Genomic DNA, 71455 nt, shown 5'->3' on the forward strand with positions numbered 1-71455 from the left:
TGCTGGCTGCTGCAAACGCCCAGGAACAAGGGTGGTGGGGCTTGTATTTTTAATCCTGTGTAATTTTGTCATAACGCAGGAAGGAGAGCAGATTTGGGCCCTAAATCGTGTAAATGGTAAGGTGGCAAACAGATTGGAAGCCATGACTCATGGTTCTTCCACTGGAAAGTCAAATAGAACAGCACAACGGTTTCATATCATTTTTATACATCATATTTTATGGTATTAGCGATGGTGCTTATTTGATTTCAAATACCGTAAACCCTGTTCATTATAGTCAATAAAGACTTGTGAGGATTTTTTGCCTCCTCTACAACTGGTTACTGGATATGACGTGATGAGAGGCAGATGACAGGCATCCAGGGAGTTGTGTGTGTTTATGCATTGGTGCGATTGATAGTCATCAATCTAGCTGCCCATGTTGATTCTAAAATGATAGCCTCAACTTTGCTTTTGTGCTCTGGTGGTGGGTAATATGCTGATACTACAGTGTAGATGGCTGAGATGTGTACTGTGGAGAGAAACTCCTGCTGTCCTCTGTCTGGAGAATAATGGGAATTAAAAAAAACACTTACAAAATGTTCAGTTTGAATTAGAAAAATTTTGTGTATGTAACTTGTGTTATATCTTTATAGAAGGATACCCTTCTATGGCTATTTGAGCCGTCTTTGTCTCCAAAGATTTCCAGGTGTCTAACAGATCTTTATTTGTAGTAATGAGCCCTTTTGGGGATAAGAAACTCAAAGGGGTGTACAATTTAGTGTTCTTTGCAGTACCCCAGTGGATGACATCTATAATGCCAGGTGGAAAGAGGAATTTTGGAGGATGTTTTATACATAGGCTCTCCCAACTTTATTTCCTCTCATGTAGCTTTCATTCGTACCACTTCTTAAAGACTCTTCTGAGCATCCGTTGTGGGAATTGATCACCTGTCCTTCCCAGCGTTTGGTTCCTGCCACTACCAGCTGGATTTAAGGGGGCCTGGTATCATCATTTAGACAGTTTAATGAGTTTGCCTGTTAAATTTTACCCAACTGTAGGATCAAAAGTATGCCAGGGAGGGAACGAATGGTCTGACTCATGAGTGGGAAACGGGAGACTGGAAATCTAAATATTTGCTGTTGAGCTATTTCCACCTGTCCTGTGTGTGTTCCGATATTGCAGTGGGACTCAATCAAAGCATGAGTTTTGTAGAGAATGACTGGGTCATGTTGCCACTGGAGTGGAAGTAGAGGCAGTTCAAACCAAGAAGTGGTTTGAAAAGTCTTGAATTTTTTTTTTTTTAAAGATTTTATTTATTTATTTGACAGAGAAAGACACAGCGAGAGAGGGAACACAAGCAGGGGGAGTGGGAGAGGGAGAAGCAGACCCCCCGCTGAGCAGGGAGCCCGACGCGGGGCTCGATCCTGGGACTCCAGGATCATGACCTGAGCCGAAGGCAGTCGCTTAACCAACTGAGCCACCCAGGCACCCCCAAAGTCTTGAATTCTTAATGAATGCCTAAAACCGTGGCCAGTGTGAGCTAACAAGACTGTGCAAGACTTCAGGACTCTGCAGAACAGAACAGAACAGGACTCTTCACTGCTGCCAGGGCACGAGGGCAAGACCCTCAAACTCTCTGGGAAATTCCTCATCTGTGAATGAATGAGGTTGAATTAGATGGTTCATATGTTTCCTTCGGGCTCTAAGTTTCTCTGATTTCTACGTCACTACCACAGGCCCTGAAAATAATTGCATAGCCAGATGAGACTTCATTTAATGTTATTGAGCATCATGGGTCAGAGGAGGGGACCATTAATTATGTCCAGAGCTATATTATCTTCTTGGAGTCTCCTGTAGCTGTTTCATTTAAAGAGGAGCCTCTAAAAAATAATAAAGAGGAGCCTCTAGTTGAAGGATGAGAGTTTTCTAGGTGCCACGATCAATGGATAAACCACCAGTAGGATTTTCCAAAGGCAAATGATATTTTTCTTTCTGTCCATTTTGTTTTTTTTCTCTGTCTTTTATTTTCTCATGTTTCCCACTTCTGCTTATTTCTTAATTGAATTTATCTGGGGACTAAGTGGATTTTAGTATATATAATGTCTATACATGAAGTCAACACTTAAATATTCATTGGATTATTGTTTTATATGTTGAATACCCATTTATTCAATCAACATATATTTTTTGAGCATCTTCTCTGTGTTGGACACCCTACTAGGTGCCTGGATTACAAAAAAGAAAAGACAAACTTGGCCATTGCCCAAATGGTATTTATAGCCCAGTGAGAATAAAATACAGTTCATTGTCTTCATTTTGAGAAGAATTTGGAACTTCTGTTTTATAACTAAATTTAGTTGCTTGTTACTTACTTGTGGACTTTCTTATTTTTCCCCTTCATAAATTATTGAGAACTTATATTAAAAAATAGTCCCTGTGTGTCCCTAAGGTACACTCTTGGTATCCAGAGTATGCTGTTGAATATACAGCCCTTTACAATGTGTCCACATTTGCATTTGTGATTTCAAACAGGAAAGGTGGTCTCCCTCCATTGTATACTCTCTTATAAGAGAGAGTCAGAGGAATTAGTAGGAGGAAAAAAACATCAAAAACTCATAGGACCCTTGGGAAACGCCAGCATATTCATTGTGTTGCGAAGTTCTGATATAAAATACAGTGTATCTCGTGCCTGACTCCGCCTTTGGGAAAGCGTAGTTGTAGAGTTTTGTATACCAACATCGAATTCATTTTTATAGTTACTGCTTTTATTGCCTTGAATTGGAACTGTTTGTTTAATTACCAAGCTTGTAGCTTCCCCGGTTTCTTTCAGCTCGCTGGCAGACCTAGGACAGCTGTGTCAAAAACATTAAAAAATTGTTGTCAGAGGAATAAAGAAAATAGTCTCTGTGCTTCATCACCTGCAGTGCTGAGAGTCATTCCTCTTCAGCCCCCCCGGGGCCCCCCCAAGCTGCAAGCTTTGGCAAGAACCACTATAGCTTCAGCTTCAGAAGAAAGGAAAGTGGTGCATTTTTTTTTTTAAAGATTTTATTTATTTATTCATGAGAGACACAGAGAGAGAGAGAGGCAGAGGGAGAAGCAGGCTCTCAAGGAGCAGGGAGCCCGATGTGGGACTCGATCCCAGGACCCTGGGATCATGACCTGAGCCGAAGGCAGATGCTTAACCATCTGAGCCACCCAGGCGCCCGAAAGTGGTGCATTTTGGTCTTTGGTGTCAGTTGGGAACCAAGAAAATTTGGTAAATTTTTAGCCTCATATTTTGAAGGCATTTGCTCTCTCTCTCTTTTTTTTTCTCTCCCTTCTTTTTTCTCTCCAGCATTGCTTCACAGTATCCTTTTGACTTCATAGACTTCATTGAAATGTAAAGGTACACCTTTACATTTTTCTCAACATATAGCTTTGGGTCTTAACCTGGCATTGACTCCCCCTCTCCCGCAGTTTTATGGAGATATGATTGACGTACAATAATGTGTATGTTTAAGGTATACGGTGTGATAATTTGATATACGTGTATATTGTGCAATGATTGTCACAATAAACATCTCCATCACCTCACATAATTATTATTATTATTTAAAAAAAATTTTTTTAAAGATTTTATTTATTTATTTGAGAGAGAGAATGAGAGACAGAGAGCACGAGAGGGAAGAGGGCAGAGGGAGAAGCAGACCCCCCGCTGAGCAGGGAGCCCGATGTGGGACTCGATCCCGGGACTCCAGGATCATGACCTGAGCCGAAGGCAGTCGCTTAACCAACTGAGCCACCCAGGTGCCCTAAAAATTTTTTAAATATTTATTTATTTGAGAGAGATAGAGCATGAAGGGGGGAGGAGCAGAGGGAGAGGGAGAAGCAGACTGCCTGCTGAGCAGGGAGCCCAGTGCCGGGCTCCATCCCAGGACCCCGAGATCATGACCTGAGCCAAAGGCAGATGCTTAACTGACTAGAGCCACCCAGGCACCCCTCACCTCACATAATTAGATTTTCTCTCAGCAACTTCCAAATATATAATACAGTGTTGCTAACTATCATCACAATGCTGTACATTGGATCCCTAGAACTTATTTATCTTATAATTGGAAGTTTGTACCCCTTGACCAATATCACCTCATACTCTCCGAACCCTCCAGCCCATGGCAACCACCATTTTACTGTTCATGTGAGTGTTGGTTTGCAGCCTCGGGAGCTTCCTGGGTATCATCTGCAACCAGCCCCCATACACAGAGGGCAGGGAGAGGCAGAAGAAAGAGGCCGGCAACTCTAGTTTGGTAGGTGCCAGTTTTCATAAGCAAGGGAGCTTACATACAAGGCTTGTTTTGGGGTAGCCACAAGATGTCTGTGCTCATCTCCCATAATCTTAAAGTTTGTAAGAGGGCTTAACTAGGTTTAGTCATGTATAGTGTCCAGATGGTCGTAATGAGACCTTACTCTCCAAGGCTATGTCCTTGGAACAGTTTCCACTGTGGGGACAGTGGGCAGACTGTTCATTCCAAGAATAGGGGAGGTGGGAAGGGGGTGAGGAGCCACCGATTGCCTGGGTCCAGCTTGAGGGTCAACTGGTGGCCATGTCCTTTTGATTACATCCTCCAACAATGAGTTTGACTTTTCTAGATTCCATATATAAGTGAGATCATACAGTATTTGTCTTTCTCTGTCTGGCTTATTTTACTTTCCCATAATGCCCTCATCCATGCTGTTGCAAATAGCAGGATTTCCTTCTTTTTATGCCTGAATAGTAGTCCATTGTATACCATATTTTCTTTATCCATTCATCTATCTATGAACACTGAGGTTGTTTCCTTGTCTTGGCTGTTGTGAATAACTGGCATTAGCTTTTGTACTTAGAAATAAGAAAAAAAATAACAGAATTATGAAGTTAAGATCTCTATTGAAATGAAGTAAATTTGCTCGTCAAACACACACACACACACGCACCTACAGAGGAAATATTAAAAGAGTACAGTCATTTCACTTCCCTCTTTGTCTCCTTCTTACTACCTCCTTTTTTCTCTTTTGTCTCTTTCACTTCTCCTTGTCCATCTCACCACATTTTTATTAAATGTTTTGTCTTCTAGAAGTTTATAATGAAAACACACATAGTGAAATGGATGTAATTACTTAAATGTTAAAAACAGATAAAGTACTTAAATAGTGCTCAGGCAATTAAAACAAGAGGGAGGGATACATTCCTGCTCAAGATGAGTGATCACTGTGTATTTCTGTAATTTGTTTCTTTTATTTTCTTAATATGGAGAAAAAATGCCCCGCTCCTCACCAATGGCAAAATATGTCAAATCACCAAGTACTCATTAATTTGTTTGCCCTATTGCATATTTCCTCCTCTCCTCCAATTAAATTCTAGTTCTCCATTTTTACTCTGCTGTGTTCCATCGTTTCTCCTCTTAGTTGTACTTCTTGGAGGGCAGATTGCTTTAATGTGCTCTGCTATAATGTGCTTTAAACACATTTAAAGGGAAGTATGGAATCAAATTATTATAAGAATTTTTCTCTTCTTTGATGTTCAAATCCATTCAAATTGATAGCAAATGTTCTACTGTGGCTCCTTGTGGAATTTTAAAACATCCTTGAGAAAATACTAGCAGATATTTTAAATAGTTTTTAATGAATCAGCCTTAGTGAGAACTGAAATAAGGATGAGGGATCAAGAGTATTATTTCCAGATTCTCTAATTTGCATAGTTAAACTCAAGGGAACTTTTACTTTTTTTTTTTTTACCAGCTTTCTTTTTCTTTAGTATCAGACATTCCTCTCCTTCATAGATGCCAAACACCCACAAATAAATGAAACTTTTGCAACACTATTTTCCCCTTAGCATGGACAGTTTCCAACTTTGCGTCACATAAAAAAAAATCTACTTCTCTTTTGTTGTAATGATGTTTCCTAATAATATAAAGAAGATTCCTGTAGGGGGTACTTCTATGTGGGTTGTTTTTGTTTGTTTTAATCTGTTTGGCTAGCATATGATTCCTCTTCCCTTGTTTGGGAAATTCCTGACTTTGTGAATCTTAGCAGGATTCAGATCTTGCCTCTCATCATGGAATCTGGGAAGTCCCACTGTTCAGTTTCCTGGCAGCCTTTGCCACAGGCTGTATGCTAGACCTAGCGTAGCAGGCAGCCCCACTTTGAACTAAGGGATGGAGCAGGGAGAGTGGAGAATCCACTCAATGTGAGCAGTGGTGATAGAAATGTCAGTTTCCCGAGGCAGCGGTGGGCAGCAGTTCCGACAATGGTGTCCTGTCTCTGGTGGCGTGGTGCTGGTCAGTAGCTCAGCTGGCTAGCTGAGTGATCCAGAGGAGGTTGCAGTCTTGAACCACATGGCATGAATTTGGTTGTGGTTGGTAGCCTCCTGTTGTTCCTGTTTTCCAAAGCCCTTCTCTAGGCTTTTCAGTGATTATGTGACAAGAGTCAACATTGTTTCAGTTCATTTTATTTCTGCTTAAAGCAGCCAGTCTCTGTTTTATTATTTCTATTTATTTGCAACTAAGAATGCTGACTGGTATGACATTTGACACCAGGAATGATTGTAGGAGATGGAACCGTAGAGAAATGAGGGGAGGGGGACTGGGATTGGTTGTCTGGCTTAGTTGAAGCTAAAGGTAGTGAGAAATACAGCCACGTAAGGGATGAGACTCTTGCACACCATGACATTCAGTGGCAAATCAGCAAGTAAATCACCTGTGAACTTCAAGAATGAAGTGCTCATTAAAGGCAAGAGGCCTTGGGAACCAAGTGGGAGCTTCCATCAGTCAATGTGAAGGGATGAGGATCTGAAGGTCTGGCGTGGTGTGGTGGCTGCCTTTAACAGTGTTAGACAGCTTAAAAGAAAGAGAATATGAGGTCAGGTTCCTAAATTTTTTTCTCTAAGCGTTAAAGAATTAAAAACTAGGGACTTTTCTGTGACTGCCCTAAAAAAATATCTCTTTCGTCATTCAGAGATGAAAAGATCAAAAGCCAAATGTGGGTTGCCAAATTAGAGTGTCAGTGAATTCACAGCCTCGTCCCTTATATTGGAAGTTTGGGCATTTAGAGAGAAAAGGTAGGACCTCAAGAACTAGAACAGGGGTATGGTAGGGTTTGGTAAACTTAGGGCAGGGTCATCAAGCCACACTTGCCAGCTGCAGCAGCATCTCTGCCCTCTCTGATGAGGCTGTTCCTGTCTTGATTGAATTTTCTGTCACCTGAAGGAGTTGCATGACAAAGTCAGTCTTCCTTATGCCCCTGATGCCCTCTTCCCAGATCTATAACTGAACTTGGATCCCAGCATACCTCAAATGTCAATGACAAAGTCAGAGGCTTATGGTGCTAAAAAATGGCAAGATTTTGCTAATTAATATTGAAAAAAATCTAGAAACATTTTGAGAATAGATTTTGAAGATTCTATGTCCAAGAAAGAAAAATACAATTTTAGATGGGTTGAATTTATTCTTATAGGGAGCATTTAATCAGAGGTTGTGGATTCAGTGTACTAGTGTGACTAGGTGATAGTGATTCTACTTGTTTCCTTGGTTGGTTGACCAAAACTTGGACTTGAGCCCCACGGAGATGCTAGAAATTCCTTTACAGAACTATAGGAGCAAGGAATCCAAACACTCAGGGAGATAAGATTGTTGGAAGGGATATATTTTAACTATGTCCCTTGAGAGGATCTTGATGAAACTCTCTTCAACAAGAGCTTGAGAGATACAGTGATACAGTGATGGAACTGAGAGATACAGTTCCCACTAACATCTTTGGGAAAAAATGGCCACTGATGCTAACAGAAGATGCTCAGGTTGAAGCGGGGCTCTCTGATGTTACTAGGGATAGTAGAATTCTGGCATGATGGAGCTTACGTAGCAGCACCTTACCATCAGAAGGCAAGGTAGGCAGGGTAGCTACCATAATAGGCAGAAGAATGAGCATTTTAATTGGAACGACCAGCAGGGATGTTTGGAAATGGCTATTGATAATGGGATCCCTATGATTGAGATAGATAGGCACTTAGCTATGCTACTTGATTTTTACGACCAAAAATTCTGGATCTTCTGGCAAACAGGCTTGATGTTAGCCATTACAATAGGAAATCATAGCCCCTCAACTAATTCCCAGACAGAATTAGTTCATAAGCCCAACATCCTTTAAATGGAAGCAAGGTCAAGAACTTGCTAGATAGAGCCTTGCAAAAGAGTCCTGAGCGTATACATTAGAGTAACTGGGGAAAAGGAAATATTAAGACCTAACCGAGATTAGTAGACACTTGCTCTCTTCAGGATACAGTCTCTTTACTGGAGCAACTCAACACATGCCTCGATATTTGTTATGCATTTCTTTATCCAACAAATGCTTTTTTTCCCCTAGGCAAATAAGCAGAGAATCCTCTAAACAGTTTGCTTTTAACTGATAGGAGCAGCAGAATAACTTCACTGCTTTGCCTCAGACGGTGGCTCTATGTCACCATTTTGTCTACGAGTTTGTTGACCATCACCCAGGACACCATGCTTGTCCAATATATTGTGGCATGCTGATAGGATCTGGAGAGTAGGCTATAGCAGGTACCCCCAATGTCCTGGTTTAAAATACACATGTGCTAGCAGAAGGAGACAATCTAGATGGTCTCCTGGTATCCATGCAACGGTGAAGCTCCATTCTCTGTCCCTTCCTCTGACACAGTAATGCTCACCATGTAGATATTTTATTTTGTCATGAGAAATAGTCCTGAAGGGTCATATGCTAATGTGGTGATGAAAATGAATAAAGGGAAAAGTAGCTTGAGAAAGTCATGGTTCCTGGGCAAAAAATAGAATTGCTGGATAAATTAAAGTAGAAGGTTGTATTTGGACATGGGAATGGTTGATGAAATCTATAATATGCTCTATGTAGGTGTTGCCAAGTGAAATTCCTTTAGAGACCAGGAAGGGCGCATAAAATGTATGAAATGCATGAGGGTAAGACAATAGAGAGAAGGCTTGTTCTGGGTGATTAGGGAATGTACATAGTCTTCTTAAAGGCATTTAAAAGGAATTTTAAAACACTAGACTGTCCAAAGGAGGCATGTTGGTTGGTGATACTATTATGACACAAAAGCAAGAAAAAGTGATCCCATATGGTGCAAATCTTACTCATCAAGTGGGAGATAAAATTGTACCAGAGAATAAAAAAGGATGCTTAAGCCATGGTATGAGCACATCCCTGTGCAGCACATACCTCCTCAGGAAAAGGCGTTTCATTCATTAACCAAGTATTTTTTAAGTTCCTACTATATTAAAATGCTTTTCTAGACTCTGAGGGTAGAGTAGTGAAATAATTAGTCAAAATCTCTGCCCCGTGGAGCTTGCTAGCTAGTGGGAGAAGGAAGGCAACAAACAAATTAGTGAGTTATGGAGTATGTGAAAGGGGGCCGGCAAGTGCTGTGTATGGACAGAGAGAAGTAAAGCAGGGAAGGGACAGTGGAGTGCGAGTCCAGGTGGATGCTGCTGTACTTTCACAGAGGGCGGTCAGGGAAGGGCTCAGTGAGATGACATTTGAACCAATGCTTGAAAGAGATGAGGGAATGAGTCATAAAGACATCTGAGTGAGAGTGTTTCAGGAAGATGGATGGCGGGGGCAAAGTCCCTAAGACAGGAGTCCGCCCATCATCTTCAAGGGATAGCAAGGCAGTGGGCATGGTGGGAGGGAGTGAATGATGAGGGAAGTAGGTGATAAGGACCGAACTGTGGTAGGGGAACCAAACTCCTAAAGGAGTTTGACTTTTACTCCGAAGGAGCTGGGGACCACGGGAGGATTCTAAGCAGAAAAGCAGCCAGTGATTTAACTTCCATTTTTAATAAGATCACCCTGGGTTGAGAAAACTCTGTACGGAGGCAGAGGGAGGCAGAAAGAACAGTTTGGAGGCCACTCGACAAGCTGGTGAACAATGAGAAGGGATTAGGATGGTCGCATGGAGGAGGTGGGGATGAATTCGATTTTGGATATATTTTGAGGTAGAACAAAAAAGATTTCCAGCTACAGTTTACATATGGTGTGAGAGAAAGAAAGGAACCAGGGATGACTCCAAGGTTTCTCACCTGAACGACTGAAAAGCTGGAGTTGCTATTAACTGAAATGAAGACTGTGGGAGGAGCAGGGTTAAGGGTAAGATCAGGGATTTGGTTTTGGACATGTTATATTTCAGGTGTGTATTGCATACCTACCTAGACATTTTTAAAAAAGATTTTATTTATTTATTTGAGAGAGAGAGAGAGCACTAGTGGGGGGCAGAGGGAGAGGGAGAAGCAGATTCCCTGCTGAGCAGGGAGCCTGACTCGGGGCTTGATCCCAGGACCCTGAGATCATGACCTGAGCCAAAAGCAGATGCTTAACCACTTAGGCATCCCCTAAGTGGGCATATTAAATAAGAAGTGGGATATGAGTATCAAGTTCGAGGAATGGTCTAAGCCGGAGCCATACATTTGGGAGTCAGCACTCTATAGATATGTGAGATCACCAAGGTAGCTGGAGTAAGTAGAAGACAGAATGGATTCAAGGACTGAGCTTGGGGCATTCCGCAAGGTAGAGAGGTTGGGAAATGAGGAAAGATTGGCTGACGAGACTGAAGAGGAGCAGGCTGTGAGGAAGGTAGAAAATCAGGAGGAAGCAGTGATCTGGGAGCCCAGTGAAGAGTCGTTGGCTGTGTCTGTGATAGGTCGGGGCGGGGGGGACTGTGAGATGGGGACCGGGAACTGACCGCTGCCTCAGACCTGGGGAGACATCGGTGCTCGGGGCAAGAGCAGTTTCAGTGCAGCTCCATGACTAAGTCCTGTTTGGAGTGGGCTTAAGAAACAATAGGAGGAGACAGATCTGATGACAAGAAGATTATTTTAAGAAATTTGATTGGAAAGAAAATGAGACCAACGGAGCGGTAGCTGGAGAGGGCATGTGTGGCAATGAACTCGAGGGTTTCAGCTGATATGAAGGTGAGGCACCTGGCATCTGACGTTTTCATACCTAGCACTTAAATATGACATGTATGTTGAGATAAATTAGAAGGAAAATATGCTATGGTTTCAGTTTTGAAACAATATTAAAATCCCCAGTGAATCTTCCATTTTATATATTTATTAGAGTTATTAACTTCACTTAAAGATTTTCCTCTGCACTGGCATCCCAGTTATAAATTGTTCGTTTTAATATGGTGAATTAGTTACAACACAGTCATTATGCTATAGAATGACAGACTTGTGGTAATTTATAAATGTGCAATTAATTTTTTAAAAGATTTTATTTATTTATTTGACAGAGAGACACAGCGAGAGAGGGAACACAAGCAGGGGGAGTGGGAGAGGGAGAAGCAGGCTTCCCGTCAAGCAGGGAGCCCAATGCGGGGCTCGATCCCAGGACTCTGAGATCATGACCTGAGCCGAAGGCAGACGCTTAATGACTGAGCCACCCAGGCACCCCTATAAATGCACAGTTAATTTTAACAAGTCAGTGATGAAGAAGTCCACTGGCTTGGTTAACTAGTGAATTCAGCTAAATAATACATTTTAGTAATTATAAAAACCTAGATTGATAAATTGTAATCAATTGTTTTAGCATTTTAAGAAGGATAGGCTGTGTGGGGAAGATTTGGACATTAAAAAATGGTGGGAATTTACCTCCAGCAAATGGAAGTACTTATCTGACCCCATTTCTCTCTGTGTTTCTATCTTTATGCATTTTGTATTTTTCAGCCTGTCATCCTTAAATTGTTATTAAGTGATTTAGGGGAAATTGTGTTTGTGCCCTGGCTACTTGAAGTTAAAACATTAATTTGACATTTGATTAAAAGGAACTAAAGGCTGTTCATTATTTTGTCTGACTCCAGAGACAGTATTATGTATATTACAAAATGAACAAGTACAAAGATTTAGTTTGTTACTGCTTTTTTTTTTTTTTTTCTATTTCTTCAGCCAGGCTATTTTAGCATATTTAATTAGATGATGTTTCCAGTGCGGCTACACTGAACATCGATTGTACTTGTCAGTCTTTTTTTTTTTTTTTTTAAGGATTTTATTTATTCATCTGAGACACAGAGATACAGAGAGAGAGAAAGAGAGAGAGAGAGAGAGCATGAGCAGGGAGAGAGGCAGAGGGAGAGGGAGAAGCAGGCTCCCCGCCAAGCCAGGAGCCCGATGTGGGGCTCAATGTGGGGCTCGATCACAGGACCCTGGAATCATGACCTGAGCTGAAGGCAGACGCTTAACCATCTGAACCACCCAGGTGCCCAAGTACTTGTCAGTCTCGATAGCAGCCACATTCCATTCTAAATAAGTGACTCAGCACCTCACCTGGTGCACAGGCCGGAGCTCCTCCTAGCCCATCACTGGACATCAAGAGAGAATGTTAATGTGACATGATCATGATTTATGTCCCATAAAATGTAGAGATCTTATTTTTGCTTGCTTATTTGAAGTATTTATTTACTAATAACATTTTGGGGCGCCTGGGTGGCTTAGTTGGTTAAGCACCTCACTCTTGATTTCAGCTCAGGTCATGATCTCAGGGTCATGAGATTGAGCCCCGTGTCGGGCTCTGTGCTGGGCGTGCAGCCTGCTTAAGATTCTCTATTTTCTTCTCCCTCTGCCCCTCCTCCCACCCCCACCCGGCTCTCTCTAAAAAAAATTAAAAAAAAAAAATCTATTTAAAGAACCTTTTGAAAAGGCTCTTTCCCTACAAATACTTATGAAAAGAAATGGCTTTCTGCATGTTTGTGAAGCTTTCTATGTAAGTGCATGAGTAGATTTCCATAATTAAACCTAACCACAATCAAAGACTGATTATTATTTGTTCTATTTTCATGGCAGACCAAATTAAACCTCTATGTCAGACTTACCGTGAATATCACAGTGATAGGCCCAGAATATAGGCTTTTTATGGCACTTAGGAATTTTTGTGAATCTGAAGCATTTTTCCTTGGGGTCGGAGGGGGCAGGGGTTGGAGGGGGGCAGTCCTTGTTAGCATCATCTGGGGAGGTCTGGGGAGTTGTTGCCTGTGGAGGGCGATATGGAGAGTACCAGAAGTATCCCCTCCCTTCAACCAGTTTGTCTGTCTATCCTTGTTGGGATCTGAAATGCTAAGGAACTCTCAGTAGTTAAAATTTTGTTATCTAGTCTGCCCAAATCATAAGTGAAGGTTCATCAGTTGATTAAACCATTACCTTCCAAAGCTGTGTGGGGAGAGCAGGGCCCAGAGGGAACAGGACACATGGGAGAGAAGAGGGCCTGTCCCATATTTTGGGACCACTTGCTATTAAGGGGACAGAGTAAGGCCACCAAGTTGAGTTTATAGGAGGACGTTGCCCCTGCAGAAGGTGGAGGAGCACCTAAAGAAGGTTTCATGTAGCCAACAAACCTGTGCCTTGTGTCCATCTTGTGCCAGAGGCATGAGGACACAGAGATGGGGGGACCTGGTCCCAACCTAGTTGGGAAAGGCATCCATCAGGGAAGGCAGACACAGAGGGTGCCGTGCTGATGTAACCTGGCTGTCCAGGTTTGGAGGGGCAGGGGGCAGCTGGGACCCACTGGAAAGGACCTGTTGTTCACACTTCTGCCTTGTGTTTATGAGGCGAAAGTGGTTCTGTTGCGCTGCTCTGCTGGATGGCATTTTTGGATGTAAAGTTGGGTGTGAGAGGACGTGTCACCACACCCACAATACCGCGCTGCTCCCGGAGTGCTCCCCCTGGAAGGTGGGACCTCATCAGCTCTTTTAGGCATCTGTGGGAAGATAGCAGTATGAAAAGTCCTAGCTTTATGCTCTGGTTTCATTTTTTAGTAGTTCTGGGCCTTGGACCAAGACATTTAATTTCTCTGAGCCTTATTTTCTTTATCTGTTAAATGTAGAGAATGATTTCCCAGTTCCTCCCATTGGGTAATTGGGAGAATGAAATGGGGTAACGTATGTCAGCATTCCTGGTATATGGTGGCTAGTCAAGGACTAGAAACCCTGCCCACTCCATGGCGCAATCCCAGTGCCGCTGACCAATAATGACCAGAGGCTGGTCTGGACCCCTGCCTAATCAAGGGGCCGATAACATGTAGAGGAGATGGGAAACGTCATCCCTCCAGTAGAGGGATATCCCTCTTGCCCTGTGGAAGGCAAAATGAAATGCATCACTGAAGAGAGAACATGCATCCAATGATTTAGATCTTTCTGAGTTTGGATCCAGTTTACTAAATGACTTCTTTGTTGGATTTTTAGAGGATTTAACTCCCACAGTTTGGGTCATAGCAAAACTTGGAAGTTACTGTTCATAGTATCTGATCCTTATTCTCAGTGGTGGCATGACTTCACTTTCAGATCGGCAAATGTAAAAGGACAGTTCACTGAGCAGCAATATGAAGAGAGAGCTTCATGTTTATGTAATAACGTTGGGCTTTGTGTGCTGTAGAGAATGTACAGCAGTAATTAGATGTTTCAGATACATGTCTAGACAGGGTAAAGCTTCAGGAGCCCTTGCTCAACCCTGGGAAAAGCTACAGGTCGCCTGCTTGTGACCAGAAAAAGCTCTCCTTGATTAACAAGTTAAATAATGGAGTTAACTCTCTGGCGCTAGATTTACACCCAAAAGGAAAACGAGATCTGATGAGATTTGACAAGACCAATCATCTGTAGAACTCAACCAGGCCTAACTTTGTGACCTGATGTGAGGGTGCTGAAAATGGTATCTCCCAAATCTCTTTCTACCATCCTGCTACGGGCCCAGATTCCTGTTCTTAGAATCACCCTTTCGATGAAGTCATTCTGATTCGAAGAGGCTCCTGTAAATGCGTGCTTGTCCCTTAGGAGGGTTACACAATGGCTGGCATTGCTCAGTCTTGGGGAGGATAATGAGGAAACACATCTTACGAAAGGTAAATTTTGGTGTGAGGGCAATAGGACATTTGAAAAGGTTTGGAATTGAGGATACTCTTTGAGGAGGGTGTGCTCAGGTGGAGAGGGCTGACGGGGCAGCCTGAGGCCTTAGGCTACCTTCGGGAAGGGAGCAGAAAAAAGAGGGGGTTGGCAAAAGGCAAGTGTCCTGTGCATGCCTGTGTGTGTATGCGTGTGTGTGTGCACGCGCTCACGCGAAGCAAGGGATAAACCTGGTTCACTTATGTCCCTGTGTTTCACGACTCATCTTGAACCCTGACATTATTTTAAGCAAAGATAAAGGTATCTGGAAACCAGCCCCTTTCTGGGCCCTTTCTGGTCACTACAGTGCTTTCTGGTACTGAAGACTGAATAGTGTCTGCCCTGAAGTGTCAACCTTCCTGTTTGGGATGACTGAGATTCACATTCCCTCTTTCTTTCCTGGGTGCTCTCTCCCGACATCGGATGGCCTCTGTAGCCCCCCACTAATCCCCGGGGCGCACGTGAGGGTTTACCTATTGCACGTTGTTAGCTCTCTGATCATTTGCAAAGCTCCATTCCCGATATCCCAGAGAGACCCTCAGAGGTAGGGGCCAACTGAACTTGGAATGTGCAGACTTCGGTCTCGAACTTCCGAGAGGCGTCATCTAGCTACTACCGCCAGCAGCTTCTCAAATCGAAGCTCAGGGTTACTATTGATGTCCTGGTGTGCAGGGGACTTCTGCTTCTGCTGCATCAGGCAGGGTGCTGGCCGCTTCACCCGTGTTTCTCATGCTCATTGCAGATTGTGAGCTGTTAGTATTCCTCCCCACTAGTTAGGAGCCAGCTAGTTGTTACAGTGTCTATTTTACAGTTTGGAAATTTGAGACTTTGAGAGGCCCAGTGATTTGTCCAATACAGAACAGCTGAGGGGGTGAGAGACCTGGGGTCTTTTTTTTTTTTTTTTAAAGATTTTATTTATTTATTTGAGACAGAGAGAATGAGAGAGAGCACATGAGAGGGGGGAGGGTCAGAGGGAGAAGCAGACTCCCCGCCGAGCAGGGAGCCCGATGCGGGACTCGATCCAGGGACTCCAGGATCATGACCTGAGCCGAAGGCAGTCGCTTAACCAACTGAGCCACCCAGGCGCCCGAGACCTGGGGTCTTAACTTAGAAACGGCAGCCTCCCTCTACTACTCCATGCTTTGGTTAAGGCTATTTCCTCTCCGTCTAGAGGTTTCTATTTTTTTTTCCAAAAAGATAGCATGCAGCCTAAGGAACACTTAACTTGGGGGAACTTTACTGGAACACAAATGGCTGTGAGAAAGCAACATGGAGAAAGGACGCTGGAGGCACATCTAAGCTGTGGAGGGCTGTCACCTATTTGCATGCGTTTGGATCCCTCAGTGGATGCCGACCTGGTGGGGGTTGCTCCTGCCTAATGCCCTTAGACCCCAGGCCCGGTCTGGTACTCTGCCCACCCGGAGAGAAGGTAGGCCTCCCTGGTTTCTGTAACAAATGTGCCTCAGTACTGACCCCTGTACCATCACGTCTTTTATACCTGGTGTTTGTCATTTTTTTCCTGTTTGTCTTGACACTCAAACCGAAGCCATGACCTCGGCTTTCTCTCCAGTTCATGTTCTCCCTCCAGCTGGGCCACCTCTGGCTGCCCTGGGCAAGTGTCCTCCCAGGACTCCGAGGGATTTTCTCCGTTGCCCCTGTCCCTTGGGGGGTGCTCTGCTGCTCGCGTCCCGCAGTGCCAGGATGAACTGGCCACGAAGCCGTGAACCCCAAGGCTCCTGCGGCGGCACTTCGCCTCCTGTGGCCTTGACAGTGCTGGCCCTAGCCCTGCCGTCCCTGTCCCCAGCTCGCGCTGCCCTCTGAGCCTCTGACCAGTTCACAGAGGCCGGGGTGGAGCTCTTGGCCCTGGGCTCCCAGGCCCACGCTGGACGGCTCAAGCTGCTGTGTCCAGAGCCCTGCCGGGACTCGGGAGCTGTTGCTTTTGGTGGCCGTCTCCGGAGGCAAAAGCTTATATGCTGTCACCTAGCTCGTGAAAGCAACACCAGAGAAGAAGTGGGGAAAAGGAGTGAGACAGAGAAGGAGGGAGAATAAATACGAAAGATGTATTATGGATCTGGCTGCTATTTGCTAGCAAGTATAGTTGCTTGTCTGATCTTATGGGACATCAGGGCAAATCCATGATGGTGACTACATTTTATAGCCATTTTCCACGGGGAGGAGGCGGCAGGGTTTTATTCACTGGCTCCTCTCCCCTCTTGGTCAAAGCCTGCTCCAAGGGCAGGCTTGTACATGTAGTTTGCTTAAGCGTCGGAGTAGCCAGCTGACCATATCACACCTTGTTAGCAGGTCACACCTCAGCAGCAATAAAGTTGCGGATGGCAGGCCGGAGGGGCATGATGTACTCATCGGTGACATGAGGGGCCAGGGCACGGACGTCAGTAGTGATATCCTGATCCGCAGCTGTGGGGACAGCACATGCTGTGTTAGGTCCGTTCAGCCCAGCATCAGGCAAGTGCACAGATCTGGGGGATGGTGAAACTGAATCCGGTCACGTTGGAGCATCTTAATGTCAGTGCAGCTTGGTTCCTGGGCTTGTTGGTGCTGCTAGGAAACTTCTTGTGTATGCAAGGAAGTATTCAGTTTCCCTTTCCAGTTCCTAGGGTTGAGCATGTCTCAGAGGGGATGGTATCTCTTATGTGGGTGGGGTCCAGCTGAGTGTTCTCTCTGATTGGGCGGGGTGGGGGGCAGGAGTCGGATGATGCTACAGTAGAGATACTTCTCACAGCAAGAGGAAGAAGAGCTGTCCTCAGAGCAGCTGATGAATGTGGCATTGATCATGTACTGAGGGCCCATGTCTCTGGAAAGAAGTACTCACGGTCAGAGTCTGGAGATCTTATCCAATCCATCAGTAGGCATTGTGAGGCCAGTTACTACCTTCTAGGCCATGCCGGATCTCCACCTTGTTTCAGCAGCAGGAGATGGCTTCCTCTGTGCCCTTCTGCACTGGGTGATCATTAATCTTCCTTAACGCCTGTTGGATATGCTCCTCTGACCTGGCCTTCGTGAGCCCCTGTTGGGGGTGGTCCCATAGTGACCGTAGCTAGCCCAGAAATGCCTGTTGAAGATAAGCGGAGACAGTTCTAAGGTCACCTTCTCTTCAGTTGGGAAGCTAAGATGATGTCAAGGGAAGTACTTAAATTTCTAGAGAGGCAGCCCTGTGGCCATACAGAGGTTCTTTAGGTGTTGATTATACTGAATTTCTCTAACTTGACTCATCTTTCAGGTGACCTCCTGCAAAATCAAGGTGAGGCTTGATCCGGACTCTGGCCCAGGTTAAAGCATTTAAATAGCTAATGGCCTTCTTGACTTCTGAACCATTGTGGCCTCCCTTGACCTAGGTTATTTCTACGTGATAAAAATAGACTTTCAAACAGAGTAGGGAAGGCCATGCAAATGATTTTCATAATTGTTACTATCCGATAAACCAGCAGTCTTGCATAGGAGGGGGAGTTGGTTGCTCTGCAAGGGACATATTGGATATACTTCCCTGGAGAGTAGGGGGTGGATAGGTGGTCCAGCCCACCAGAAAAAAAAGGTGACCAGAAAAAGTGCTCTGTATACAAACTTGCTGTCTTCAATTTCAGCAGCCTCCTGGCCAAGCTTAGTTTTGCTGGGAGTGTGTGGGGCAGGGATACCTGGCTCCTTCCATCCAGCTACAGAGCTGGGCCCTGAGCCTTGTTTCTGAAAAGGATGTGGTAGATATGTGACCAAAGGGCCATTCCAGCAACTTGCTCAGAGTAAGAGGAAGCTGATCCGAGCGGACTTACTGTCCCTACTGCTGGAAAATAGCAACTATTGGCAACCCTCAGATGAAAATTCCCATAAAATAGAAAAATTAGAGCCCCTTTTCAAGTCATCCTGTTAGAAATCGGAGGAATGAAATTGGTCTGGCTTTCCTTTGAGCACATCTGCACCCTTCTGACTAGGTCACCAACTAAAGCTGAGCTCCTGGCCCCTTTTCAAATGCAAGAATTGAGAATCTCATTTCCTGCTTCTAGCTCTTCCTATCCATGCTCACCCTTCCCTTCTGCACTGGGATGGAGCTGGCAACCCACCCGTCTCATCCTCGTAGAGAGAAGCTGGGAGTCTGGATTTCTGATGCCAGGGAGAACTGCTCTGGCACCTAGGCTAAGAAGAACCATTACAGAATGTCCTGGGGCATGAAGCCTTTCACCAGGCAAACCCATCGGGCAAAACTTCCAGGCCCTGTCTTGCCCAGCTGTTTGGGGAAGATCAGTGGCTTGAGCCAGGGCAATGTCCTGTTCTGCATGGTCACTTTGATATGCCAGGTCCCACATAAAAGCAGCCTTCCAACACCACCACATCATTCACAGACTCATCTCAGAGCCACTTGCCTTGACCTATTTCATACTCTGTATTATCCTGTCCACAGAGCCTCCGGCTTCTGGCCTGGGGGCTGACTCACTTTCCTGTTTACAGCCTGGCCTCAACCCTCATTCCTAATGTTTTACATAGTTTCTCTGGCAGGGACCTTTGCTTCCCTTTAGACTAGAATTCAGATTCTCCTCTGGCCAGACAACCTCTGACTATTCTGGGTAACAGTATGCCAGATCTCACCTGGGCTCCAGCACCCTTGGTCCCTGCTGTGGCCTCCTCAGTGCATTGTACCTGCCAGACTGGCCTTTATGGGGTAGCCTCAGTGTGAGAGAGGGTGGGAGAAGAATAGAATAGGGAGGGAAGGAGCGAGGGAGGGAAGGACGAATAAGCCCCTTCTTTCTGTGAAAATTTAGCGCTACCGATGCAGACATTACAAGGAAAGCCCCAATCATTTTACCCCCATGCTTCTTAGATTTACTCAATCTCAAAGAGCCACAGCAAGTGATATGAACCGTTTGAGCCTGTATGAGCCTGTTGGGAGCATATAGATAATGCTTGGTAGTGCTGCTCTCTATTCCAACTGGAAGTCCAACTTACCATTCTATCAACTGAATTATTTTCCAACAAGTAACTCTACCTTTATTTCTCAATGAAATATTAAATGAGTACTCAGATTGAGATAGGTGAAGTATGGAAACACCATGATGGCTAATCGATGAAGTTGGCTACATACAACATCATTGTCAAGTCCCTTTCTGATGTTATAGATATGGTAGATTTTTTTTTTTTTTTTTGAGGTTCCTGCTCTGCTCCTGCCTCCTTCTTTGAGAAATCCCCCTTACCCGACGCCCTGCCAAAAAGATCCCATCAGCCACGTTCCTACCATGTGACCCTCACCACAGGTGATCAGACTAGTGATAAACACTCAAAACTGATATTGTCAGTCCTTCCTTGAGTCAGTGACCAACCAGGTCATCTTGCTTGAAAATGTGAGCAAATGGACATAGACGTCATTGCCAGTCATTGGTGGGTGTTAGAACCAGAGTCAGTTCATGCTCCATAGGCAATCTGGGGTTGTGAGAGAGCAGAAAGCATTAGTAAGCAGAGACAGCTTGTTTGCAGTGGGGAGGATGCATCAGACAAGCAGGGAGTCAAGACACCGGAAGGACTCAGGAAGAGAAAGGAGACGCATGTGACCTACGTGCCTATGGCTTTCCAGCTCCAGACCCCAAAAACTCTGTCTGTCCTTCATTTCCTGCTTGTTGGTATCCATGAGATGAGTTCTTAGATCCAAGACCAAATTGTCTCTACCACCTGAGAGAGTTTTCTAGATAAGAGAAAGCTAAAGGATTAGGTCATCGCCACTTTTTTTTTTTTTAAGATAAGGATTTTTCTTCCTTGTGGCTAAAAAACCTTGACTAAAATAAACTACTACTTAGGTGTTGGCAGCAGTGGCTGCAACGGAGAGTTGTAAACTTTTATCTTGGCAGTTAAAGAAAGGGTAGAATGTTTTCTACTTGCTTATTTTGAATTGGAAATTGATGTCATTGAAAGCTATTTACACCATATTCTTTTTTTTTAAAGATTTTATTTATTTATTTATTTATTTATTTATTTATTTATTTATTTATTTATTTATTTGAGAGAGAGAGAGAAACAAGATGAGAGGGGAGGGGGTGAGAGGGAGAAGCAGGCTCCCAGCTCAGCCAGGAGCCCGATGTGGGACTTGATCGCAGGACTCCGGGATCATGACCTGAGCTGAAGGCAGTTGCTTAACCAACTGAGCCACCCAGGCGCCCTACATCTGTATTCTTGTTGTTAATCATTTAGGACATTCAAGCTTTTCATTCTGTTCTCACTTGTGATAATCATATTGGCTTTATAGGGTGTGTCCTTGGGGACTCTGCATTTGTGGGAAAAAAAACCCCACAAAAAAGCCCAACATCAGACATAAGCTTATATCAGAGAGCAAGATTGCCTCTGCTTGTTTATAATAGTGGACTTTTGGAAGATCTGCACCAGAGACATAATCTTGATAGCCTTGTCAACAAATTCAGTGCCCAAATAACTGGAGATTCTTATGGCTGGGGAAACTCCAGATATATAGTATCATAGGAGAGGCAGGGACGAAGGAGAGGTGATTCAGTCTGTGGTCCATCTCCACAATAACAAGTTGCGCTCCTCGTCAGTTTTAGCTCCTACACCAAATTGGTATTTACCTGGGTGGAGAAGTGTAAATAGTGGGCACCCTGGGAATGAGTTGGGGTTGTCCTTTTTTTTCCCCCTGAAATGAGCTGAAAGAGAGGGCACTGTGTAAGTTTGCATAAGATACTAAGCTATTGTGGGTAATAAAATTCGAAGTTAGGTAAAATACTCTGTGGGAAGAAGTTTCATACCTGAGGGAAAGGACAGAAAAATGAATGTCAGTTGGGAAAAGGATACTTAGAGAGTGGTAGAGGGAGAACTCCTTTACAGTGAGAGGCTTTGTGGTCTAGCAGGTAGGCACATGGGCTCTGGACCTGGACTACGTGTTTTTAAATCCCACGTTTGCCATTTAGGGCTGTGTGACCATGGAAAGGTTACTTAATTTCTTGGTGCTTCACTTTCTTCATCTATGAAACAGGAATAACAAGAATACCTACCTCATAGGTTTGTTGTGAAGATGAAAGAATTGATACATGTCGTACGCATAGAGATGTGTCTGGCCCAGAGTAGGCGCCTAATTAAGGCTAGCTGTTACTATTCCATAAGACTTCATCGCGTGTGTCAACAAGACCAGCAAGATGCATGAAAACTAGCACAAGTATTCTATCTTCTGGCTCTGTTGAGAAAAATCCAATCTATTTACTCTTTTGACTATGGAATGTGTGTGCTTTGGCTAAAACAAGAAAGAAGGTGCATAAAAAGGCTACTAAAATGAGGATGGGAAGAGAGGGGCTTTCATAGAAGGAGAGTAAATAGATTGGGTTCTGGCCTGGAAAAATGAAGACTGAGATGCACTATGATGAATTTTGTGAAAGACAGGAATAGAATGAATAGTAACTTGTTTATGAAATACTGGAAAATTAGAACTGGCGTGAAAGATGAATACTTTGAGGTGAATACTTGAACAGATGGTTACTTGACTGTGCTTGTTGTGAGTCGTTCAGTTACGGAGCTCATTAGCTCAGGAGTTTCAAAGCAATCTGGATGAAGGGTATGGGTTACGGTCCTTTAACTATCAAGGGTCATTAGGGACGTTTGGGATAGAGCCCTAGTTTAGTCCAGTGCAGCATGTGTAAATAACTTCTATTAATGTAGTATATAGCTGTTGCAAACCACTCAGCAACCTTAATTCACTTGATTCCCACAACAGCGAGTTCTTGAGTTTATACTGTGGGCAAGTCTCTGCAGGGAATCAAAAGATGAGAAAGACCGCTCATGTGGAAAGTTCTGATCTGCGTTGCCACCCAGAAAACACTGTGATCAAATTAACTTAATTTGAAAGTTTAGTATAGTTAGTTCACTTTTATTGAGACCAGGGAATTTTTGGTTATTTTTTGAGTTTAGGATTGGTGTTGTGAAGAAGTTAAGGAAATAAAAGTTCTCTTTTTGTTATTGTTTTGCTTTCATAAATTCTATCAAGGTGATAGAAAGTTTATTCTTGTATTTTTATTGTTAGAGTGGTTATTCATAAAAATCAATTTTAGGGCTAGAGGTTAATTTGGAGACCATCTTCTTCAATCCCTCCTTTCACGGCTGAAGGAGATGGGTCCCTTGGGTGACATACATAAGGTGGCCACACTTGGACCAAAACCCAAGTTCTAGTCTTCTTTGTTTTATTTCCCATCAGGCTGCTTCCCCCAGAGGATCAGGGTGATTGTAGTTGAGCTTATTTCTGGGTACACACAGACTCAAATGTGTTATGTTTTATCTTGGAGCACCCAGAAGCAGATTTATAAGCTTAAGCTTCATGGCCCCTCACTTGTACAAGCCTTGAGTGGGGAGAGGAAGCTAGGTTGTAATCAGGAAACATTTTTCATATAAACATTTCTGGTAAATGACCTAAAGAGTTAAGGTAAGAGATGGACTTGACTTTCCAAGGCTCCAGTAATTTATTGTGATCTTTCTCACATTCTAAGAAAAAGAAACTCACTTTTGTACCTATTTCCTACTTGCAATTTTGTATTTTTTTTCTTAAAGAAGTATCCTCTTCTTGTTATTTTTATTTTTTATATTTTTTATTTATTTTTATATTTTTAAAATAATTTTTATTTTTTATATTTATTTTTATATTTTTATATTTTTATTTATTTATTTTTATATTTTTTATATTTTTTACATTTTTTATATTTTTATATTTTTTAATTTTTATATTTTAAGTTAATTTCAACTTTTGTTGTAGTAATAAAATAAAAAAGTTGTGTTAAAAGGTTTTAAACAAAAATGGTATCTCCTTGCCCCATCCTTCCCCACCCCTTAGTTTTACTCTCCAGAGTCAAGCATTTTTAATTCCTTTAGATATTTCCTCAACTGCTTACCTCTACATTGTTTAATAATTTGCTATCTTAATTGATCAGTTTTATATCAGTTTACAATAATATAAAATTTTATATCAATAATACAATGGGTGGCAAACATATGTTTTATGTGTTTTGTTAACACATAACAAAACACATAAAACACAAAAGAAACTCACTTTTGTACCTATTTCCTACTTGCAATTTTGTATTCTTTTCCTTAAAGAAGTATCCTCTTCCTGCCACAAGATTATAAATTTCAGGTTCCACGAAACCTCAGTTTGTTTCTGATGTCCAAAGATATAATTGGTTAGACATTTCATTTTAATATTTCAGATTTTGATTTTTGAATTAATTTTTATTTAAAAACTTTAATATACTTGTTATTTTTATTTTTTATATTTTAAGTTAATTTTAACTTTTGTTATCTAGGATTCAAAATTTAGGTAATTCACCCCAGATAATTATTAAGAATATATTCCTAATTTCTTGTTACTCTCAAACTCATAATGGTGCTTGCCACTATGAAAACTAGTTTTTAATATATGGAAGTTAAATATAATTTTAAAACAAAATATATTTTAAAAATTTCTTTTACATACTATTTTTTTGTTAGCTTCATTCGAAGCATTACACAATAATAGAGAATTAACTATACTGGTTCCAATAACACCTTCCCTCCCTGATACTTTATACATGCAGAATATTTGGTGAATTCTAACTGGGTCCTACTAAGTAGGGCAACAGCATTGTTTTACCTTACTGAAGTAGAAATTAAGGCCATTGCAATTCGTGATTAGGTTTTCTTATGGGGATTTTTTGTTCTTAGATAATGCACGCCCCTATAAAGAGGATTAGTGTTTTCCTAAATAATCCACTATATAAATCAAGAATGGCACTGATTCTTTAGAGAAAGAGAAATTATTTTCAGTGTTTTTCAATATATTTTAATTCAGTTCCTTTTGAGATTGATGCAATTCAAGGGGCATGCTATTCAGTTGAATCCTTATGGAACATAGCTCTATACTTTCATTTGATTTATTTTATTTCCTGAGAACATTCACTGGAAGAAAACAATGCTTCTGAATCCTTAAGATCTTGGTTGAAATGCTCAGCCCTGATAGCCTTTACAAGCAGAGATTAAATGTCTGTGATCAAATCCTCCTCCCAGAATGCACTGTTATTGGAATGCCCCTGGCCTCTGTCTAGACCTGTAGTTTTGAAGCAACTACACATCTCAGGATGCACCACCTCTTTGCCCTTCCTTTTCTGTCTTTAGTCATATTGTCCACTGAAAGTTGTAGACAGACATAGGAGTGGTAAATCCCCAGGGCCAGGTATGGGCTGACTTGCTTGCCTGAGGTGTTTTTTTTTTTTTTTCCCCAGATTTTTAAGAAATTGGTGGTGATGGGGGTTCACACTGAGGAGTGGTGGAAAACAGAGAAACACCTACTGGAGATTATGGCAGGGTTTCTAGCTGTTTATCAATGGGCTGTTTGCCTACTTCCCTGCTTGATGTCCCCAAACTTATAAAATTGAAGGTGCTGTTCTAAAATCTCCATTTCAAGTGACTTCCACATGTAGAGAGAGAGTTAGTGGTTAATTTGGTGCAGTAGTTTATTTCCATCAGTATTGAAGGAATTTCCCCTGGACTTTAGTAGGTATGATAGATTCTAAAGCTATTCTCTAGGGATGCTGTGCATTTCTCCTGAAATTCTGGATCCTTTAAAATGAATGATCTTACTATTTGGGTGTCTTGTGTAAGGGATTTCCTGGCACTTGCATTTATATTGCATTACTGGAAGCTTATCAAAAATAAATGTGTGTACTCAGTCAATTGACTACAGCATTTGGTTTGTTTCATCAGTTAGATTCAACATCAGTTCTCTCTGAGGAACAATTAAGGTGTCTTCTGGATGAATGCACACTCACACGAAAGTCCATGAATAGACTTCCTTCAGAAAGAGAAAAGGAAGACATTGAGGATATAACACCTGAGGTCCCTCATCTTTCCAGATCTATCCTCTCTGAGCTCCTAAATGGATTAGAAACAAAGGTCGAAAGCACAGAGGTTAAAGATGCAGATATACCCGAGAATGCGGAATGTGAGACAAGTAGAGGCCACTATCTCACCAAAGCCTTGACTGGGCATTACATGTCCCAGGCTCTTGTCATCGAAGCAGAGAATTTGAAATGCCTCCAATTTTCTGAGGACGAGGTTATTACTGACACAAAAGACTACTTTATGTCAAAGACTCTTGGCATTGGAAGACTGAAAAGGCCCTCTTTCTTGGATGATCCATCGGATGGCATCAATGTGAGCCTTTCATCTGAAGACCAACATCTGAAAGTCAGCCCTCCAGAGAAACCAGAAACGGGTAAGCCTTGGAAAATGTGTATATTGGTGAATAATTATTACTCCGCATCTCAGTATAAAGATGTTATAGTTTCAGGTAGAGCAGGATGGGAGTTATGTTTGTAAATCACAGATGGTGTCAATAGCTTGCTACGTAACCTTTATCAGTATTTGTGTGAGACCAAGGTTGAGATTCGTACTCTTATGAGATACCTTATTTGTAATGGTAATGAATACATATTCTTGGTGGTTATAAAGAAAACAGTGATGATTTCAGAATAAAAGACAAATTGGTTTGAACAGATGCAAATAATTTAAATAGATTTGCTTAGTCTTTTTTTTTTTTTAAAGATTTTATTTATTTATTTGAGAGAGAGAGAGACAGCAAGAGAGGGAACACAAGCAGGGGGAGTGGGAGAGGGAGAAGCAGGCTTCCCGTGGAGCAGGGAGCCCAATGCGGGGCTCGATCCCAGGACCCTGAGATGACCCGAGCCAAAGGCAGACGCTTAACGACTGAGCCACCCAGGCGCCCCTTTTTGCTTAGTCTTTTAACTTCCGAATTTCAGTGATGGCAATTTATTCCAGGGAATGAATTTGTAAAATGTGAAATACATTTTCTTAGCGGTTTTATTTGCTTCTATACAAACTTCCTGTCCCAGCTACTTGTATATCCCCAGGTATTTTGGCTTGATCTGGTGTTGCACTTTACAGTGGCACAATGGTAAAAAAAACAAAAAAAACCAAAAAAAAAAAACCCCAAAACAGTGGCACAGTGGTACAGGTTATAAATATTATCGACAGTTTTTGACATAAACAAATATTCAATTATTTATCTATGTTAGAAGTCTATTTAAATAGACTCAACTTTTCCTCTAATGTAGATGTCTCTGTTGATTAATCTATTGATTACTTTATATATTGTCTATTAAATCTGTATCAACTATTATTATCTCCAGTCTACCTATTAAATCTAGACTCTACTAATTCCGAACTAACTCCTCAGTTTCGTATTTCTCACTCCTGCCAGACAACTCCATGTGGTTATGGCCTTAAAGTGATTTCCTCGTCTTTCCTTTTAACTCAGATTTTCCTCTTTCCTTTCTGTTTCCCCCATCACCCGGGCTCAAAATTTGAGTCATCATTGAATCTCCTCTCTCTTTTGCTCCCCACCTTGAGCTTCAGTATTGTTTGTTCTGTTCCCGCAGTGTCTCCCATGCCCATCCCTTCCTTGCTCTTCCTGCTGCCTCAGCTGGACACTGTGATGACCCTCGGACCGGTCCTCCCCACCTCTGGTTTCCCCCCTCCTCAAGCCATTGTTGACCACCACCAAACGAATCCTTCCAATGTCCAGTTTTGATAACCACACTTCACAGCTCAGAAAACTTCTGTAGCTCTCCACTGCCTGCTGAATATAACCCAAATTCTTTCCCTTGCTGGTCAAGGCCTCCACTGACTTCCATCTCTTCCTAATCAGTCTCTAACTAATCCTCTACATGTTAGTCAGGCTATGGCTAATCTGGTCTCGGGATTTCCAGGGCTTTTCTCTGCCCCTGGATAGCCCCTACTCTTTTCTTCTGAAGAATGTTCAGGTACCCCTTCAATGGCAGTTAGATCCCAACACCATCCTCTCTGAGTGTAACCTTCCCTTCTTCCCTTTTTAAGAAGTTTGATTTCTCCTCTTAAATATCCAAGAACATTGGTCCCCTATCAGGTCATTTCACACACACTGTCTTGAAGTTATTAGGCACACACACACACCTTCTCTTCCTTAAAATTGTGTAATTTTTTTGAGGACAAAGATCCTATCTTTTGATTTATTGTTACATCTCCTTTGATGTCCAAAGTGCAGCCTGAAACCAAGTGCCTGCTTAAGAAATGAAAATTTAAATCGCCCAGTTTTAGAATAATATGCTGAAAATGTGGTTCACATTTATTCTTCACATTATGAATGAAAGCAGGTGGTATTGCTTTTAAGAATTATGCAAGCCTCACATGCTATATAAAGATTTGGAACTTTTCTCTTTTTTTATGAAATTTTATAAGCTATGACATATGTATCCAGCAGAGTTCATTTTTACAACATGCAATTCAATTAAATGGGTGCATTCCACCTTCCCCCACTAAGGATCTTCATTTAATAAATGAACTATGAAAACTTTGTTCTGCTCTAAGATCATGGTGTATTTTCTATTTGGATAAAGGGTTTTTTATTAGAGAAAGTATCTGCATCTCCTCTTTGTCTACTGTAAGCAAACTTACTAAATTGGGTGGGATGATTGTTGCATAAGCGATCTCATTCCCATGGAGTCTATGTGGAAGGGGGTTTAGAAGAGTACTTCACTAAAATATGACTTTACTTCTGTGTGAACTTGAGTCACACTGATGTATATCTGTCTCGGAGTAGAACATGACAAGATGGAATGAACTAGAACTTAATGTAACTTGATGGAAAGAAGCTGTGGTGGCTTACCTATAACTTCAAAGAACGTGCCTCTGAAGGCACCAGATAATCCTAATGTATGATTATAACAACCCCTGTGAGTATGGAGGGTTAAGATGGCATAGAGGTGAATATGTGAACCATATTTTATTTTCTGTTTATTATATAACAAACTTTAAGGAATAGGTTCTACATTATCATTTTGAGTGCATGTTAGCATATCGGAGGTTGGAGTTTTTAATTTTACTAACCTCAGTGTTTACGAGTAAAATACTTTGCTAATCAATTTTATTCTAAATACTAAATTGTGGGGCGCCTGGGTGGTTCAGTCATTAAGCGTCTGCCTTCAGCTCAGGTCATGATCTCAGGGTCCTGGGATCGAGCCCCGCATCGGGCTCCCTGCTCAACGGGAAGCCTGCTTCTCCCTCTCCTACTCCTCTTGTTTGTGTTCCCTCTCTCTCTCTCTGTCAAATAAATTAAAAAATTAAAAAAAATAAATACTAAATTGTAATTATGTGCTCTCTATGAAAGCGAACACCAAAACTGAATGCCAAGCCAGCTTTCTTGGCACAAAGCTCTTTACGGATGTGACTTGAATGAGGAGTTGCAGTATGTTCAGCTGCTACGTTATATTCAGGTCTTTCCTAGGAAACAGTTACATGTGAACGTGATTCAGAGTAGGTTTCTATAGACAGGAACGAATTAAGAAAAACCAGTTATCATTTTCTCTTTCAATAGCAAATATTATTGATATATTCTTTTCTTTTTCTTGAGGAACTGAGGTCTGTTCTATTTAAAATTCTTCTAAAAGGCAGAGTCAGATAAAACTTCAAAAAGAGAACCCAGCTGAATGACATTGAGGGCCAATTTAAATTGTGGTATTGAAAGATAAGGATCTGTCTCACAGCTGTATTAAAAGTTCCATTTTTCTTGTTTGTGCTTCAGGCTTAGCGGCAACTTCTGATACTTAACTTTCTGCATAAAAGGTCCAGTAAATTCAGGGACGCCTGAGTGGTTAGCGGTGAAGCATCTGCCTTTGGGATCGAGGGGGTCCCAGGATCGAGCCCTGAGTTGGGCTCCCTACTCAGTGGAGAGTCTGCTTCTCCTTCTGCCTCCCCCCGATCCCCCGCTTGTGCTCTCTCTCAAATAAATAAATAAATAAAATCTTTAAAAAAAAAAAGGTCCAATAGTGAGTTGGGGCTTTAGGGGATTGGTAAATAGTGTCTTCTCTTCCCTACCCAGATCGGAACCCATTTAAAGACAGGGGGTTTTTGAGGAATGCAGAGCAAGGAGGTTGGCTTCATTGCTAATGAAAGGTAGGGCGTTGTTGTGACCTGGGTAGGCAGCTGAATGGTCTTCCGAATGTTGTGTCCTCCGAGTGAACTGACACACGCAGTCACTGGCGGAGGTGAAAAGCCTCAAGCCTCACCTGTGGAGACCTGTCCACATGGGGCCACTAGCATCAGGAGCCACGGAGCACCTGTGGCCGGGCGGGGGTGCATACTGACGGCCGTGGAGGAAGGGGCTGAGCCGAGCATGCCATTTCTTGCCCCAAACTCACTGATCAGGGACTTGGCTCTTCTCCCTGGCGGACCGTGGAGCAGGATGGAGCGAGGCGGGATGCTTCCCCACTCTAAGTTTCTCCACATTCAAGTGTGAGGAGAGCGGGGAGCAAGCATTCTTTGCCACCACGTCACCTCCGAGACACGCCTGAGTACGCTGGTACTTCAGAGAGAAAGCCCTTCAGGTCTGTGGTTAGTCTAGTACTTAATCAAGTTATCTTATGTCGAATTGCTTTCTAGAGAATCCCAACAAAAAGGCATCTCTGCATGTATGGTATTCTTTTTCCCACTAAGCATTTGAGCTACTTATTAACAGAAGTTCATATAGTAAAGAGGAAAATACGAATAACAAAAGCAACAGTAGTAGAATAGGGTAAAAAGGGACACCAAGGCAGTAGTAAAGAAAGGGGTCAGAACTCTAACTCTTCAAGGGAAACAAAGTGGAATTTCCCATAGGACCCCATATAATGAATGGTGCTTTTAAAAATTTCTATAATGAATGAGTCAGATACTTTTGTTCTAAAAATAACAACCTTAAATGAAAACTAGGGTTACTAACTGTACTAACAGGAGTGTCCTGATTTCACCACCGACTGTTTCTTGTCCTTGGAATCCCTTAGTCTCTGGCAAACTGGGATGATTGGTCACTGTAAATTGAAACTGAGAACAAAAACCCAGAGGGCAATTAATTACTTAAAGCTTGCAGTAGTCTGGGTAAGTAGCAGGACCCCAGACTAGAACCTGGAGGAGCAGGGGGAGGTTGGGTGCGCTCACCCACCTGCAGGAGCTGGTCTAGTGGTTGGGGGCGTGGGCTCTGAGTGAGGCAGATCCGGCTTTGAGCCCTTGCTCTGTTATTAGCAGTGATCTTCGGCAAATTATTTAATCTCTCTCCTCTATACCTTGGTTTCCTTCTCCGTAAGATCAGATGATTTTAATACTTCAATAAGGACCAAACGAGAAAGCCCCCATAAAATGGTTATGTCCGTGACTGGACTTGGTCGGCTTACATGGGATAGTAGTAGTCCCTCCTTATCTGTGCTTTCAGCCACCTCTGGTCAGCAGCCTTACCGAAGCAGGTGACTCTCCTTCTGGCCTGTTGTCAGAAGGTTAATAGTAGGCTAACATTATATCATTATGACAAATGCCTTTGTCATTCGCCTTCATCCCATCACTTAAGCGTTTTATTACCTCACATCATCACATGAGTACAGTAGAAGACATTTTGAGAGAGCCCATGTTCACAAAACTTTTATTATGGTACGTTAATGTTGTATTTTATTCGTATTGTTTTTAATCTTTTACTGCATCTAATTTATAAGTTAAACGTTGTCAGAGGTATGTATGTATAGGAAGAATCATAGTATATATGGGGTTTGGTACTATCCATGGTCTCAGGCATCCACTGAGGGTCTTGGAACATACTCCTTGTGGATAAGAGGGACTTCTGCACTTGACATTTAATCAGGAGATTTCCCATAAAAGCCTGGACTTCTGACTTTTCTGACAAATCAGCAGGTCCTTCCACCAGTGAGGAGAGCTGAGTAGCAGACGTTCCCTTTGGAAGGGGCATGTACCTCCAGGGGCACAGGACCCCCATCTGCCCCTCTCTACTTCACGCGCCTGGCCCTTTTAAGCCATATGATTTCCATCCCATGTTATAAGCCTTTGCTGCTTCCAGTGTGGCCCAGTCACTGGGGGCTTATTAGAAAACCTACTGACTCATGGTCTGCACTTCAATAAGATCCCCCAGTGACACTTTCTGGGAGGTTCGAGGAGCCCTGTTACAGAGCACAGAGCATCAGGATCATCTGGGGAGTTCTTTGCTTGCTTGTTTTATACCTGTGTCCAAGGCCCTAGCCTGACTCCCTGCAATCAGAGTCCCCGGCATGGAGCATTCAGCCGGTCAAATTAATGCAAGCTACAAGATTTTGCTATACGTATTTGAGAAATACAGATTTCAGTATAGATGTAAGAAAGCGAATTATGTTATTCCATTGGGGTCCTCAGAGACAAGGTGACCAACAATGACAACTGTGTGGTCTGATTATACTTCATGTTGAAACCCTGCCCACCAGTTTATTTGATTGGAACTTCCTACTTATTTATTGTTAATTTTTATTTTAATTCCAGTATAGTTCACATACAATGTTCAATTAGTTTCAGGTGTACAATATAGGGATTCACCATTGATGGTAACTTTTGAATGTAACTTGAGTCGGTTGTAGTTGGATTGGCTTTTGTGAAGGATGTTGCAGTTTTGAAGGATATGTATGTTAGTGTATGTCCTTACTCCGGCCACCTGAACGGTTTCAAAGGCACTAGATTGTTTTGAGAAAGTTTTCTTTGTGGTAATACTGGCTTTCTGGCTTGTAGTGGAGCACGGAGAGTCTAAAATAAGAAACTCTATTAGCTAACTTTTTTTTTTCCATTAAAAAATATGTTGGCTTGCTCTTAGGGAAATACTTAACTCATCTTTGCTTTGATGGAGTTCTGTTTCTCTCAAACTGTGTGTGCCTTCAGGCCTCCTAGTTATTATTTGTTAAATTCCTTTTTCAAGGCTACTCTTTGCTTTCAGATGCTCTCAGTAACTTAACTCCCCAAAATTTATTTGATCAAAATATCAGAGTTGCTATATGAGAAATTTCCGAGGTTCATTACCTTTTGATATTACACTTTAGTAAGTTTATACTCAATGAATTTATCTTTTTTAGTTACTTTCAACTAATTTTCTTTCATGCTGTCTTTCATTCTTGATTTGAGGTGGGCTTTTCATGTGAATATGTGCCACTGATTATTTTCTTCATCTACTCATAAAATACCACTTTATCATTTTGTTTAGTAGTGTCAACAATAACATGTTGGAGAGGTTTGGTATTTAATTGTAATGTATTATCCTTTTATCAGTTAATAAGAACTTGTGATTCCATTGCTTCATTCAAATTGGGTAAAATGAAAAAGTTAAGATCCTAGCTATGGACTAGATCTTTGCACCAGCAGTCCTGGGAGCTTGTTAGAAATGCAGAGTTCCAGGCCCTGCTCCAGACCCACTGTCTCAGAGTCTGCACTTTAACAAGATGCCCCAGCAGGTGATTTGTGCGCTTGTTAAAGTGTGAGAAGCTCTGGACTAGATGGTTTACTAGTTACTCTACTCTAGGATTATCTATATGGTGGTGGTGAAAATAATGTCAGAAGATATCTTCTTTTCCATCGGCTCAATTCCTACTTTTTCTTCTTAAATTTCATTTTAATGAAGGTACTACCTTCTCCAGATTGTCTTATCTCTCTAAACATCTGTCCTGTCCTGCTTTTGGGTAACCTTCCCTTTAGTCACCAAGAACAAGCATGCCCTAACTTGAGTTCTCAACTCTTTCATGGTTGAGAATTTATTTGGAGACACATATAACCGGTACGGGATCATCTGTGCTCTGTATACTTTTGATTTTCAGATCTCTACTTGGCATCTGCCTCAGATCTGTCTGGCATTTTAAGCTATTTTAAGTCCATCCCTTAGGCGATGCTTCTTACATTGGCAACATATTAGAATCACTTGATGAAATTTAAAACAGACTAATGCCTTGGTTCCATCCCAGATGAATTAAATCTATTTCTAGGGGTTGGCTCTGGACATCAGTATTCATTCATTAAGGACATTGTTCTAGGATATAAGGAATAGGACACAATCACAACTCTGAATTATTTCATTGTCTGTTGATGAAGGCAGGCACTTAAGCATATAATCACAGCAGGGGCGAGACAAGAGTAGTAAGAGCTTGGGGACAAAGTCTGTAGCCACACTACAGAGGGAATGATGAACACTGGGGAGATGGGGAAGTGACATTCAAGTTGAGCCTCCAAGGATGAGGGTCATTTACTGGGTAGGCAAGAAGGACAACACTCCAGATAGAAGAAATAGTACCTGGGAAGGCCTGGGCCACTCTTATCATTCCTCATCTCATGTGTGGGATATTGAGGTCTGCTTCTCCTCTATCCCACCTTTCTCCCTGCTTAATATTTTTCATCCGTGTGTGGACACTATCACTACATTTCTCACTTCACTCTCTGAAACTCCGAATCATTTGTCCTTAATGATTAGGTTGACTTTTAAAAATAACAGCATTATCGACATAGATTTTATATACCCGTATTCATTTCCTATGGTTGCCACAACAGATGATCACAACAGAATTTTTTACTATCTCAAAGATTTGGAGGCCTGAGGTCTGAAATCAAAGAGTCAGCAAGGCCATACTCTGCCTGGAGGCTCTAGGGAAAAGTGCCTCTTTGCTTCTTCCAGTGTCTCAGACTTTTGACATTCTTTGGCTTTCTCGCCTTGTGGCCACATCCTGCCAATCTCTGCTTCTGTTTTCATGTGGCCTTTTTCTCCGTGTGTGTCTCCAATCTGCCTCTGCTTTTCTCTTGGAAGGACGTTTGTTACTGAACCTACGGCCCACCTGGATTAATCCAGGATCATCTCAAGATCCATAACAGTTCATGGGGCACCTGGGTGGCTCAGATAGTTAAGTGTCTGTCTGCCTTCAGCTCAGGTCATGATCCCAGGGTCCTGGGATCAAGTCCCATGTCTGGCTCCCAGCTCAGTGGGGAGTCTGCTTCTCCCTCTTCCTCTGTCTCTTTCTCTCTCAAATGAATAAATAAAATCTTAAAAAAAAAAAAATCCTTAACAGTTCGATCTGCAATGACCCTTTTCCCAAATAAGGTAACTTTCACAGGTTCAAGGGATTAGAATGTGGACATAACATTTTTTGGCCACCATTCAACAGTACTTTACAATTCAGTGGTTTTTATAGTCACAGAATTATGCATCCATCACCACTCTCGATTTGACAACATTTTCCTCACCCCCCAAACAAACGCCATACCCATTAGTAGTCACTCCCCGTTTTCCCCCAATGCCCCCAGCCCTAGGCAACCACTAATCTGCTTTCTGTCTCCATGAATTTTCCCAGTTTGGACATTTCATATAAATGGAATCATAACAATATGTGGCCTTTTGTGTCTAGCTTCTTACACTTAGCAAAATATTTTCAGGGTTCATCCATGTTGTAGCAGGTATCCGTACTCTGTTCTTTTTTATGTTGAATGATAATCTCTTGTATGGCTATACCCAGTTTTCTTTATCCTTTCGTCAGTGGGTGGACATTTGGGTTATTTCTACTTTTTAGCTGTTGTATGTAATTCTGGTATGAAAATTGGCCTACAGGGAGCCTGGGTGGCTCAGTCGGTTAAGCGTCTGCCTTCGGCTCAGGTCACAATCTCGGGGTCCTGGGATCGAGTCCCACATCCGGCTCCTTGCTCAGCAGGGAGCCTGCTTCTCCCTCTGCCTGCTGCTCCCACTGCTTGTACGCTCATGCTCTCTCTGGTAAATAAATAAAATCTTTTTAAAAAATTAAAAAAGATTTTATTCATTTATTTAACAGAGAGCTCACGCTCTGGTAAATAAAATCTTTAAAAAAAATTAAAATTAAGAAAGATTTTATTCATTTATTTAACAGAGAGAGAGAGCACAAGCAGGGGGAGCATCATGCAGAGGGAGAAGCAGGCTCCCCGCTGAGCAAGGAGCCAGATGTGGGACTCGATCCCAGGACCCCGAGATTGTGACCTGAGCCGAAGGCAGACAACCGACTGAGCCACCCAGGCACCCCAAATGAATAAAATCTTAAAAAAAACCCAAAACCCCAAACAACTGGCCTACAGATTTTTGGGTGGATGGATGTTTTCATTTCCCTTTGGCATATACGTAGGACTAGAATTATTGGGTCTGTGGTAACTTTTTAAGGACTTGCTGGGTTGGTTTCCAAAGTGGCTGCACCATTTTACATTCCCACCTGTGGTGGATGAGGGCTTCAGTTTTTCTGGTTTCTGGATTCAATTTTATTGTCTTCTTTTAGTTGGTTCTCTTACCACTTCTGCCTTTTCTGGTAACCTTCTCACTAAGGTTGGGAGAATATTTCCATGTCCTTTCTGTTAGTGTCTCATTTCTTTTCTCTCACAATGAAGAAATGGCAGATGATCAGTTCTTATCCACCCTGAACGTTTCATTTACTTCTGTTTTCACCCTGCTTCCTGGAAATAATGCAAAGCAAGCAACAACGAAAGTTGATGCCATCTCCAAATCCATAACCATTCTAGTTCTTAAAACCTACAAAGTTCCCTCTTGGCTGTAAGCTAAATGAAGGCGAGCACCTTCTCTTTTGTTTTTTTCTTGTAAACTTTGTATGCAGCTTGTGGTGAGTGTTCAAATATTAAATGAGAATGACTATTGTCTCATGTGTAAAATGACTTACTGTTCTGTAGGTTGAATAATTTTTCTTAATTATGTACACATTTCTGATTGCCTAACAATTTCGGTTATTGTTTTCAATGTGCAGGTGAACAGGAGACTGAAGATGTGACGGAAGAATGGAAAGAATCTTAAGCAAAGACTTGCTGGGTGTGCTTTTAAGAAAGTTGGTAAATTCAATTACATAATTTTTTTCTGAATTCATATATTCAGTGACTGCATTTATAGGGACCATTCCTCAAATAATGATTTTAATATTTGGATTTTCTCTACCTGGATTCTATTTCTTTGATATTTTTGAGACTTGGGATACAATTGGTCAGTGGTTTTTTTTTTCCATTGAAATTCCTGGTAAAATTGTGTTTTATTGCCAATTTTGTAACATCAGGGATACATTATAGAAACCAACATTTTATGTATGTGCGTGCTATGTTAAAACTAGTTGAAGTGCTATGATGACTTTATGTTTGATTTTATGTGTTACAACTTCATTGGGATTCAGACAGATTTAATCACTATGAATTCTTACTTGGGCCCTGATTTTTCCAGCTTTCCTCCTCTCTAATGCTTGGTGGCAAGTACAACGCACCACAGGAAAAAAATGAATTTTCTCAACAAAGCAATGTTAGCATAGACTTTGCTTTCTTTTCTTTTTTCTTTTCTTTTTTTTTAAAGATTTTATTTATTTATTTGACAGAGAGAGTTAGAGCAGGAACACAAGCAGGGGGAGCAGAAGAGGGAGAAACAGGCTTCCCACCGAGCAGGGAGCCCGATGCAGGGCTTGATCCCACAACCCTGGGATCATGACCGGAGCTGAAGGCAGACGCTTAATGGCTGAGCCACCCAGGCGCCCCTAGACTTTGCTTTCTTATTGGCAATGCTACTTGGCTTAAACAGGAGTTTAAACAATTACCTGATTTTTTAAAAATTTATTTGATAGAGAACGAGAGAGAGAGAGGGAGAGAGCACAAGGAGGCAGAGAGGCAGGTAGAGAGGCAGGCAGAGGGAGAGGGAGAGGCAGGCTTCCTGCTGAGCAGGGAGCCTGACGCGGGACTCGGTCCCAGGACCCTGGGACCATGACCCGAGCCGAAGAGACGCTCAACTGACTGAGCCACCCAGGTGCCCCTGAATTACTTGATTTTTATTATCAGTTATCATTTTTCAGAATGCAGCAACTATATCATCCTGTTGGAGAGAGTATTTATGTCAGAATTTTGAGCAGAGGTTCCATGCCTCGCTTTGATTGTACCAACTTAATCACCTTCTCATCTCTGAAGCAAATTCTGTGGCCGAGGGATGGACTGTGATGATTGGTGTAGTCAGGGATTCATGCTTACTTTTCCTAGATGGGAATTGGGTTAATCTTCCTGGAATAACATGTAGAAACTAGGGACAATAGAAAAAAGTAAGCCATAGCAACGAGTGCTTAGGAGGAAGCAGACATATATTCACTGCGGTTACTAATCTCCTACTGTTTTCCAATGAGAATACTGTGGTAAACCCTCTAATTTTAAATATCTTGAAGACTGGAGGGGATTAATAATAAATAAATAATAAATAATTATTAAAATATTAAATAATGTGTTGGTGCTTCCCCATGTTAGACTGACAGATGTCGTAGAAAGAGACAACCACTTTCTAGATAGTAATTTAGTACACAACTGTTATAAAAGGGCCCTATAAGAGGTCTTCTAAATCTTCTTTTTGGTCGTTCTTATGTTACACTGGTGATAGATGGATGATATTCTTAAATACATGGGTATTAATCAACATGTCCTAAACACCATATAGAGAGGGCAAAGGGAAGATACTCAGACTTTTTTCTCTAGAGTGCACTAAAAGAAATGAGAATGCAGCAAATAAAGATTAGCTACTTAAGAAAAGTTCTTTGGTTCTATTTTAAGAGAGGAGTTTTGTCTAGTTACAAGTCAGTCCTTGGATTCATGAGAAGATTTTATGTCAGCGCTTTTTTACAATGAGTTGGCACTAGAATTAGAAGTCCAGTTTATTTCTGATGAAATAGAAATGAGCTGACTATTTTCATCTACTGATAGTGGATGATGTTAAGGATCGCTTACATCACATTTCCTGGACTTTTAAAAAATGAATTCTGTAGCTACTATTTTCAGAGGAGTTGATAGGCAATTTCTTTTTTGAGCCTCCTCTTTCAGTTGACATGAGAATAACAATGGTTTGTGTCATTGAGCCTGGGTGGCTCAATGTGTGACAGTGTAATTCATCTTGATGTCAAGAGTTTTGTTGTGGGGTACCATCAGAGGTTAATGTCATGCTTTTAGACTCTCCTAGGAATGACATGTGCGTTGTAAGGTTTGAGTTGGGAGAGGTGACATGGGTGGGAATTTGGAGTGGTGACAGATAGGAGCCATTTTGGCCCATCACCCTTTTTGAGGAGCTCAGCTTTCTAAACCTGTGTTCTTCTGGTATTTGTGTGTGTGTGTGTGTGTGTGTGTGTGTGTGTGTAGAGGGGTTGAGAGCTTATGGCTTCATAAAGTGTTTCTGCAAATAGTATTTGGGGTGTAATGAGCCTTTATGTTATAAGAATTTATGAGAAGGGAAGGAAGACAGAATGATCTTAAGTAATGGATTTTGCCATTGAAAGAGGGGACACCGGGGTGCCTGGGTGGCTCAGTTGGTTAAGCGACTGCCTTCGGCTCAGGTCATGATCCTGGAGTTCCGGGATCGAGTCCCACATTGGGCTCCCTGCCCAGCGGGGGGTCTGCTTCTCCCTCTGACCCTCTTCCCTCTCGTGCTCTCTGTCTCTCATTCTCTCTCTCAAATAAATAAATAAAATCTTTAAAAAAAAAAAGAAAGAAAGAGGGGACACCATTCCATAGCTCATCAACTGAAAGGACCTCTAACAGGGACTGGTAAGCTGAATATATAATGTAATTCAGATGAGATCCAGGTACATTCAGAGGTATAATGTAATTCAACATGAAGGCCCCAGAGTTTTTTTTTTTAAATGTTACCCTGAAAGGAGAGGACATGTTCTTATTAAAAATCAGTGTTTTTATTTTAAGGTTCCCTCTAGACTTGAGTCTTTGCCCCAGAACAAGATAGAGAAGAAAAAGTATGAAAGAGCATCTTTAGAATCTTAAAATTTGAGGTTTTTCTGCTTATGACTTCTCAAGAAAACTCCTGGCACCACCTTTATTGTAAATTCCTGAAGGACCTGAAGTTTATTGCCCTTCAATCCAACTCTCTCTGAAATACAGGATGACAATAAATTCTCATAGCAGGAAGAAGCTCTCACCCTGATGGTGTAATTTTAATTTTTAACAAGCCCTTTGTTTCAATACAACCTACTGATTTGAAGGTGAGTCTCAGAGTAAACATGGAACATGCCTGGGGAAAAAAGTCCTGTTCCTATACACTTTTTCTGTCCTATCAGGATTTTTTTTTTTATGTTCAATTAGCCAACATATAGTACATCATTAGTTTTTGATGTAGTGTTCAAGGATTCATTAGTTGCATATAACACCCAGTGCTCATCACAACACATGCCCTCCTTAGTACCCAGCACCTGGTTACCCCTTCCCCCCACCCCCTCCCTTCTGTAACCCTCAGTTTGTTTCCTGGAATCCAGAGTCTCTCATGGTTTGTCTCCTTCTCTGATTTCTTCCCCATTTTCCCTCCTTTCCCCTCTGGTTCTCTGCACTATTCCTTATGTTCCACATATGAGTGAAACCATATGATAATTGTCTTTCTCTGCTTGGCTTATTTCACTTAGCATAATCCCCTCCAGTTCCATCCATGTTGATGCAAATGGTACGTATTCATCCTTTCTGATGGCTGAGTAATATTCCATTGTATATATGAACCACATCTTCTTTATCCATTCATCTGTTGAAGGACATCTTGGCTCCTTCCACAGTTTGGCTACTGTGGACATTGCTGCTATGAACATTGGGGTGCAGGTGCCCTTTCTTTTCACCATCCTATCAGGATCTTTTCAGTGACTGTAGGTTTGCTACTTAAAAGTGAATTAGAATTCTCTCCCAAGACTTGCCATGTTTGTGCTCTTCTGAGAAGGAATGATGTCCTATTTGAAAGAATTATCTTTCAAATCAGTTTTCCAAACTCTGTTATCATTTTTTTCCCCCTATAACCCTTTCTGATAGCTTCTAGTGCTTGATTCTTTATCTGGGCACCATGAAATGATTTGGCAATTTATACTTCAAGATGATTATGCTGCCTTTGATGGAGAAGAGACAGAAGTCAACAAGGAAAGTCTATCTCAGTCAGCCAGTCATTTCTAGAGTTTAGTGGACCCCAAAGCCAGACCATTAGCCTACTCCTAAGATTTCCGATTCTACCTGTTCTTATTAAAACTGGCAATCAATCGGTCAGTATTCTACATTCATTGTTAGCTCACCCAAAACTCAAGGTCTGCTTATTGTAATGCTTTGGCCTGCTCTTCAAAAACTAATTTGATACTTTATATGTATTTTTAGCATTTCTTCTAAATTCTTTTTTAGTCCTGTTTTTGACCAAAGGTGAATTCGTTCTCTAAAAGGTGACGTCTAGAGTTTGGCCCAAATTTGTAAGGACGGCTCCTCCCTTGGTAGCACTTCTAATGCGTCTCCACAACATACAGTTGTGTTGTCCACCCAGTGCTGTCATTCATTGGTCCAAAAATGGAGTTGTGAGAATGGTGTGCGCTTCACTTGTGTTTTTCCCATTTTCACAGTTCTTTGTAGAAACAGAACTGTACTTTGGGAAGGATTCAATAGATGACATTTCATTACCTTAGTAAAATATAAAATTATATGCTGTTGGGGCCCCCATCTTAAGAGTCCTTTCTTCCCAAGATTTTTTTTAAGTGTGGAGCCCAACATGGGGCTTGAACCCAGGACCCTGAGATCAAGACCAGAGCTGAGATTGTCGGATGCTTCCCTCACTGAGCCACCCAGGTGCCCCGTCTTTCCTGTTTGATATGGTAGGCTCCTGTTTTGTTCTTATTATTCCACAAATCCAGCGAATATGTTTCCTAAGCAAATCAGTCTTCAATTATATAGGAACTGGGAATGTTAGTAATATTTACTGTAATGTGTTTTTGTGTCTGCCATATTGGTTTAGGAATGGAATTTACCCACGCCTCATAACAAAGCCAATAATAAACAGGGATTCAGTAAGTATAAATATAAATTTCCATATGATTTATTGTTGTTCCTTGTACATAAGAAACGGTAATATACAACTTACACTGCTTTAGAATGTAAAATGGATAAAAATGTGTACAAAAAAAGCACATTCCTAGAAAAAGGTATTGGCAAATAGTAAAAACTGGGGCGGGGGGGAGTAACAAGCGAAAAACAAATCAAAAACAAAACAAAAACCCCAATAATTCTTCAATTCAGTGTGCAAACATTTTATAAAAATAGAAATACTAACTCTACAGGCAGTATTTCCTGATAAATTATTTAAATAGCATATCTACACAATCTGAGATCTATTCCAAGGGCAATGAGAAAATAATTTATAAAAATAAAGCAATGGTATATAAGATAGAAAAAACATAACTTTCAGAAAATGTATTTAACATTTCCATGCTATTTCCTTATTGGGAATACTTTTCTGCAAAGAATTTTTATACTATGTACAACATTGCCTTTTTTTTTTTTTTTAAAGGTACTACAGTAGCTTTAAGTTTGTAAGACACTTAAACTCTTTCTGCTTGATCCAAAAATTCTTTACTCAGTCACACAACAAATGAGGTAATATTTGTATATAAGTTTCACCTTTGTTATTTTTTTCTCTCTTTTGGAAAAACAAAAAAGTGTAGATGATTTTCTTCTCCCTGGAAATAGGCACAAGGGATGGGGCATGACAGTTTGAAAGGCCTCATGGCTTGCTTTGAAACTTAAAGACACTAGCAAATGGACAACTAATTACACTTGAAAAGACAAAAAAAGATCCCAAGTCATTCACTCTGAGCACAAAGCGAAGAGCAGCTCACTCTGATGTTCCTCGTGCCGTTCTTGAGAGATTTGTTGATAAATCTCCACTACCTGCTGTCACTTTCCATATGAAACCTAGATTCCAGGTAGAACAGAGTTAATAAATAATCTGTATTTACAATCTTACAGTCATGAAGACTCCTAACAAAGCTGATATGGATAGTCCTTACGCTTCTTCCTGTTCCATGAATAGTCTTTCAGACATATCCTCCAGAGTAAGTAAAAAATAAATATTTTATATTGTAAAGTGTTTGTAAAAAACAAAAATAAAACTCCATGATATTCAGGAAAAAGAGAGACAAGGAATGTTTTAGTTGATAATTTTGTGCCTTTCTAACCATAAAAATACGAACACGGCTGCACATTGCTTTGGAGGCAGCCTGGTGCTCACTGAGATGGTAGGTTTTCGGATTTTCCTGCTGCATCTGCACAAGCTACGTGTGGAATAAAACCAACAATTTCATGGTAAGCAGGCAGGGGCAGCCAGCACAGCCTTCCACTGGCTTAATTCTCACTCCCTATTGTGGTCACTATGGGTGATAGCTAAGGGATGGGGATCCGTGAGGAAGTCCAGAAGCCAGTCTTTCCCTCCCTTCCCTGCTTCTATTTAAGTGCCTATGTACGCGGGTTAATCAGCTAACACTGGTTAGCATCATGAAATCCAGCAAGAGTCTTCCAATCCCCTGAAAATGATTTAGTACCGAACATGTAACAGCTCCTCCATCTTGTCTTCATACAATCATCTCTTGGGGACATGCCCTCCCCTTAGGGCTTTGGCCCCTGCTCCCCCTCGTTCTGAGGGAGTCGGTCAAGGGTGGTGGTTTGCCAATTCTAGTGAGTCCTCCCTTCTCTCACATGCCTGGAAATGCTTTGGAGTCCACTGCTCCGAGATGGCTTCCCAATAGCACTCTACTCTGACAGAAACAGAGTGGACAGCCACCTGCTAGCTGAAGCACGTGCATGTGTTTGCTTTTTCAAAAAGCAAACCAACGAAATTGTTGATGTTCTTGGACGAGTCTCTTCGCAGTCAGAGGCTGCATGCGGAGTCTGATTGGGGAAAATGGCATTTTCTCAAGGCAAGTCCCATATTCTAGGAGTCCACAATGATATGCAAGCAGAGAAAAGGCAGGGAGGAGGGATCCTGGGGGTTTTCTTAAGCCCGTGGTTCCAGAAGGTGCAGCACCAGCATTGGTTAGGATCAGTCTTTTGATCAACAGTTTGAGGATTAGGAATCTGTTAAGTAAACACATAAATATACAAGCCCATTAATTCACGAAGGTACTGGCTTTATCAGTTAATAAATCAGCCTTCGTAGAGCTCTACTTTTATAGTAACCAAAGCATAATTTAAGATTGGCTACAGTTCATAGGCCTTGTTCTTATTGTGGTCTTCCACAGCAAAGTATCAACAACCCTTCTCTAAAACTGTCTTTTAAACAGATGCTTCCATAATTGGCACTCTCGATATTAGTCTGAATTAGAGATGTCAACTGCATTCACAGTAATGTTGCTCCTACCTCTGCATTCGTATTTCAGGTCGGAGAAGAACACCATTTCTTGAGAGAAGACAAACAACCCTAGCCTACCACCAGCATAGGTTTTGTCATAGATGGGTCCTGAGTCAGCCATGATTTTCTTCCCTTCATACATCACCACTCTGCAGGAAAAAGAACATCTCGTGAGTGACACTCCTACTTTTTGGTGGTCTTCTCCTTCCCCATCAGTGTGACTAAGTGAAACATCATCAGCGCGATCTTTACCTAATGAAGCCGGTCTTGGGCCGGTGGCTGAGACGCCATCTGTAGGCAGTGAAATCTTTCCAGCCTATGTGACGAGGGTCATGCCACAGAGTGCGCACCTGAAGGAAAAGGAAAAGGTACCAAGTGGACCTAAATTAGAGGGCTGCAATGTTGGGTTTTTCCAAGGCCTTTCATTTGATGCATGCTCTTGAATGTCCGTATAAAGCAGAGAGAGAGGGGAAGTCTTGTTTGAAGAGGCTGAAAAGGTCTTTGGATTTGAAGGTAACTCTTAGTTACAGCAAGTTCCCTTCTCAGACGCTATTAGGTTTTTACAAAGCAGAATGTAATGCTGCAGTTGATGGTGCTGGGAACTTGGTATCTAAGGACCCTCCTTGCCCCCCAGCATTGGGAGTGTCGGCCAAAGCACAGCATCCTGAGTGCTAGTCAAGCACGCATCCACTCTCCCTTCTCCGGGGCTTTGTTCTTACCTGGCCTGGGGTGTTTCCCGTGTGCCACAGGGCATTCCGCAGGTGCTCTCCTGGCCCCGTGGTAGAGTTCACGACTTTCACAGAAAGGCCTGAGTATCCCTGAGCCCTAGTGGGGTTGGTGTCCCAGTAGGACTGGGTGACTTGCTTCCACATTACGACATAAAAGCGGCTGCTAGACTGGTAGCCGAACACAAATCCAGCATAGTCGTCATCTCTTTCAGTGTTGATGAAGAAGGTGCCACTGAAGTCCACGGCATTAAACTCATCATAACCTAGGAAAAGGAGGCCAGACCCGGGTTAAAAGCTGCAGCCTTCAGAAGCTTCTCTGTTACATTCCCAGACAGCCTGAGGGAAACACATAAGCGCCAGGTTTTAGATTTGCTTCTTTCCCAGGTGAGTACTAGCCTTTTGTATGGAGAACTCACTACTCACCTACAGCAAGTCCGGGATCACAGTTGACGGTCTGGACAAGTTCTTTACCCTGATGGCGTACAACCCAGTTAGGGTCATTCTGGGATGTCCCTTTGGGGTCTAGAGGAATCATCTGGAATCGGCGGAAATCAGTCTCGCTGATATCAATGTTTTCAGGACAGATGTCATCGATGTCTGGCACATTGTCATGGTCAAAATCATCTTTGCAAGCATCACCTCGACCATCACCTAAGGTCAAAAAGGCAAGAGTTCAGTGAAATTCTGAAACATGACTGGTCTCAGAAATTGACTATCTATTCTAAGTTGGCATCTTGTCTCTTTATCCTCACAAATGCATTTAGTTTTGCTTTTATTTTCTCAATCCAGATAGCCGTGGTGTTGGTCTCTTAGAAAGGGGCTTCACTGACTCACCATCAGAATCCTTCTGGTCAGGATTGGGCACGAGTCTGCAGTTGTCCCTATCATCAGGAATGCCATCATTGTCATCATCATGGTCACAGGCATCTCCCTTGCCATCTTTGTCATGGTCAGCCTGGTTGGCATTGGGCACATAGGGACAGTTGTCCAGGTTGTTCTGGTGGCCATCTTCATCAATATCCTGATTGTTGTCACAGGTATCTCCAATGCGGTCTGAGTCAGAGTCGAGCTGAAAGAGACAGAAAGGGAAGGTAAATTGAAGTTTAAGTCATTAATGGGAAAGAGGACTTAATGGAAGCCTCTCCCATGTTTGATATGGCCAGTGGGGTTTCAGGTCTATAAGCTATTGCCAAAACAGTAGTAGTAGTAAAATTTTCTTGATCCTTGCGGCACCTGAGTGGCTCAGTCAGTTAAGCATCTGGCTCTTGATGTCAGCTCATGATCTCTGGGTCCTGGGATTGAGCCCCGTGTTGGGCTCCACACTCAGTGTAGAGGCTGTGTGGGATTCTTTCCGGTTTCCTCTCCTTCTTCCTTCTGCCCCTCCCTCACCTTGCTCAAATAAATAAAATCTTAAAAAATTTTCTTGATCCTTGTTTTCATATGAATTTTAAAACATATTTAGAGTTTTTAAATATAAAACTTTCTAAATAAAATCAATCACTAATGTACCTCACTTTAATGGATCAAAACATTAAGATTTCAGTCTGTTAACTGCTTATTTCTCAACATTAAATGAAATTCTTTGTGTCTTATTTTCCATCGAAGGTTCCAGTTATAAAACTGTTGACATGTCCACTTCTACTCTAGCTCATTAAATCATGGAAACATGGCACTGTTTTTTGTGTATATTGGGTCATGTGTATGGTGGAGATTAAGGATTTTAAAATTTTTTTTGTATTTGGTTTTAATACATCTAGTCTATGAGGATTATTTGTTGGTTCAGGTAAAGTCAAACTTCTAAGTTTCTTCAAAACTATTTCTCAGTACTTTCATATTCTTCAGTGTGCATGGGATGCTCAGAGATTATTTATACAGAGACTGGAATTTTTCTTGCAAGTAAGATTTACATAATGCCTGAATAGTTATATTATAATCTGAGGAACAAAACAAACTCTTCCAGGGAGATAAATGATATTGATGAAGTTTATGGTAACACTCAAACTCAAAACAGAGGACCCTCAATGCCATTTGCTCAGCAAAGCTATCCCAGAGCCTTCCACTATTCCTGTTACAGCCCACAGCTCTTTATCCTGTTGCTTTTGTTTTCCAGGACCTCATAAGAACAAGTGTTAGGAGGAAAAGCTGGATTTATCATTTCTGTGATCTTATACAATTTCCATTTTTAAAAAGCTGGTTTCCAGGTTTCTACAGCAAAGCATTTTAAAAAAAGACCTGCCTTAACTTACATTGCTAAAATATGATGGCCAATTACACGTGGAAAGAAATACTTTCAGACATGGAACCTGTTCTGGCTAATGTCTACATGTAGCACTCCCTCACACAGGTAGAGAATGATCTGTTTGCAATGCCAAATAATTTTGAAGAATGACAAACCGGAATTTCTCTAGCTTTTGGAAGTATTTTTAGGTTGAGGTTTTCTTACAGCCAGATTATATCGTTAGCCATGAAGATAGTTATTAATTTTCCTGAGAGTATTTTCCTTCCATCTTAGTCTCAGAAATGATTACTATAACTAGAGTTACCAGATTTCTGCTTTGTATAATTTGGTAGATCACACAGGGTAGGTAAGACCTGATAGACGAGTGAAGTTAAAAGATTGTCACACTAAGGATTTTTGGGATGCTCTCATGCAAGGAGGTCTCATGAAAGATTTCATTCTCATGAAAATATTGCAATTGGCTTTGAGACCTCTGAGAGCAATGGTCATGAAAGAGTTTGAACTCTAACTCCTTTTTTTTTTTTTTTTTTTAAGGGCCTAGCAAAAGCTATTCCAGTACTCTACTGGAAGATTCTCAATGGAGTCCACCTACCTGATCTGGATTGTATTCCAGAGGGCAGTTGTCACACTGATCTCCAACCCCGTCCATATCCGTGTCCCTCTGGTCCACGTTGTAGACATACTGACAGTTGTCTCGTTCATTGAGGATACCTACAGAGAACAGGTGACCAGTCAGGGCTGGAATCTCCAGCCTCTGGGGTTTCAACAAACTGCACCCCCAAAGCCAGGGCTGGAGAGAACTCAGGTGAGAGCTGAGTATGGTCCCCACTGCCCCCAGGCCTGCTGCCGTCAGGGAGGGCCTCACCGTCCCCATCGATGTCTGCGGCGCAGGCATCTCCTTCCCCATTATTGTCCGTGTCAGCCTGATCTGGGTTGTGGTTGTAGGGGCAGTTGTCACAGCGGTCTCCCACGTCATCTCGGTCATAGTCATACTGGGCTGGGTTGTAATGGAAGGGGCAGTTGTCCTGCAAAAGAATGGCGCATTTTACAACACTGTCCGTGCAACCAGCTCAAGCCTACAACCATCTGTAACATCTTCTACTTAATCCTCACTGTAGAAATTGAAAGCCAGGGCCTACCGAATGAAAAATGGATTCCTGTGGGTTACAAGTCGGTGAAATGTACATAGAAGGACACCGCCCCAGTTCTCAGTGTGTCCGATATAAATTTTACTGCAATTTAGGGAAGCATGTGAAACAAATCTGGGGAGCTGAGTGTCGTTTGTTCATACGTTGTCATTTCTTGCTCAAACCTGGGGTGGGGGAGGCTGTGAGGAAAACCCAAAACCCTCATTTTAAACCTTCTCTTGGCAACATCTAGGTGTTCCAACCGGCCCCGAGTAACTCTGCGTCAGAGTCTCGCACGAAGAAGGGGAACAGAGGAGGCATGGGCTACACCCTTACCCTGTCGTCTGGGATTTTATCATTGTCATCATCGTCATCACAGGCGTCACCGATCCCGTCCTTGTCATAGTCCTCCTGCCCGGAGTTGGGCAGGTTGGGGCAGTTATCCTGGAAAGAGAGGATGCACATGAAAGCTCGGTCCGCATGCCCCTCGCTCAGCCCGAGCCCGGGGCACGGCCCCCAGCTGCCCCACACGGACCAGAACTGCTGTGCTCCCCAATGGCATCTTACGGTTTCTCACGGGAGGACACGAAACTGAGCATTTTCTTGGGGGATATGTCGTTTGTACAAATACCCTGTGCTTTATATATGCTGGGAGCACTGGTCCTGCCCTGCTGGTATTTGGGAGAGTCGTGAACACTTTTCGGGAGGAAGGAACCTGCTCTGGAGTGCACTGGCCAACAGGGCCCGCCCTCTTCATGTTCTTGGCACCAGGGGATTAAATGTGAAGACTTCATGCCATTTGGCCTTTGTGTGATTTCATCTTTCACTTTCAAACTTTAAGCATTAAAAATGGCTCAGCCCCTTCCCTGGGTCAGGGCGACACGCCTTCTTCTGGGAGGCATGCGAGGGAAGCGGGCTCTACCTTCTTGCAGTGGTAGGTGGCATTGGCCACGCACACCAGGTCCTCGTTGGGCCATCCGTCCAGGTCCGTGTCCTCCCCGCAGATGATGCCATTGCCCGCGTAGCCGGGCTGGCACTCGCAGCGGTACATGGGGTCGCTGTAGTGGCCCAGGTAGCTGCACTTGGCGTTCTTGTTGCAGTCGTGCGTCCCGTCCGTGCAGGGGTTGCGCGGCTTGCACACCTGCGGGCACAGCGTCCCGAAGTGAATGCAGAGTCTCCGAGAGAGTCCCCGCATCCCTCGCCTCTCCACGGACACGGAGGCTCCGTGAGGAGGAGTGCGGGGTACCTCTGTCCCTCCCGCTTCTCCCCCGGTGGATGTACAAGCCCATCAGCTCGCCCCTGAGTCCCCAGAGCAGCATTTTCTAGTGTGAGGGGCTATTTCTCCCCCTGCTGGGTTTTCAATGGACTGTCCTGGCCCGTTTCTAAGCCCTAGGCCGTACGCTCGGCCCCCTGCCCGTCTTTTGGGAAGGCTGTGACAGGACAGGCCTCCCTTGGCCGGCTGTTTCGGCCACGGCCCCCGCTCGGCCCCCGCTCCACTCCCGTCGGGGGGTCTAGTCCTGTCTACCTGCTTGTGGGCGGTGGCGTAGTCCACACCCTGGCCGAAGGGCTGCGGGCCCGTGAAGCGCGGCGGGCAGGGCAGGCAGTTGTAGCCGGGGTCCGTGTTCTCACACCGGTGCTCGCCGCTGTGGTGGAAGCAGGCATCGGGTACTTCTCTGCACTGTGGGAGAAACAACAGTGTGCCTCCTGTGTGGGTGGCGCCGCTGCGGGAAGGGGCTGGGACCAGGTCAGCTGCTTCCCCGACGCCTGGTAACGCCGCCAGTATGTCCTCACCTCATCCACGTCTTGGCACTGGACGCCATTTCCGCTGTAGCCCGGGGGGCAGGCACCGCACTTCCAGCTGCCGTCTGGGTAACTCGTGCACTTGACCCCAGCAAAGCAGGGATTGGACAGGCATCCATCTGAGATCAGGGAGACAGGCACACGGTTGGTCTGAGCGGCTCCTGTCGGCCCGCTCGTCACAAGACAATGAAGCATTCAACATCGTGGGCTCTATGTAACCGTTCACGTGTTGGGATTACTCGGAAATGCCAGACGGATACTATAGTCCGAACACACAGGACCATTCAGAGCTAGAACTCCCCATCCCCCCCGCACCGAATGCTGACCATGGCTTTCAGTGAAACCACAACAAAGAAACCTGAACTCCCAAGGGTGCTCTTATCCTGGGCTGCAAGACTCACCAATTGGGCAGTCCTGCTTGTTGCAGATCTGGTTTTCTGTCGCGTCACCGACACAGTCCTTGCCTCCAAACTGGGGTGTGGGGTTGTTGCAGAGCCGGCTACGTTTCTGCACCCCTCCTCCACAGGTGACAGAACAGAGGTCCCACAGTGACCAGGGACCCCAGCCTCCATTGACTGCAAAGAAGTGAAGCACAGGCCCAAGTTAAGGCCAATTTTCAAACACCTCACCTGTCCCAGAACACTCTAACTTGTTCTCCACTCGTCTGACACATGGAAAGAATGTTTGGGAAGAGAATTTGAAATGGTTTCCTTTATGTTTTTTATTAAAAGAAGCTGCTGAGCATGCAGGACTTTGCTTCTACTTGTTCCCTAGGAAGTAACCTCCCCCCCAACCCCACGACCCACCGAACTAGAGGCCACAGACACCTATAGCCGCATGGAGCTGTTGAGCCCTCAGCTGTGTGGCCCGCTCTCACTTACTGGGGCACGCGTCTTTCTGGCAGGCTTTGGTCTCCCGGGCTTCGCCTTCACATGGCTTCCCGTTCATCTGGGGGCTCGGAGAATTGCAGAGTCGAATTCTTGTGATCACACCATCGCCACAGGTCACGGAACAAGATGACCATGGGGACCAGTGGCTCCAGCCGCCATCCTGTTTAACTAAAATACAAAGCTGACAGTTATAGGGTGCTCACCAGGTGTCAAGCTCTGTGCTAACCGCTTTGAATGCATTACCTAAATGAAATCCTCAAGATAACCCAATCACAAGCTATTATTCCCCCCAATTTGCAGGTGAGGAAAGGGCCTCAGGGAGGGAAGTTGTGCTCAAGGGTGCAGAGGTGAGCAGAACTGGGGTTCAGATGCAGACCGTTGAGAACCTGTACCCTTAATCTCTATGCTGTCTGGCTGAGGACAAGGCCAAGTCTGTGCTCTGCACTGCTAAGCGGCCAAGATGCTCACATCTCTTATCGCACTCCTGAATATGGCAGGTCCGCGTCTGGACGGAGGAGCCCTCGCATCGGTTGTTGAGACTGTCACAGGAGCGACCGCGCTGCTGGATTCCATTGCCACAGGTTGCAGAGCAGGAGGTCCACTCAGACCATGGGGACCAGCCGTCATCCGCAGAGTCGCTGGCTGCAGGGGAAGTGGGTTCATTTAGCGTGTGATCAGCGAAGACAAGCTATTCTGTAGCTGGCGCTCTTTAGGACCTTCTTCCTTTGCCAGAGGGCAAAAAGCCACATAGGTCTTAGGCCAGTAGCCGAAGGGTCTATCCCAAGTCCTTGCATGTATAGCAGCGGGGGAACGGAAGGCTCAGCACAGCCCCGCCTTCTCCCCACATGTTTGGGGCCTCCTGTCTCAGCATTTTAAGTGAGTTTCCCTTTCCTGACTTTAGATATCTGGATACGCATTTCCAGTCTCAAGCTTCCCAGAGCACTAGATGTGGAGGCGGCTCATGGGAGTCACTCCGGACTGTCAGGGGAGCCACAGACCATGTGTTTGGCAGATGAGTTGAAGGCAGCTTCGCTACCGCTGGCTCTGCCTCCAACTCGGTCATGAGGCTCATCAGTGTGCAGCTCCTCTTACCCTAGCATGTGGGGCCTGCTCCGGACATATTTTCACAAGAGAATGGGCTTGTTTACCGTCTGCCCGGGCCCCAGGACTGCAATCGCATGTAGCTGTATCAGACACAAGACAGAGAACTTGTTTCTCTTGCCGGCAGTTGGAAGTTTTCCTAGCAATCCCGGATTCAAGGTCAGGACTCCGCTGGTCCCCGGCTCGCTCAGTTCCCTTCCGCCCACACCTGAAGTGAAAGCTGAGCAGCAGCGGATACGCGCACGATCCTCACAGTGCCAACCGCGCTAGCACGGTCCCTGGACGAGACTACTTACTCTGAGCTGTGACCGGCTGTGTCCACCAGTTGTGTAGGGGTGTGTGAGGTGTAGGGGGAGTGCTACTTTCCTGCTTCAGGTCTTAAGTGTGCTGAATCATTTCATGACTTGTACGTACTACATTCAATATTGTCCCAGCAAAGTGAATAATTTATACTGGCAACACCAACCAGGGGATAGGGTGCCATGGAACAATACAGGGCCTTATTTCTGCCGAAACGGAAACTGCTCTTAGTCTTAGGCTTCCTACTCCTGCAGGTAAAATGGATGTAACCTTCAGGCCCAACTAAGTTCAGTGCAAGTGCTCAGACCGTCAATTTATCTGGTGAGCAGATTTTTCTTCCCTCTAGGCCATAGTGTTAAAATCTAAGCAGTCCATTTAGAGCTATTGCTGCTACACATTCGTCTCTCCTTTCCTCCGAGCATCAAGTCGAAATCAGTAAGCTGTGCCAAGATCATTATTGCCTAGAGAGCAGCCAAGCCGTCCGTTAACCAGATGGCGCAGCAGGAAACGGAGTTTAAACACACAATGGAAAGGGGGGTGGGGTTCCAGTGTCCCCTTTCAGCTGTCCTGTGTGTATGGAGAATGGACCTCGTCACTCAAGAACGGTTATGTGGTTTTACGAACTTACGCCAACACCGTGGGCAGCATTCTCCGTCAGGGACCGTGGCATTGGAGCAGGGCATGATGGGGCAGGACACTTTCTTGCAGATGGTAATGGAGTTCTGCAGGGCAAGAGGGAGACATGGGTTACTAAGCATATTGTAAGCAGAAGTTTATATACTGTAACATTTCAAATTACAAGACGAAACGTGGTCAGAGCTGTAAACACTCCAGTGGAAGGAGTTGAATAGATCTGTCTGATTTGCAGGCACCATATTGTGGAGACAGTTTTAGTGCCTTAGAGAGTCCTTAATTGCTACATGAGTGGTGGAAGTGACAGCATGTAGAATTTATCCAAAGGGAACCACCAAACATCTTGAGTCAAGTCTTTTAATCGGTGTCTGAAAATGAACTCCAAACGCAGTCAGGACTTTTAAATTTAAAAATTTTCCTTTTTAGAGAGACAAGATCAGTGAGCATTTTCCCCCTTCATGGATAGTTCTGGTTTTATATTACGTTGGAGACGAACAGACATCAAGGTGGCTCCCAAATCTAGCAATCCAGGATTTGTATTTAAGCGGACTCTGCTCAGTGCATCAGGCAAACCGAGGCGCCCGGTACTGGCTTTGGGGAGAGCCAGGGATCCACACACTGCAGGTGGTACCCTCTGAGCTAAGTGGACAGTTACGTCCTCAGTGTCCGGGCTAAGTGATTCGAACAAGCAGCACTGTATTAAGGGAATCTCGAGGTCATTGTTGAATGCAAGTCAGGGTTGGGGAAATAAAAGGAATGTTCCGACCAGGTTTTATTTACCAGACATTCAACACCTAGCCTTTGAACGAAAGCAGGTAAATTACTCAAATGTCTTAGCAGATTTGTTCTTTTAGATACTTAGCCTGAGGAATAATGAAGACTTTGAAAAACTTTGAGAGTTTCAAGATTTTATGGGAGGTCACAATTGCATCTTGAAACAAACAAAAAAAAAAACCCCAAAAGCAACCACTTTGGTTATCAGGCTATGGAGCATAGAAAGAGCTTGTGTGGCCATCTGGTATTTCCCTACAGACTGGCTTCAGACAGTGGAATGATCCCTCACCTGACAGCGGCACTCCGTGCAGCTATCAACGGTCCACTCCTCGTTATTCCTGTACTGAACTCCATTGTGGTAGCAGAGGGGAGGCCTCCTCAGCTCAATGGCCAACTCTTTGTTCTCTTCAGTCTAGAAGGGGGAGAAAGGTCATTAGTGTCATCTTCATTTTCATTGGGGGTCATCTGTGATACACCTTCAGGTGCTCATGCTAAAGGGCTAGGGAGTGGAGGCCACTGACCACTTTGCGGATGCTGTCCTGGAGCGTGGTCACGATGGTGCGCAGGCCCCTCAACTCCAGGACCATGCTGGACAGCTCATCACAGGAGATGCCGCAGATGGCCTGCAGGTCCTTCGTCTTGTGGCCTATGTAGTTAGTGCGGATGGCAGGGCTGGAGCCGTTTACCACATTGTTGTCGAGGGTGAGAAGGACATTGGTGGCTGCCAAGAAAGAAAGGAATGCCATGAGAAAAGTCATGGAAGGTCTTAACACAGCTGTTTTCACTGGCCAGCCCCTGGAGCTCCTAGCTGGAAAGACATTATACCTGGGGTGAAGGACACAGGGGGAGGGGAGGCACATAGGTGGATCACCCTTTGAGATCACTTTTATACACCTCTTAACTAAGTTACCCTGGGTAATTTATGCACAACCGCGGTTCCCTAAGTTTGTCAGCTTGTTTTGGGTGGAATCCCCTGAATGTCCTCATATGCCCCCCAGAATAGAAGGGTACTCACCGCTGGAACAGCCTTTATTCCTGAGGATGGCTTCTGGTGTGGTTCCGAAGACAAACCTCACGTTCTGCAGCACCCCCTGGGGGCAGAGGACACACATTACTTGTAGAGTGGTGGTGGGGGTGCTGGGGGGAAATGGGTGGGGGAAACGGTTTATGCCAGGAAAAGGACACAATGGACGTTCTAAAAGTTTGAAAGAGCTCCCTTTAGAGATTACCATGTCAAAATAACACACCAACGTAAACTGCCAAACAATCACAATCTTAATTGGATCTCCTGCCAAGTCTTCAGTACTTTACAAAGAAATCCGTTATCAGCCTACTTGGGTACACAGGAGATAGAATCGGATACTAAGGACAGGCTTAAATGATACTCTCCAGTGTCAAAGAGTTAGATGTGGGAGTTTCAAAGCACAGCTGCAAAAACCTAGATGTTTAAGCGAGGAAGAAGCTGCAGCAGCAAATAATCACTATTTTCACCTTCGGAGACTGGCTCCCGAGACCAGCTCCATCCCCATGGGGAATCAAATAGCAAAGTGGTATTTATTCTGCTCGCAGTATCCATTTCAAGCTACAGTACAATTGGTAGAATGCTTTGAAATAAGTTATTTTCTTGAAAAGAGCATAAGGAGTCTCTAAGGCTTGAACAGGTGGCTATAGGAAAACCATTTCTTGTTTCCTTTAGTGGTTTTCAAAGTGCGGTCCCCAGAACACCAGCACCAGAAGCTTCACCTGGAATTTGTTAGAAATACAAATCATCAGGCCCCATCCCAGACACACTGAATCTGCAACTCCGGGAATGGGGTGCAGCGGTGTGTGCTTTAACAAGCCCTGCAGGTGAGTCTGATGCTCCCTGACGTCTGAGAACCACTGCTTTAGGCCACGGGCAGGGTCTCCCATACCAGAAACCCTGCCTCTCCTGTTCTAGCCCTCCTGACAGGTCAGCTGCTGAGCAGTCAACCCCAACAACAACGAGGACGCCTCACCTGGAAGTTGTCATTGACCCCTCCTTTCGCGACGCGGAGCCTGGCCGTGGTGGCCAGGTCCCTGGTGAAGATGCTCTGGACAGGGACGTCCAGCTCCGCGTTCTCCATTTTCTCACAACCAATGTACAGCTGGGCCCGGTCCTCCTGCACAAACAGGGTGATGCTCTTCCACTGGCCGGTCGCCAGCAGCGCTTCTTCCACCGACACCACGTGTTGCATCCCCTGCACGGTCAGGCTCAGGTCCAGGGTGCCCGCTTTGCCATTGGAGACCACACTGAAGACCTGGCCCGAGTGGTCTTTCCGTTCTATGGCCAGCAGCGTGCCTCGGGTCTTCTTCATCTGCCTCAAGGAAGCCAAGAGAAGGAAGCCTTTCTCTGCCCGCACAGCATCCACCAGGTCTTGGAACTTGTCATCAGGCACTGGGGGGATTAGGTTGGCATCCTCAATGCGGAAAGCTGGGCTGGAAGGGTCAGGACCCTTCACGAGGCGGCGCCCGGAGCCCTTACGGGCAGCCCCGGTGAGTTCAAAGATGTCGAACACGCCGTTGTCTCCCCCAGACTCTGTTCAATAGGAGCAAGACACACAGTGAGCTTTCTAGGCTGAGGCCAGGGATGGCAACTCAAGGACAGGGCGAAAACTCTGGGCAACCACGGCAAGAACTGAACGAACACCAGGGTCAGAGGGAAACTGCCTGCTGATGTTCCGGCAGGGCTCTGGGGAGAGACACCTGGCAGAGGAGAGACTGGGAGGAAGGCACCCTCGGGCTAACCCGGACCTCCTCATCTTCCCTCTCCTCTCAAAAGGTATACATAGACTCACCGGGAATGCGGCTGGAGCCACATGCATGCAACAGGAATAGGACACTGAGTCCCCAGGTCAGCCCCATGGTGGAGCTGTTTGTGCCCAGCAGGGAGCCTGTAACAGGAAACACAGAGCCCAAGGTCAGAGGCAGCCAAGCAGGGAGGGTGGGCACAACCTGGGGGCTGGGCTTGGGGCCAGGGCCCTGGGGCATCCCCCTCTGGCCCCACATTTGCTGGACGGGGCAGGGGTGGGGGGGCGTCAGTATTTACTTTGGACAGGGCATCAGGAAGAAAAAGAGTCGAGGGGAGGAGACTGTAGTTTTAAAGTTGGGGGTTGGCCCTGGGGCAAAGACCAACCACCTGGGGACTTTTCCTTGGGAAGCTGAGGGCAAACAGCAGGACCAGGAGATGCAGTCTGGGGGCGCAGGGAGGCATGGGGAAGTAGAGACTCTCCTCTAGAAGACTGATAGAAAGGTGTGGGGAGCGCTGGCAGAATAAAAGAAAATCCTGGGGAGTCCTGACGAGTTGGTTTATGAACCCCAAGGCCGGAGAGAAGAGCTCTGGAGCCCTTTGACGACAGGGACACGGGGGAAGGCGAAGAGTAGGAGATCCGGGGTCCGCCGAGGGGCTGAAGCCTCGGAGCTCAAGGTGGCTGACCAGGGCAGCACTGGTCCTCGGCGGCCGCCCGGGGACTCCTTACCTGGGTGCACTCGGGTGCAGCGGCCCAGGGTGGCGGCGAGGGCGCAGCGACGGGCGCCGAGTCCCGGAGAGCGCGGGGCGGGAGTCGGAGGCTGCGCGGGAAGGGCTCGCGGGAGCGGGGACTCGGCGGCCGGCTCGGAGGCAGTGGCTGGCGAGGCGGCGGAGCGGCGCGCTTTTAACGGCGCGCTCACATTCCTGGGGATTCCTCTGGCCAATGGGAGGCGGCCGGGCAGGACGCGGGGGGGCAGTCTGGGTTCCTCTCTCCGCCCCCCGCTGCCCGGCGCATAACTTTTCAGCTAGAGAGTGGGGGGCGGGGGGGGTTCGGGCGAAGAGCGGTGGAAAGTCTCTGAAAAATAGGTGCCCGCCCACGCAGCCTTGGCGCACCCGCGATCAGCGCTTCGGCCCCGGAGTCAGTGTGGGCAACCCGAGCGGCGACGAGGCTTTAGCCCCCCAGACCCTTAGGGGGACTTTCAAGCAAACCCATCTCCTTGAATACCTGGGCGACGGCTGACACTTGGGGACTGAGCCTGTTTGTAAAACCGAATGAGCCCGCCCGAGCCCTAAGGGAGCTGAGTGCGGGGTCGCGTCGGCCCGCCGGGCGGTGAACAGAGCCCGCGTTCGCGCTGCCCGTCGGGGCACGCTTTCCGCAGCTGCCGGGCGCCCAAGTCCCCGCGAAAGTCGCCTCTCGCCCTGCTACCGCGCTTCCACGGCTGGCCGCTTGGGGGCGGCAGATGTATTCTGATGAAGGGGACGCGCGAAGACCGCTTCTTTCTAGCCAGGAATGTTCAGGAAACGTACTCCTATCTACTTCCCTCAAACCAGAACTGAGCTTGTGTCTTGAAAAACAGTTTTTCTGCCCACTCGTGCTTCTTAACGTGACTCCTGGTTGGAGGATTTGCGGAACCATCTGGCTCTGGGGTCAAACTATTTACAGAACAGACCCATAAAGTAATAAATTACCCTCCACCTATCATTTTATTTCCTTTTTTCCTCCCTCAACGTTCTTTTCATTTTTCAGCTCCTGAAACAGAGGTGTGGGTTACATTTCTGTGGGTGCACCAATTACCATGAGCGCAGCTGCTTAATGCTTCTGTCATTGGAAGTCTGGTCTCCAAACCACTGTCTCAAGCCAGCGTGACTCCAGCTGCCTGGAATTCCATTCATCTCTTAGGGCTGGGATGTCAGCAGCCACACTTTCCCTGCTGTGGACCTGCGCTGTCAGGCTGGCCTTGAGACTCAGGACGCTAGGTAGTAACTTTACCAAATAAGGATCTCAGCCACAGGCTGGGGAAAGCCCTCGGGTTCACCTTCCTTCTTAGGACTCACACCTGGCAGGACTCCTAACTGCTGGAAACACCCACGAGTTTGCGTTCATCAAAGGGCAGTTTCACTTTTCCTGTGTGGAAGTGTTGTGTGACAAGGGGCACGTGTGTGTGGATTACAGCATGAATGTTTTCTAGTTACTCAATATACATCGAGTACTTCTGGAAGATGACAAGTATGTTCCTAAGACACATGTTGGTTCGTTGCTTAAGTAATAACTAAACCTGAGAGCCAGATAGATTTCACATGTTGAGAGACAGAAACAAAAGTTTCTATAGGATAATTAGTCAAATCAGATTCCTGTTGTAGAAGTCATCGGTAATGACTCATCCAAACAGATCCGAAGATTCCAGAGTCAGCAGCCATACATGTCCCTCTCCTTCCTTCTCCCTAGCATCCTGTGTGCTCCTTGAAAGGCAATTTTTTCTTTTCACTTGCTATTAATTCTTCATCATATCAAGCACTTAGGCACAGTTTTTGGAGGGATGGCCAGCTGATGGCCCCCTGCTTATTCACCCACTTGCTAATTTTAGACAGATCAGCTGGGGGCGTAAGGTCCACAAGAGGCCCACAAAAAGGATACAGCTTCCCTTTTGTAGAAAGCTCATCTCCCCTGGGGAGATAGATAGGCGAGAAGAGAAGCTCACTTGAATGCCCCTTCAGGCTAGCTGCTTCCGTGACTAAGGGACTGTGGGAATCCCTCTGGATTTTCTTGGAACTTGGCTTCTTTTAACAAAACAAGGAGAAGAATTTTATCCTCAGACATGCTTTCCAGATAGGAAGGTGATCTGTACAGTGGCAGGGAAGAGCTATCTTGTCAAAGAAAGCTGACAGAGGTATAGGAGTTATTTAGCGCAAACACAAAGACCTTACCCCAGTCACAGCACTCTAGTTTTTCTGGTGGAAAGGACTGATCACAGTGGAGGGGGTGTTTGGGCAGCGTTAGAAACTTAACCCACATTCCACCTGGTCAGTGTATGCTGAAAATATTCCCCGGAAACGTAAATACCTCAGGGAAGCTTTGAGAGAAGCAGCAATGGAAAAAAGGGGAAAGAAAACCTCCACCTTTAAATGGAGGGTTATCATCCCTCTTGGGTCTGTATTTACAAATGCTGGGATTTCAGGCCAGTAATCTGACATGGACCCGAGTGATGGGTCTTCCAGCGAAAGGGTCCAGTTCTCTCTTTGCCAAGTTGCTATCCTTGAGTATTATGTATTTAAAATTAAACTGTAAGGCATATGGCATTTTGCTGTAGGATTTCCTTTTTCCAAGTTCCCCTAATTGGATGTGGGATTGACCTAAAAACATTGCCAGTAAATAGGAGGAAAGGACTGTCAGTAACAGCTAGTTTAAAAATTACATGTGATTAAGGAGAGCAGGATAATTGAGAAAAAATTTTGTTTAGCAAAGAACAGCAAGGTGGGCTGTGATTTTGTGTAGGGATTTAACAACAACAAAAAACATATCAGAAATGTTCCGCAGTGGAAAATTTCTTCGAAGTGAGCAGCAATTCCAGAATAGACCAAAATCATAGCATCTCTACAATGAAGACATCACAAATTCATTCCCTCTGAATATTTTTCGGTAGCTCATAGCTCAAAGTTGTTTCAGTTCAGCTACCTTGATGGGCAAAGCCAGTTGCAAGTTACCAGGAGATTTTTCTTATCCTTCAGTCGAACACCAATCCGCCTCCTTCATGAGATGTTCTACAGTGGCTTTATGTTGTACTCTCTCTTCTTTCTTTGAAGCATGGCTTATCTCTACCCCATAGCACATCAGCTTACATTCTTTATTATTTAGTTTTTCAAAGTAAATTTTATTTTTTTATGTATAAGGACTCTATTGTAAGGACCCAAAGGTTTGGGCTTGGGAAGCGCTCTAATAGTTGAATTTCCAAGGCCCTTTGTGCTCAAGTGAATTTATGATGCCAAGGAATTGGACTACTCACCATTTCCCCCAACCAGCTATACCATTTCATGTGGATATGCTTGAGCCCTTGGGCTGCACGAGGTGACCGACTCCCAAACCTCGCGCCCGTCCCCACAGGATTGAGTCAGTACTCTCTGGGAATTGATCTCAGTAAGAAGGGGTAGAATTGTTGGCTTCCGGGTAACTCCCTTCTCCACTACCATCTCCTCCTGTCCAGACAGTGATTAATTTGGGAATTGCCATGTGACCCAATTCTGGCCAATGAGAAGTTTGCTGAAGACTTCTGGGAAAACTTCTTTCTTATTTTTCAGAAAAAGCCCTGGGAAATCAGGCTCTCTCGGGCTCCATTTGGACGTGAACAAGAATGCTGAGAAACGCTGTTGGCCACTAGGGGAGCCAAACTCAGCAAGAGACCAATGTTGAGGAAGGAAAAGCAGAGACCTGGAAGGCACCTGAATGTTAGACTACATTTTTTGAGTTGCTAAATCTACCAACCCTGAAGGCTCGCCTGCCTCCAGATTTCTCTAGATATGTGCTGATTATTTAAGCCAATTTGTTGCTGTTTCCTGTTACTCAGAGCCACAAATATTACAACGCCTGCAGTTTTTTCATCTGCCTGGATTGCCTTTTCACTCATACTTTGCTAGAACCTCTTCTGACTTCTTTTGGATAAGAGAAAGAAGAACAAGTCACAGGATAAAATATATTAAAGACTCTTCACATATATTATTCAAGCGTTTTCTGGAGAAGTTGTGCCATCCTTTCTTCCTTTGCCTTTGCCAGCAGCAAACACTACCTACCGCTGAGATGTAGTCCAGGGCGCTCACAAAGAAAAGGCTAGTCAGGAGTAGCTGATCATGAGTGAAGGAGTTGGGAAGTGGACCTGCTGGGAAATCGAGGACATGGGGCAAGAAGAAGGAAAAAGGAGATGATGAGATCTCAGCCTGGGCCCAGAGATGGAAGTGTGGAGAGTTAGCAAGAAAGGAAAATGAGGGAATTCCTCTTACCAGAGATAATGATAGACCCCTCACCCACCATGCCGTCTTTCACAAAAGACCCATTGGTCCTCTGGATGGGGGTGCAGGGCTACTTGGGTTGATGGTGAAAAGTTGGAGCAGCCTCTCCAAATTCCCTTTCATGTTCTTCTCTCTCTTTGACTTTTTTTTCAGCTTTATTGAGGTAAACTGACAAAATGATCAGATACTCAAAATATACGTGCAATGTGCAGAGTTAATATACCCGTCCATTGGGAAAGGGTTCCCTCCATCAAGTTAATCAACACATCCATCAGCTCACATAGTTACCTTTCTTGTGTTTACTTTCTACTCTTTACTTTCTACTCTCATAGCAAATGCCAATTAGATAATACGGTATTATCAACTGTAGTCACCATGTTATGCATTAGATCCTCAGATCTTATTCTCTATTCAGCTTTTATGCTTTATTATCTCAGTGTCCTTCTGGAGCATTCATAGGTATGGCTGGTTTGGGTTCCAGTGTGAGAACTTTTTCTTTTCTATCTTTGCCACCTCACAAGAAGGGCGCATATCTGAAGGCAGCCTTACAGATAAGGGCAGGGGGCTGGGGTATCACTGATGGTCTCAGTGTAATGAGTCCAAAGACTCCTGCCTTCCACTTTCTTCTTTCTCTCCCAGTACTTGAAATTCCTCCATAAATAAAATCTGGGAATTTTTAAGCCAGAAATAGCCAGCTAGTCCAACCACTCAGTTAATAGATGAAGTTGGTTCAAGGAGGGGAGGGGACCTGAATGAGGTCCTAGAGCCTGTTGGTGGTGGAAGTCCAGAAAACAGCCCAGGTGCCCTGACCTCAAGCTCAATCTTTCCCTGGCTCGAGGCTCACTGCATATGGTTTTGAAGATGTCTCAGTATTAAAATCAGCAGAAGAGCTTTCCAATTTGCCTGTTTAGAACAAGGTATGAGAGATGGGAGACCCAGGAGGTGAAGAGAAGAGGGAGGAAGGAAGGATAGAGAAAACACTGAACATAGCTTGTTGACCAAAGCTGCCTCTATTTTTCTCTCTGCTCCCCTCAGAGGCCCTGACTCTCTCTTGACTTCTCTGTAACACTTCCTGCTGTTCCTGGGAGGGGCGCTACATCTTGGCTTGAGCTTGAGATTGCCACCTGCTTTAGAAATGCACCATTACTTCAGATTTACCCAGCCGAGGAGGCGATGGAGAATCACTTTGATTCTTGAGCAGGGTTTATGGAACTAGAGGAAATTTGACTTCCAGGCTCTCTGGGAACTATGAAAGAATCCATCAGCCCATCACCAGCCAAATCTTTTGTAGAGTGAGATGTGTAGTTGTTTTGCCCTCAACTGAAGAGTCCAGGGAGTACCTGGGTTAGGTATGGGAGCCTCACAGGTGGTTCAAGGGCTGAAAAAAGTACAGACAAGTTAGCTTGCAGAGGAATAGAATGTGCTTTAATTCTGTACCTTGTTTTTCTTATTGATATTGTAATGGTGTTGATCTATTTATTTTCACAAGGTATGTGGAGTAATGGCAGTATCTTTGGAAATAATGATTTCCTGAAAGTGGAGATTATGACATTGGAATGTTTCTGAGATGGGTTGAGAAATGTCTCCTGAATGTCTTCACCAATGGCATGGATGGTAGTTAATCTGGAATTTAGGGACCTTCAGGGGTCCCTGTCACTGAGGAAGTCTATGACACTGCAAAGCTATGAAACAATGGAGTTTCCAGGATTTCCGTGAGGGAGTTTGTTTCTGATGCTGATTATACACATTCCTCCTACAGAATTTAACTTCTCTGAGGTTCAACATGCTATTTCAAGCCACCCATTTATAAATTATAATTTTTCAAATTTTCTGAACAGTCTTCACATGTGCAGTCCAGATTAAGTGATCTTTCCAAGTCTTCTGTTATCTTTTTTTTTTTTTTTTTTCCTGGAAGAAAAGTATGAGAGTCAGTTAAAAGAGTATGGCAAGCAAACATAAAGAAAACTCCAACTATTGTGTGAAGAATTTTGAAGATGGATGATGACATGGAAATTGGCATCCAATTTAGGTCTCGATGAAAAACTCACATGCCACTGGGGAACGTGGACAGTGACCAAATGGCCGGGCCACTGGGCATTTGTTTTAAGTGATACCAATCTCTTGGGAGGTGGTTTTTTCCCCCTTTTCTCTTTTGTAATAGTGAGATCATGACAACTGGCATTTAGTAGAATGGAGCCAAGAGAACTGTCACTCTTTCTAATTTAAGAGGATGAGTGTATAGTCTGAAGAAAGCTTGTAAATGTTATTACGACACAAAGATAAACATGGCTGCTTCCCAGGGAAGAGGTGTACACAAAGGAAACCTCTTGTTTTTCTCTTCTCTTCCTCCCTTTCTTCTTAGTTTCCTTCCCCTCTCCTCTCTTATTTTCTTTTCTTTCCCCTTCCTCTTCCCCCTCTCTTCTCCTTCTCCTCTTTATGAGCCAAATGCTCATTATTCAATTACCTCGAGTCCACTTGCTTGAGTTCAAAGTCCTGACTTTCATCAGAATTCTAACCCCTGCCCCCTTCGCTCTTTGTCCCAAGACTTGAAGGCAGAAGGCATCTGTATGGCTTCCCCTTCCTGTTTCCCTCGTCGGTGTGTCCATCCTTCCCTAAGGCATGGCACCTTGAGCCTCATGGGTCTTGTTGAACCTGGTAGGTAGGGGTTGGACTCCATGGCGGAGGAGTGAGAGAAGGGGAGATGGGGAGATGGGGATTTACCAACAAGCTGCGGGGGGTTAGTTTCAGGGGCTTTTCCTGTGCAGGGCTCCTTCCAAGGCCCTAGAGAGGCCCTAGCAAAGTGGTCACATGGTCAAATGTTTGGTAACATGTACAAAAGTAAGATATTTTAACCAAAACTCCACAGCCTTTTTCATTCTAACTTGCCTCTGTTACACTTCTCCTCATGTTGGAGAGTAAAGTGACCACAGGCAGTTTTTGGATCTGGCTAAAGGGACACAGCAGAAAGATGTATTTGTATGGTTTGCTGTCACTTGTACATGTGCTGAAGTAATTGCTAGCCATCGTGGCCTGGGAATGGCTTCCATGAGTACTCCTGTTGCCTGCCTGGTGTCCTAACAGGAAGGTGTAGGTCCAGAGGTGGCATCGCCATACGTGTCCTACAGTGTCTGACCCTGCATGCATGTGTGTAGTGGAGCAGAAACAAAGATTTAAATGTATGGAGCCACCGGGCGCCTGGGTGGCTCAGTTGGTTAAGTGACTGCCTTCGGCTCAGGTCATGATCCTGGAGTCCCGGTATCGAGTCCCACATAGGGCTCCCTGCTCGGCAGGGAGTCTGCTTCTCCCTCTGACCCTCCTCCCTCTCATGCTCTCTGTCTCTCATTCTCTCTGTCTCAAATAAATAAATAAAATCTTTAAAAAAAAAAAATGTATGGAGCCAGGAGGGAGTCTGTGGGAAAATGTTACAGAAGTGTAAGATACAAATAGTTTATTAATTTTTCTGGATTTTGTGGTGTCCGTGGTGTTTGTTACTTGAAGTATTTTTTAGTTTGCTATGACTGTTCTCATTTCAAATGAGCATCCATTTTTACCTAATTCTGAATTCATAATTTTGTGATATTTTTCTTAAATAAGACTCCCTAAATTATAAACATTTTAGGCCCACCTAACTTGACTCTTACCCTGGAGGAGATGCTTAAGAGGGAGACTGAAGAGGGAGAGAGCATGGGGAGCACTCCCCAGGATGACAACAGAGGCAGCCATGTGAAAGATCATCAGAACAAGGGGCATAGGATTTTCCTCTTTTGGTGCCTGTGCTCATGTGTGTGTGTGGTAGGCATTGTTAAGTGCATGGTATCAGGAACACTGTAGACATTGACACGTCTACAGATTTGGAGAAAAAAAATGAAGCCAGGAGGGGGAAAGGAAAGCATGACTTGGATGTGCTAATTATTATAATAATCTACATGAATTGCTTACCATTGGTACTTCATTACAGCATAGCAGAATAAGAATTATATATACTGAGTCATGTTTCAGATTAACTTGTCTACGTTTTTTTTTTTAAAGATTTTATTTATTTATTTGACAGAAAGAGACACAGCGAGCGAGATAGGGAACACAAGCAGGGGGAGTGGGAGAGGGAGAGGGAGAGGGAGAAGTAGGCTTCCTGCTGAGCAGGGAGCCCGATGTGGGGCTTGAAACCAGGACCCCGGGATCACGACCTGAGCCGATGGCAGACGCTTAACCGACTGAGCCACCCAGGCACCCCTAACTCGTCTAAGTTTTGATTATAACCTCATATTTTTTTTTCTTTCATGAAGACAGAGATGTTTTATTTTTTTAAATTTTTTTAAATTTAAATTCAATTAGCCAACATTTGGTACATCATTAGTTTCAGATGTAGAGTTCAATAATTCATCAGTTGCGTATAACACCCAGTGCTCTACATGTGACAGTGTTGGAAAGTTTGAAGAGTGAACTCCAACAACTAGAGCTTTAATTGATCCAAGATTTCAGTATCTCTAATCATGGGGCCTTCAATGTGCATGTGGGCATGTGTGTCAACATCCTGTTCTAAAATACTCCCCACCAATGGGGCTCCTGGGTGGCTCAGTCAGTTAAGCATCTGCCTTCGGCTCAGGTCATGATCCCAGGGCCCTGGGATCAAGCCCCGCTTTAGATTCCCTGCTCAGCAGAGAGCTTGCTTCTCCCTGTCTGCCACTCCCCTTGCCTGTGCTCTCGTTCTCTCTGACAAATAAATAAAATCTTGAAAAAAAATAAAATGCTCCCCACTATTAAAAATAAACAGACTCCACACTTGTAGTGTTAGAGTTGAGGGTTACCTTTAGGCTAATTACCTCTTGGAAGCTGTGGTGGGTTCCATGTACCCTGTGAGACAGGTCATTGTTTTTTTGCTATTTGCCAGATTTAAAAAAATATTTTTTTTATTAACATATAATGTATTATTTGTTTCAGAGGTACAGGTCTGTGATTCATCAGTCTTACACAATACCCTCCCCAATGTCTATCACCCAGCCACCCCATCCGTCTCACCCCCTCCACTCCAGCAACTCTCAGTTTGTTTCCTAAGATTAAGAGTCTCTTATGGTTTGTCTCCCTCTTTGGTTTTGTCTTGTTTCATTTTCCCCTCCCTTCCCCTATGATCATCTGTCTTGTTTCTCAAATTCCTCTTATCAGTGAAATCATATGATACATGTCTTTCTCTGATTGACTTATTTTGCTTAGCATAATACCCTCTAGTTCCATCCACGTTGTTGCCAATGGCAAGATTTCATTTTTTTGATGGCTGCGTAATATTCCATTGTATATATATATATATATATATATATATATATATATATATATATATATCTCACATCTTCTTTATCCATTTGTCTGTTGATGGACATCTAGGCTCTTTCCATAGTCTGGCTATTGTGAACATTGCTGCTATAAACATTGGGGTGCATGTGTCCCTTCAGATCACTACATTTGTATCTTTGGGGTAAATACCCAGTAGTGCAATTGCTGGATCATAGGGTAACTCTATTTTCAACTTTTTGAGGAACCCCCATACTGTTTTCCAGAGTGGCTGCACCAGCTCGCATTTCCACCAACAGTGTAGGAGAGTTCTTTCTGTTTGCCAGATTTTTTTCTGTTTATAGATGCAAACCACCTTTAATGTAGTGTTTATTATTTAAATGTGCATGAGTATTTTTTAATGTTTCCCTAAGATACATGCTCTGAAAATTTCATAACCTGTGTATTATAATACATTTTTTGGGTGCCTACTACATGCTAAAGACCCATCGTATATCAACCAGGCCTGTGAGGGAGAGGGACCCACAAACAATGCTGATAGTAAGGGATGATCTGTGAAGACAGGCAGGATGTCTGGGAGTGCTGAGTAGGGGCTAGGCTGGCTTGGTTGTGTGGGGGGGCTTGGGGGTGCAGAGGTCACAGAGGATATAAGCTGAGTCTTAAAGGACTCTCTTCAGAAAGGCTTGGATCTTTCCATACAGAAGAAAGACCAATTAATGTGTTAACATTCACAGCTAACATTTTTGCTTTTGCTAAGCCCTTTTAGGATCTGGGTAAGAGGATCTGACCAGTTACAAGGGTCCCAGAGAGGAACATCTGTGTTTTTGATTCTCTCCAGTGAATTTTGGAAGGATTGTTCTTTCAACTCCTTCTTGCCTTCTCTTGCCTTCTGTGTTAAGATAAGACCATAGAGCCAGGACAGCAATTAACCAAAGCCGTAATTAACTTTCTCCTGGGATGGGTACAATGAATTGAAGTTTCTTGGCTGATGAAATTTACTGCAGATTGTTCTGTCTGAGAACTCTTTTGTTGGCAGTTTTGCCAACACCATACATGCCACTTTTCCTGAGCTTTAATTAGACAAAAATCTCAGAAGCTCAAATCATGGTACCTTCAACTTGTATGTATATCAATATCCTGCTCTTAAATGCTCCAGGCTCCTTCCCGCATATTTCTCTTAGCACAGTGCCTTGAACTTGATAGGTACACAGTCAACTTTTGTGAATGAAAGAGTGGATGAATAAATGAATGAATATCCAGGATAAGCTTTACTGTCAATGTAAGTAAGTCTCAAAGTATGGATAGTATGGGAAATAGTTAAATTATTTTCTTTCTTTTCTTGATTTGCTTAATTATGCTACTCCCTCTGCACCCCTCCCCAAAGGAAAACAAATACCCACTCACAAAAGCACTTTAAATTCCAAAGAGAGAGGAAATGGTTAGTTCTTGGTCTATTTTTAAGCTCATAGGGGTTTTAAGACTAATTCTCTGTGAAAATGCATCTAATTCAGAAAACATGCTTTATAGAGGTCCAAGAACAGCACATATTTTCTTTGAACGGTTTAGGTTTAAAACACACACACAAAACTCAAAGAAAAAAAAAAAAACCCTCCAACCACAGTTATGGCTAAATGGCAAATACAGAGGAATGAATTACTCCGGATGACATCAATAAAAAAACAGCAAAGCTCCTCCTGACTAGCCCGGCCTGGTGGGGGAAGACATGTGGGCCAGGTTCAGGCATGAGGATCTTGTTCCCCTCTTGGGCCCCCAACCCGGGGAGTTTCCACTGTCACCTATTAGGTTGCTGATCTAAAGCCTAGCTGAGTTATTGTCTGAAACAGAGATGGACATAGCAAGACATGCCCAGATGACCCCGTAATGAATCACTGCCGAGGCTGGGGGATCCCTGCCAAGGTGAAAGTTTGCACAGGTAGGCACACCTTGGCCCTGGTGTGACTCTAGTAAAGACCCAGCTGTATTTTTTCTTTTCTTTCTTTCTTTCTTTTTTTCTTTCAGATTTTATTTATTTATTCGAGAGAGAGAGAGAGAGAGCACACGCACGTGTGAGCCTGAGTGGGGGGAGGGGCAGAGGGCGAGAATCTCAAGCAGACTCTGTGCTGATTGCAGAGCCAGACGCAGGGCTCGATCTCATGACCCTGAGATCATTACCTGAGTCGAAACCAAGAGTTGGACGTTTAACCAACTGGCCACCCAGGTACCCCCCAGCTGTGTTTTCTTGATACTCTCTCCACCACCTTGGATTTTGAGTCTAGAGTGAAGTAGAAAATTGTTCTCTCCTCAGTTACATCCCCAACAACTAGGAACACCTATTGTATTCATCTTCCAGGCTGACATCGATAGGTTTAGAGATTAAATCTAAATAACAGTAATTCTTAGACTGAAAATTACAGAATGAATTTCAGGAATTACTTTAAAATATCCTTTTGGTGGTAAGGATGAAAACAGGTGTGATCTTCATCCATATTAAATGATTGCTACAGTACATTCCAGTTCTGATATAATATGATTCTCTAGTGCCCCTCCTCCCTGCTTCAGGGCTAAGGTGCCTAAACATAGGCTGGCCAGCTGGTCAACCTGTGATTTATTGTTGTGTGAGAAAGGAGATGACCACACTATATGTATTTCCTGGAAATCCAAGGATTGGTAGATGACTTGACTGCAAAGAAACTAATTCTGGCTACTTTAAGCAGAAAAGGGACTTATTACAAGAACTATTTGTGAGGTAATGCACAGAATCTCTCGGAGGTGGAGAACCACTTAAAATAATAAAATACAGCCAAGCCCCATTCAAGTTGCTCCAGTAAGGACACTGCTCAGTGCTGGAGCATTTGTTGTTGCCTCCTGAATGTTGCTGTATAACCAACCCTTGAATGTGGATTCTCTCCTGAGGTAATTGGCTGCCTCTAGAGTTGAAGTTGCCATACATATAATATCATACTGTGTAGGCTGTAATATGGAGAGGAATACAGATACTGCAAAAAGGAGCCCAGTTATATGAGTCCCCACCTCCCAATGTAAAAGCCAGAAACTTACTTTACCAGTCTCCTTTGCTACTAGCTTCTATCAGATGATGCCCTTCTTCCTGACTGATTGTGAAGCCAGCGATACAAAGGAGCAGTGAAACTATTGATTAGCCTAGTAAAAATCAGAAATGGGTTTTCACTGTGAAAATTAGTAATTTACGAATTAACAAGATGAACATTAGATATGAGACACCATTTGAATGAAATCAATATTTAGGATATTATTATGGACTGAACTATGTTTCTCCCAAATTCGTATGTTGAATCTCTAACATTTAGTACCTCAGAATGTAGCTGTATTTGGGGATAGGGCCCTTAAAGAAATGATTAAGTTAAACTGAGGCCATTAGAGTGGGCCCTCATCCAATATGACTGTTGTCCTTATAAGAAGAGGAAATTTGGACACACAGTGGAACACCAGGGATGTCCATGGACAGAGGGTAGAACATGTGAGGACGTAGCAAGCAGGCGGCCATCTACATGCCAATGAAAAAGGCCTCAGGAGAAACCAGATGTGCTGACAGCTTGATTTGGGACTCCCTCGCCTCTAGAACTGGGAGAAAATACATTTCTCCTATTTAAGTCTGCCAGTCTATAGTATTTTTTTTTTTATCGCAGTCCTAGAAAACTAATATAGTTATATAGATTAACCAAAATCTTAGAGCTATAACATGACCTTCACTAAAGAGAGCATAAGAATCCAGCAAAGCCTGTTGCCTTTCCCTTAGGGATAGTGCCTGAGACTTGATTCCTAAATTGTCCTGTATTCAGCCACTTAGTTGAAGGATATCTAGTTGTCTGATATGGACTCTGAGGCTTCTAGAATCCTTCCTGTGGAATGTTGTCAGGTCTGCCTTGAGGAACCACTTCATTCAAGGTGGTAGTGAGAGTATCTAAAAAGGCAGAGGGGCACCAGGGTGGCTCAGTGGGTTGAATGTCCGACTGTTGATTTCAGCTCAGGTCATGATCTCAGGGTCGTGAGATAGAGCCCCATGTTGGGCTTTGTGCTTAACGGGGAGTCTGCTGGAGGTTCTCTCTCTCCCTCTTCCTCTGCTCTTCCCCCCCCCAACTCCCCTCACCCCCTCACTCTCTTTCTCTCAAATAAATAAATAAATAAATAAATCTTTAAAAAAAATAAAAAGACAGAAAACTGGGACTTCTCTGAGATTACCATGCTGTAAGAGCTGTTAACAAATATTTACCTAATAAATGTCTGTGTGTGAAACAGAATTTGTTCTAAGACTTGGTTTCATTATAGTTGGTAGACAATTTATAAGGGTCAATTTACTACAGGTGTTTATAGGTGCTGAGAGTCCTTTACAAGGGCAAATCTTTATATTAGTGACCAAATAGGGAGATGGGCTCCATATCAGGTATATGGTCTTAGTTTCCTGGGATCCAAATGTGGCCTTCCCTTCATCTGCTAATTTTAAATGAGGTTGTCTTTTCAACTAAACACTTAAGTTTTTCTTTCCTTTAGAATAGAGATTCCCAAAATATGTGCTACAAAACATTTCTCAAAAATTGGGTTCTATGATTAAATAAATTTGGGAAACAGCTAAATGCATATTTAAGATTGCATTGGAGATTCAAAATGCATATTAGCATCATGTTAAAGATACAGAGAAGTCTACGTAAAGAACATTGTTTAAATTTATTTAATCCAGCATTACCCACCGGACCACAGATCTTTTTTCTCTTTTGCCATGCTTGTTAATAAACCAAGGAACTGTCCCAGGGAACATACTATCTAATGTGTGGTTCTAGAAGGATATTTATACCTGTGATTAGGTTTGTTCCTTTTTTCTTCATACAACAGAGAGAGTTCTATCTTTCACTATCACACATGTGGGCACATTAAGGA

The 71455-nt window shown here is 43.7% G+C and overlaps 2 protein-coding genes across 2 annotated transcripts; one reads left to right on the forward strand and one right to left on the reverse strand.

The window, feature by feature from the left end:
* Window positions 1-25640: 25640 nt before the first annotated feature.
* Window positions 25641-37606, forward strand: LOC123861354 (fibrous sheath-interacting protein 1-like). The gene is made up of 2 exons (XM_045900378.3): window positions 25641-26138; window positions 36505-37606. The coding sequence occupies exons 1-2, from the start codon at window positions 25703-25705 to the stop codon at window positions 36549-36551; spliced, it is 483 nt and encodes a 160-aa protein (XP_045756334.1). The 5' UTR covers window positions 25641-25702; the 3' UTR covers window positions 36552-37606.
* A 5776-nt stretch (window positions 37607-43382) lies between these two features.
* On the reverse strand, window positions 43383-57153 carry THBS1 (thrombospondin 1). Its single transcript, XM_045900379.3, has 22 exons — window positions 56994-57153; window positions 56313-56408; window positions 55494-56053; window positions 54512-54587; window positions 54018-54217; window positions 53786-53908; window positions 52718-52811; window positions 51157-51330; window positions 50680-50856; window positions 50200-50373; window positions 49790-49917; window positions 49524-49676; window positions 48921-49139; window positions 48335-48442; window positions 47737-47896; window positions 47464-47582; window positions 45467-45701; window positions 45056-45283; window positions 44624-44895; window positions 44157-44254; window positions 43914-44053; window positions 43383-43630 (listed from the first exon to the last, which is right to left on the reverse strand). The coding sequence occupies exons 2-22, from the start codon at window positions 56377-56379 to the stop codon at window positions 43623-43625; spliced, it is 3513 nt and encodes a 1170-aa protein (XP_045756335.2). The 5' UTR covers window positions 56380-56408; window positions 56994-57153; the 3' UTR covers window positions 43383-43622.
* Window positions 57154-71455: the final 14302 nt, after the last annotated feature.

This window comes from Mirounga angustirostris, unplaced genomic scaffold (genome assembly GCF_029215605.1).
Source record: "Mirounga angustirostris isolate CCGP_5_RB_7025 unplaced genomic scaffold, mMirAng1.0.hap1 SCAF_9, whole genome shotgun sequence".
NCBI lineage: Eukaryota > Metazoa > Chordata > Mammalia > Carnivora > Phocidae > Mirounga > Mirounga angustirostris.

Coding starts and splice junctions, on each gene's coding strand:
- LOC123861354 (XM_045900378.3), top strand. CDS start 25,703: ATGAATAGACTTCCTTCAGAAAGAGAAAAGGAAGACATTGAGGATATA. Junction 26,139..36,504: donor TCCAGAGAAACCAGAAACGG/GTAAGCCTTGGA, acceptor TTCAATGTGCAG/GTGAACAGGAGACTGAAGAT.
- THBS1 (XM_045900379.3), bottom strand. CDS start 56,379: ATGGGGCTGACCTGGGGACTCAGTGTCCTATTCCTGTTGCATGCATGT. Junction 50,857..51,156: donor TCAGGAGTGCGATAAGAGAT/GTGAGCATCTTG, acceptor TTTGTATTTTAG/TTAAACAGGATGGCGGCTGG. Junction 49,918..50,199: donor CAAGCAGGACTGCCCAATTG/GTGAGTCTTGCA, acceptor CCCTGATCTCAG/ATGGATGCCTGTCCAATCCC.